Raw genomic sequence first — 71131 nt, forward strand, 5'->3', positions numbered from 1 at the left:
CTTAAATTCAATTTCGGTCAAAAGAACTTCTTTATATGACTTTTTATGAAACAGAAAGTCTAAGCCTCTAAAAGAAAACTCTTTTTCCTTCATTGTCATTCTTTAAATTAACGAGAGAAAAAAACAAACTGTAAGGATCATAACGAAAGCATCACTGGTGCTAAAACTCAAGATTTTGTTCTTAAGTTAATTTTGGTAGAACACATTCTATCAGCTCAACTTTAATCATATGGATAATTTCTTTGTTAAAAATATAAATTGGACCTCAATTATTAATTATTGTTAAGATATATGAAATAATTTCATGACTCTATCATATTCTCTGTCCTATAAGGGTGTTTGGTAAAAATAAATTTTGGTAGAAATAATTTTATATATTTTGATTTAGTTGATGACCGTTTCTTAGCTAAATCAAACGACTCATATTTGACGATTGTAGAAATATGGACCTTCATCCTTCAAAAAGAAAAAAGAAACATGGACCTTCAATCTTTTAAATTGAAATATGTGATTCATGTTTTCAATCTTTTGAGCAACCTTGTCTTTATGCATAAGCTTACATATAATAATTGTGTTGTAGTCTTTTTACTTTAATTGCGCTTTTTAAATTGTCGATACGTGAGGGGTTATGCTATGTGTGATTTGGTTAGAATGTGTTGCCTTACATGCACCTCGTTATCAACTATAGTCTTATTCTTCTGCCTCACGAACATGGCTTCAGCACAGGCGGGTAAAAATGTTGTGTCATTTCATCTTTTGTGTTTTGGTGTGTGGATATATGCCCATATTTCTAATATGATATGGTTTGTTTCTTTTACTAATGATTGTTCTCAAGTAAGTTGATTTTTTTTATTTACAAAGGATAAGTGATAAGTATCTCGATTGTTCATTCAATTTTAGCATATGATACAAGCACAACTTAGAAAAGTCATTAAAAGGTTATGTTACTGCAGTGAGAAGCACAATTTATGTATGTTGGCATTCAACGGCATAATGGAGTTACATAAATCAAAAGTCTCAACCTTCCTTAAGTTGCACATGATATTTTCTTCCAAATGGGGGTGAATCAATTTTTTTTGTTGTTTATCTAATTAATCGAGTGACATTTCGTGTTATAAGTACCATTGGTCTTGTTCAGTTTAGGATCTCATTTTTTCCTTTTGTAATTGTCATGCATAGTTTTGAATCATGAATATTTTGGCATGTTGATTTTTTCGGTATTCACAAGTAACACCAAATCAACGTAGATTCTTGTGCGGTTAGATGTGTCTTTATGAACTATCGTACTAACAAAGACAGGGAAGAAATTATATCACGTCTTATTTATGATTATTTTTCGTTTCTAAAAACGTCACTTTTCACAAAAAACAAAAAAAAAAAAAGTATCTTGCTTCATTTGTCCCCAACTTAAAAGTTTGAATTTCTAGTTCTTGGTTATAGCTTCCTGAGAAGCCGATTGCTACTTGTGCTTTTAATTATATTTATGTTCATTCTCTTAGTTTTGATGAGCATCTGAAGTTCAACTTATCTAAACTTTTTCTTATAAAAAAAATGTAGTAGTGCTACTAACAAAGGATTCAAAGGACAAACAGGAAATATCAACTACTAAAATATGTACGGGTGTTGCAAATTTGTAGCTTTATGTACCTAGTTAAAAGGTTAAAGCCACGAGAGAAACCTAATAAGAGATGCCCAACATTTTCCGTGAATTGCCTATTTTTCTTTGCATTTTGATACGTGTTCATGAAGATTTGTTTGTAGGTGGTAGAGTTTTCGGAAAGTGCAAATACCACGTTTTTGGATTTCGGTTTCAAGCTATTGTGGTTAAATGGTTTTCCAAAAAACTTAAGCAATTATTTTTTGGCTTATAAAGAGTTACAGATAAACTTAAAACATTATTTTTCAATTCACCGTTTTTCCTTAAAAAATTAAGGAATTCCTTCGAGCTTAGATGAATTTGAAGACAAACATAGAAGTTATATGTTTTTTCGACCGATTTAAAGAATGAGAGAAGGGTATTCACATCTCCCAAATTTTGAAAGTACAAATGCAGGGAAATGAAGAAAAAAAATTGTGGGGGTGAACTCTGAATTCAGAAACGTTGAAAGTAAGGGTAGAAAAAAATTGTGTAAGAAGTTAAATGACAAAAATGCTAATATTGATTTATTTTTATTATAAATTGTAGGGGTATAATTTCCGTGTCCGAGGGGATAAAGAGAAACATAACACGACCCAAATGGTTTGGGCTCAAATACAACTGGGGTGGGCCTTGAATATTTACAAAAAGGTTAATTTGGGAATTACAAAAAATCCAGGAGATAAAACGATAAGGGAGGGATAAGAGTCTAAGAAAGAAAGGAGAAACCGCGACAGAGAATTGAAGAGAGCAAAATGTCGTCGGTGTCAAGCATATTCGGATGCGGGGTTTCGATTGCGCCAAATTCATTGAGAAAGAAAGCAATTGGAATTGAAAGGAGAAATGTTTGTGGAGGATTGTTGATAGAGTGTTCATCGAGGCCACAGAAGAAATCAACTGCACATCACATGAAGACGAGACCCAGAAAATCATCACTGTCGGATAGGAATCGGAAACCAACAGAGTATGCTCCGTTGCCACCACTGCCTCCTGATTTTACAATTGTCATTCCTGCTGATGCATCTTCAACGGCTACTGTTGTTCCTCCGCCTCCTACTCCTTCTACTTGATTCGGTACTTTTTTTTTTTTTTTTTTTTTTTAAGTATCTGTGTTGTTGTTGTTTTATTTATTGGACTATGATTGTACTGTTAAAATATACTCGCTACTTGTTTCAGTTTTATCTTTCAATTCAATGTGATTTTCATGTTTACATATGATGATGACAAAATGTCCACCATGCTATTATGTTATGGAAAACGCTTTTTACAGCAAACCACATAATTATTGAAGCTCTTTCTTCAATTGTTTTGACGTTAGGTATAAATTATAGGTTACCAATTTCCTTTTTGTCATTCCTTTCAAAATATCATGATGATATTCAGCAACGTGCATCATACTTTAGGTGCAATCGTTGGAGTGCCAAAAAATTCGTTACAGTAGAAGCTAATCAAGTTGCTCACTATTTAGCAAAATATACATTTTCTATTTCTTCTTATGATGCTTGGATTGAAGAAACACCTTGTATTGATGCAACTGTGGCCTTTGATTTGATGCCACACTCTCGGATGAAGGAATATATGTTTCTTTTCAAAATAATATTTCATTTTATAGTCATACGTTGTTTACGGAAAATCAACTTTTTAAACCGGCGTTAACAAAGTTAAATTTGTATCCTTGTTTGCGGAAAAAAATTGATTTTCCATAAACTTTTACACTATGAAGGATAAAACTTTAACTTTGTTTATGTGCTTTAACTTTTGCCTTAAAGCATATGTTGTGGGAGTCTCACCAGTGTATGTACCCGTAGATAAGCTCAAGAAAGTCAATAACAAATATAGACTAAGTTTGTCGATAGACTAATTATACATAAATGGAAGACAAGCAGATAATAAATTGTGTTGTTCGGCCTTTTTTAATGGTAAAATCAATCCTCATAAACAAATAACACCAGAAAAAATTAACTTTAACCTTGTTAACTCCTAGAACTAATAACAAATTGATTCGCATTGACAAAACAATGTGGTGGAGAAATATATATTATCGGCATTGCAACAACTTGATGAATTTTGATGATGATCGTACTCGAAAATAGTGAGGGGGAGATTGAAATTGAGCTTATGATGATACGTAGTGTTGGAACATTGATGAAGACAGGTGAATATTGATGTTAGTTTTTGAAGAATATCCTCTTACCCCCGGGTTGCTTGTGGAATATTATATATATAATAACTGTTTGTATAATTTGGAGTAATTTTTTTTAATAGAAGCAGTTTCTGCAACAATGATCCTTTACCGATGCACGAGAATGAGACATATTCATTTGATTTGATGCTCCTTATTAACTATCTCATGACGTTTAGTAGTTCCTTATTCTATATGTGGAACAATCACCAATATGATTTTGTGTTTTCGTAATGTCTAAAGTGATACTCAGGGACATCAATTTTCATTAAGATTATTCTAAATAATTTGTTTTAGGGTATAGAACTAATAACATTGTTCATGAACTCCTCGATATCTTCAGTATTGTGACATATTGTTGAAGGATAATAATGACATATAAAACATGCACCATTATGGATTATTCAATGTCACATTTTCTATTCGTTAATCAACATAGAACTTTGCACTAATTTCCTTAAGATCAAATGAATATAAGGATTGTATCACAAAGGAGCTTGAAGGACGATTCAAGATTGAATTAAACATCATTAGTAAAATTTCCACTAGAAAAGACAACGCTTCCTATACAGAGATCACACACAAGCTTTCATAACACAATCACGATTAGACATAACTCAACTTTTTACAGAGGCGATTATAAGAGATTAGGAGCTCTGGATCACCATTATGAATAGTTTTTAGTCTCTTTCTCTCCTTAAAGTGTGCATTTCACTTTAAATGCGAAGTTAATATTACTCACCATTGATTAATAAACTACTCGTTGATATTAGAACTACATCATAATAAATATCAATAAAAATAAAATAAAAATGTTTTTATTTTGGTTCATACAAAATTTATTTATAATAAAATTAGTATCTTTAGCATTCATTTTAGTCCTTATTTTGAAGAATTAAAATCAAATATTTGGCCAACATGTATCTTTTTATTTTTTTATTTTTTAAACTTATCATATACACGTAATTGTAAAAATCAAGTCTCTTGATAACCAATCTACGTAAGATATTGATCTCTCCTAACAATTGCAAATCACTTTAAACAATTATTTTTTCATACATCAAAAAATTAAACCTTGAATCAAATAATAATTAAAAGACTGTTTGATAAGACACTTTTATTAGCATTTAGCTTATAAACTCGTTTCACAAAAAAATTCTGTTTGGTAACACTTTTTCACCATGAGCTTATAACTTATTTCACGAGCTTATAAGCTATTTTTCAGAAACTATTCCAAGTAGCGTTTGAGCTTATAGCTTATAGTTTCTCACTTTTAATTCCATTTTTACCCTTATTATTCTAACTAAATTCCATTTTTTACCCTTAATAATTTATGAATGAAATTTTAAATATGTTTTAAATGTGAATGCTATTTTTTATGAATGAAAGATCCTTTTTTTCTCAAAAGAAAAAGATATTTTTTTTACCGTTACGTTTAAGTTTTTTTCGTTACAATTTTTACGTTTTTTTTTTGTGACTATTTCAATATTTAATGCATCTTTTTTTTTTTTTGCGAAATGACACGTTATTTTTGTGTTATCTATCAGAATTGTAGAGAATAAGAACAAGGACAATAATTTTCTCCAACAAAAAAAATGAGAACGTTACGTTTAACTTCACTATATATATATATTTGTACAAACTATATTTTATTTAAACTTTTTTACACTTTATATTTAATTTTTTAGGCAAATGAAAATAAATATAAGTTAACATTTAGGAATTAAAAATTAATTTAATAATAATATTAAATTGACAATGTTTAATTTTTAATTACGTTAAACATTAATTGATATAAACTTTATTATGAATTAAAAATGTCCTTTTATGTAATTTTATATCTATCAACTAATTGAACCGCTAATTTTACCAAACACTTCAAGTAGCTTCTTATCAGCTATCAACTATCAGCCATCAGTTATAAGCTATAAGCTATCAGCTAACTTATCAGTCATCCGCTATTTTTACTAATCAGAGCCTAATAATAAGTAAGAGATTGAAAAGGATAGAGCTATACTTGATTTGACAAATAGGGTCAGATAGAAGAAGTTGACTGTTGATTTTCTCACATTCAATATGTCTTAGAAAACATAAGTAAATGACTAAAAATTCAGCGGTAGTTAAGTGCTGTCGGTTTTCTAGTAATAAGCCGCTGGGGATATTTTAGCATTTTACTTGTGCTTTTAGGAAGTTTATGATGTTAAAAAAGCAACTGTGGAAGAAGTTTGGGCTGAACGAGTTTGGGTTGGGCCCATACGCAGCAAAGAGGTCTGATTAAGTCACACTGGCGAGCGAGGGAAATCTCTTTACGATAATTTTTCCGTTCCGTCGTTCTCTGCCCTCACCGTCGACGCCGGTGCCGATTTTTCTCCGTCTTGAAGGTTCGCATCATTTTCAAATCTTATAACTTCAATTTTCTTTGACTATTTCGTTATGCTAATTAATTAAGATTAATAATATTGTTAGATTGATTATTGATATATGCAATAGGTGTGTGTGCGCCATTGTTTCAATACAATGACTAAGAGACCAAAGAAATCAGAATCAAATAGGAGACCAAAAAGAAGAAAGCCATCAGGTGTTTTTTCACCGTTGGATGTATCTTCTAGCGTTGTTTTCCGTTTGCTATGCCCTGCTAGTAAAATTGGGGGTGTAATTGGTAAAGGTGGTTCTATTATATCACAAATTCGCCATGAAACCGGTGTGAAAGTTAAAATTGAAGAGCCTGTTCCGGGTTGCGAAGAAAGGGTTATAACTTTTTTAAAGGAGAGTGAAGAAGGTAGTGCTGAGCAAGGAAAGGAGGTTAATGATAATGATGAGAGTGAAAGCAAGGTGAAGGATGATGAGGAGAAAGGGAATGGCGATGATAATGAAGATAAAGATTCTGTTTCTGTTGAAGATTCGCAGAGCGAGAAGGTGAATTCAAATCCAACTATTATGAGGGCTGTAATGTTAGTTTTTGAGAGGGTGGCTGAGGATGAAGGTGGTGATGAAAGTAAAAAAGGTTACTTTGGTTTACGGCTACTTATCCTTTCTAATCAAGTTGGATGCATTTTGGGAAAAGGTGGCAGTGTGATAAAGAGAATGTCAGCTGAAAGTGGGGCGCAGATTCGAATCCTTCCTAAAGAAGAAATTCCCGCGTGTGCGTCGGATTCTGACGAGTTAGTTCAGGTAAATGTTGTCTCCGACACTATGCCTGTATGCACTAAAATGGCATAGGGTGTATATTATTCCATGAAATTTCTGTTGCTAGTTTCATTTGAAGTAATGAATGACTGGTGGATTGTTTACTTTGTCAAAAGGTTATTTGATTCAACTGTCATAAGTGTGTTTTGCATGTATGCATAGTAGTTTTAGTGAACATACAATAAGCAGCCGATTTAGCGATCTTGATGTATTTCACTTATTTTTGGACATGGTCATGCTTGATTTCATGTTTCAACATTTCTTATAATCATGATATGGTGTAGATCACAGGAGGAGTAGAAGTTGTCAGGAGAGCTCTGCAATCTGTTTTTCAGCAGCTTGTGGAGAATTCACCTCGGGATCATGAATCTCTGCCTACCAATCTTACCGGGCCGTCATCTCATTCATATGGTCAATTCCCACCAAATAAACGCACTTTCGCTGGTCAAGGAGCATCTTTTGCTACTGGGCCTAATGAAATTCCTGTTTTCCATTCTGCTCCTATGATTCCCAAATTTCATGAAGGTGCCATCCTTGGTCGCATGAGGCCTCCACCGGAAATACTTACTTTCCGTTTACTGTGTCCTTCCGAAAGTGTAGGAAATTTAATTGGCAAGGGTGGATCAATCATAAAGATGCTGCAACAAGAGACAGCCAGTGAAATCAAGGTCATAGAAGCCATTCCGGGTTCAGAGGACTGCATTATCATCATATCTGGTCCAGCGGTATTGTACAAGTTTCCCATTTTCTCATACGTGCTATTGTTTTGGAGTCACATTTGTTTTTCACTGATGTTAGTTTAATAATTGCAGCACCCAGATGATAGAATATCTCCTGTGCAAGAGGCTATATTTCGTGTGCAAAATAGAATATCCAGGGCTATGCTTGATAGTAAAGAGCACAGTATGTTAGCAAGGGTCATTGTTTCTTCCAAACATATAGGTTGTCTCCTAGGGAAGGGTGGTTCCATCATAGCTGAAATGAGGAATTTATCAGGTGCCCATATTCGTATGCTGGGAAAGGATAAGGGTCCAAAGTGTGTTTCAGAAGATGATGAAGTAATTCAGGTTCAATTTCTACCATATCTGATATTGTGTATATTTAAAATCTGCAACTTTATCCCATGTGGGTATAATTTTCATAGTAATGCTGATATCTTGTAATTATTATTTGACTAAATTATACTACTCCTGTTTGGATTTGATAGATACAATACATGGTCAATATGACATAATCTCCATCAAAAGAACCATGATTTCTTCGGAAAAACTAATATAGTTGTATTGTAAAGTCATGTAGCTTTGCAATTGAGAAGTTGGAGTAATTTTCTTTTTTGAAGGGCGAAGATATATATATTATAAATAATAAGGAAATAGAGAAATACAAATAGTACATCAGGACATGAATATGAGCCGTACTCAGACAAAAACAAAAAAAACACCACAACAACCAAAATGAATACACCAACCCACCCACGCCTACAATCAGAGACACCTCAATATCACATTTACGTGATACTTATTTATCAAATCGTTAATTGACTGGGATGTATGCTTTGTGATTAGTTTCTATTAGTTTAGTCAATTTTTTTTACCTAAGTACTAGTATTTGATATTTCAAATGGTTGCCGCTTATCCTTTTGGCAGGTGAGTGGAGTAATTGAGGCAGTGCATGATGCTCTTTTGCAAATAACTACGAGATTAAGAAACAATTTCTTTCGCGATGCATTTCCGTCTGCCAATTTTCCTTCAAATTCTGCATTCCTTGATCAACATTCTCCATTCCCACCTTATTTGGGAAGGCGGGGACTTTCACCTCCTGGAATGTATTCTGACCTAGGTCCGCGACATCCACATGCTGATTTTCCCCTCGATGATCACCCTCCTTTTATGAATAATATGTATAGATCAGGCATTCCTCCTCTCATATCTGAAAGGAAGCCTTGGGGTCCTAAGGTATTGGACTATTTTTGCTGTTGTTGGCACTAATTTTGTTTTACCTACCCTCCTTTAGATTTAGGCTATCTTTTATCTAGCACTCAATCCGTGTGTATAAAATTAGTCTTATTGAAATGATTAAATTGAACTGGATGAGAAAATGAGGGGACAGTGGTACAACACACATAGTTTGCATCAAAACTTGTATCTGTAGTAGCATATTTAGTGAAATATAGGTTTGTTAAGCTTATTTATGTGAATGTTATTTTTTAAATTCTGAACAGTTTAAAGTTTCTTATTGTATGAAATATTTCATCTGAATTGTGACTTGATAATTTCCAAGAAGACACCTAGAAAGTTAGGAAAAAATTCTACATCCTTGAAAGTTATTATTATTTTCATTTACCACACAACTTTATTGCTGCATCCTATGAAATTTCAGATGGTATGGCATATCAATCTTTAGCTTCAATTAGCCATTATGTTTTAAACAAGATTTTTTCCCATACTGTTATGGCTACTAAATCGTTGAGTTGATTATATTGGATATCTGGTTCTAGGGGATACTTGAAGGTGGTGGACATATGGGCTTGCCAGAATTTGCAGGAGGTCCCCGAAGAATTTCTGGATTTGCAGGGTGTGTCTATCACTGTCAATACTTTTTTCATCTTTATTATTTTTCAAATTTAACTCTCTCTCTCTCTCTCTCTCATTGTTTATGTAATAACTTGGTTTCATCATGCAGAGGGAGCCAACCGATTATCACAAGCACCACTGTTGAAGTTGTTGTTCCTCGAGCTCTGGTGGCTGAAATATACGGGGAAAATGGTGAATGCCTGAAACAGATACTCCAGGTGAGGCCATTGCATCTGACAATTGATGATGTTAATTGTTTAGTTTCTATCTGCTTGTTATTTGGATGATTTTTGTGCAAACAATTAAATAGTTGTCTGAGCGACTCATACATGATACATGGACACCTGCATCAATATTACTTCACATAAGCTTCTGTGTTAACACTTAGCAATTTCTTGCGAAAGACACAAAGGGTCCTAGACTCTGAATGCTTTGTGTTGATGTGAGTAATTGGACAAGTTTATTTCTGCTGAAAAAATTATTAAATTTTTTCTGTTTTAATTGGAATTCAAATTGTAGGATGGTGTGATTATTGATGAAATCACTGTATGGTTTTAATTGTTTTGACATTTTCAATGTCATCCATACTTACAGATCTCTGATGCAAATGTTATTATTACTGATCCAATCCCTGGAGCTGTGGAAACTAAAATTATAATATCTGGAACCCCGGAGCAAACTAATGCTGCACAAAGTCTTATTCAGGCATTTGTCATGAGTGAGAGGGAGTCTGGTTGATCTATCCAATTGGGTAATACACTGAATCATGTTTTTTTTCTTTTCAAGTACGACAGATGTAATTGAGCTCTTTTTTTGGCTTAATATCGGTTCTTCATGTTATAATCTTTAGTAGGAATGTGGTATAAATTGTAAAATACTATCCTATAAAATTGTGACTGTGCACCAGCTTTCTTTGTATGCACGTTTGACCATTTTGAACTTCACATCCTATTTTGGACATATTTCTTTATGCCCTTAATATATGGCTTATTAATCTCACTTAAAACCTAGGTCGCTTGTGGAAGATAAACTGTTAGAACCTAGTCAAGACCGAAATTAGAGGGGGGGGGGGGGGGGGGGGGGGATACCTGGACCCATTGCTCTGTTTACCTTGCTAAGCCATCTCTTTACCCTTCACCCCCACTTTATTTATTTAACTAACCCTCTAGCTGTGCCTAGCTAATTTTCCCTTTTTTCTATTCATATTATCCATATCCATAAATATCCATTTATATCCCTGGTTCCACCTTGTTATCCTTAGTCACTTGTTGTTTTAACCAATTCTCTATTCATCCCTTTTGTTGGGCTAAGGCTCAAACTGCTGGGTATCTAGACCTATCTATAATATGGTTATTACTTTTCTCATCATACGAGTTTCTCGCGCGCCCGATTCGGATTCTAAAATCTGAAATGTTTTAACGTGTTTTGGAGGTTTTTATGGGGTGTTTATGCTGTTCGAATTCTATTTTTCGAACTGCATAGGCCGTGCGAGAAATCAATATGGTGGAAAAAGGAGTCCTATTGGTGAAGAGAAATTCAAAAGTAGTCGTAGGACATTTCTGTTGGACTTGATAGTCACAGAATATATGTATGAGTCGATTGTGTAGTCAAATGAAACCCCCATATCCTTTCCTTGTCACAACTCCAATCAAATATAAAACATCAACAAAAGAATTTAACTGAGATTTCTTCTTCTATGTTGAGGTGTTATATTTTTATTAGAGATTATTAGAGATAGGAGGGACAGACAAAAGGAGACATGTGGTTTCAGTTAGTACCATAGATAACAAAATAGCAGTGCATTATTCATGACATATTATTATATATACACTGATGTTTGGTGTGTTATGCTCTATCTTTGCATAAAAACCTTGATAACATTACATATGCGTGGGTTTGCTGATGATGACTTACTAAAACAAAGAAAAGATACTGAGAAAAGAAAACAATACAGAATTTGGAATTAAGTATTATTGCTGAGCTTTGAATGGCTGGTATTTTTTGAGATCATGAGCAAGGCCTTGGATGGAACCAGCAGCTGAGATGATAGAAACAATGAGGCATGCCCAACTCAATATCTTCATCCATGTCCACGTGAAAGAAAATCTTTGCATCTTGGACTGCTTAATGTACATCTCTATGGGAAAGTAAACCGTTAATGGCCAAAAGGAAAGTGAACCAATCAGTCCCAAGAAGTCATTGAAGAATGGAAATATCATAGCTATCAAAGCAGTGATAACAACATATGCTGTTCTCCAAACTACCCTGAAGAAGTTCACATGTAAGGTTCCACATAGGGGAATATTTACGGCATGCTCTCCATTTACAAACTGACTGTTGGACCATTTTTCCTTACTCTTACTCTCTACGAATCCAAAGATTGGTTGGCAGAAAACCTGAAAATAAGAAACACTCTTCATGAACAAATGCAAGTATGCTATAGAACAGTACAGAAGCAGGTAATAATAGGCTTTTGTTCAAGTTGTTTACCTGATATGCTCCAATTAAGTGCACGGCGATGAAGATGTTGGCTAAGTCGATTAGCCAAAACGGCTCGTAGAAGCCGAACCCTGTGAGGAAATTCCCTGGTGCATCATTTCCAAATGCTGCATAACCTAAGCAGCCACATAGCATATAAAACATTGTTGTAGTCAAGATGCCAATCAAACTTGCTCGTTTCATGACTTGGTTCTCCGGAGGGCTCGATTTTAAGGTATCCTGGAAAAAATGTGGTTCCCGTCCTCATTATAGCAGCCATGAAAGCAACATATCATTATAATTTACGTGGCATTGATAATGGTTATTTCATTGCAATGAAAGTGATCCCTCCTTCTATAAAAGAAAGTGATCCTTCTTAAATGCACACATACGTAGTGTCCCATATTCCCCCCTCTGTCTCTCTTTGTTGAGTTTTATTGAATTTCGAGTGATGTTCACTTCTGTATAATCTAATTTTTATTTTATTTATTTATTTTTATATATAAAATGAACTAGGCTACTGTTTACGACTTTGCATACTCCATTTATTTTACTAAATGGAGAGGATCTTAACTCTATTGCTACCAGATGCGAATCATGAGATTTGCAGCGGGCGATAAAATGCTCCTAACTGGAAAATTGTTCTACCCTAATTTATTATGTAGTATTTGTATGAGATATATCTAAGCTATTGCCACCAGATGAGAATCATGAGATTTGCAGCGGGAGATAAAATACTCCTAACTTGAAAATTGTTCTACCCTACTTAGAGTTAGTGGGATAGGACAAGACCAATTTGTATGAGTATGAGATATATCTAGTGAAGTGGGACTAGGTTAATAGACTACTATTATAAAGCATTTGTATCTTATTTTAATGGAAGAAAATAAATGTTCCGTAGGAGACAGCCATATATGGATTTAATGTTAACACTATAGTATTTTCGGGATTAAACTGTACCGTAAATTACAATGCACCTGCAAGCAACATGTGGGGCACAGGTGTATGCGAATGATTTTTTGGTTTAGTATTTTCTGTTATTTGAACTGAAAAACAAAACATTGGCAAAATAAAACCCTCTCTTACTAGTTTCTGTTCAAATTAAAAAATTACTATATCCTCTCTCAATTATTATTATTTTTACTCGAATGTTACTTTTTTTTTTTTTTTTTTCAATTAAAAGAAGAGTGAAAAGGACCGAAACCAAAATTAGAAAAAGAAAAAAAGAAGTGCGAAATGGACATTTTTTTTTAGGAAAGAGTGAAATGGACATGTCACATGTTGATGAGGCGTGTCATAATTTTTTCTAGAGAAATATATTTGTATAACTATTTTGGGGCAATTTTTGAACAACTTTCTCTCCTCATTCTCAGATACATTCTTATTATCTCTCTTCATTTTTTTCTCTCCATTATTTTTTACCAACAAGAAGAGAGAAAAGCAAGGTTGTCACCAAAGTTGTCATCAATTGGATGTACAAATATCACTACTTTTTTTTAATATGCGGTGGGACATATAATTAATTTTAGTTTCATATAGTAAAATACATTTGAGACAAATTTTCAGCGGGTAATAACATTTTATTATATATTGAAAAGTCATGGTTTGAACTCTAAATTTTCCAATCATTTATTTTAAGAGAAAATTCTAACCACCAAACTACTTGATGAAAATACAAATACATTCATGTGAACATAACTTAGCTGATATGTACATTAGGTAGGGTCGAATTTCAAATCATAAATTTCTCACTTATATTCTATTCTAGTAAGTAAACTACGTAAAAAAAACATAATGTCCGTGCAAAACTAAACTACTTAAACAAACATAACGTTCAGGGCAAGGAAATATAATTGCCTTGGTATCGTTTGTAATGTTAGGTCGACTTCTGGGTAAAAAAAGATATTATTAGTAATAAGATAATTCATAATTTGGGTAATGTAGAAAAAGAAAAACCCTTGTTTCACATAAAAGTCCTTTTACTCTTGTAAAAAGGAATTCTTGTTACCAACCCGTCTTTTTTATTTGATTTGGTTTAAGAGGTCAGGCGCACACATATATTAAAAATCATGTAAAAAGAGAAATGAATAAAATACGATATATTTTTAAAATAATAAAATGATATGATATATATTATCATGTATGAGTTCAAAAGATGTGCCTTAATAACTGTGACCACTAAGTATTTTTCATGAAAAATGATCTATGGGCACCCATACCTATATTGGGCATGAGAGAAAGAAATAATGAGTGATATCGTATATGTGATATGTTGGTGATGTGATAAGAAGCGAGAGATAAAAAAAAAAGAAATTGTATTTTTACAATATTTTGAGACAACTCTTTCATACATTCTCTTTCTCTTTGTGCTTTTACATTATCTTCATCTCTCTATTATTTTTTATCAATAAAAAGAGAGAGAATGTTGTCTAGGGATTGTAGTCGTATAAATATCGTTACTCAAAATGAAAGTTTAAATGTGTGTATAAATTACTACCCATTTTTCTTGGTGTTCAAACTACATCGATCTTTCTGAAAGAAGAGGAGTAAACAAAGTGTTTGGTTTGTTGAAATCAGCGAGCGCCTCAATATTGATTTAATTAATTGGAGTAAAAAACTTGGCCACTCTGCCACGGTTCCCATGCATGCATGCAAAACAAAATATCTATCTATACAAGTAAGACACAAACAATATTGATGAAATCAACGCACCATACGTGTACATAGATATGTGGCATTAATTAAAATTAATCGTGGATGTAAAAGCAAATTAGTTTTGTATAATATAAATATCAAGAACAATATATATTTAACATGGGACTTGCCTGTATCTCAATGAGGACATTAGAATAAGCATAAGCGAAGGCAATGTCACCAATAGCTTGAAACATCCTCCACACCTTTTCAGTCCCTGTAACGTCCACCCCAACTTGCACCCCTGTTAATGATGTCCGTACAGCAGGTCCCCTACCTTCACCATCAACCATTAATTAACATATATACATGTGCATCTTAATATTATTAATTAATAGTAGTAATTAATAAAACAATTAACTTTTGCTAGCTTAATTTTGATGACTATTTTAATTACCTGCCACTTTAGCTATAGAGAGACCGAGGCCAATGGATGAATAAGCAAAAGACATAACGGCTGCAACAATGGAGAGCCACGATAGCTTATGAAAGTTTGGTATTTGGCTAAGGACAATTTGAATGCAAGCAAATATTATCATGAAAGGATTATTTGATATATAACACTTTGCATCATGCCCTTGTTTGTGATAACAATTCGACCTCTTCACCGCTCTGATAATTCAAAAATAGAAAAATTAATTATTACATCATCATATATATGTACATACACACCACCGTTACTCCAAAGTTTTTATAATAAATTAATAATAACTTACACCATACTAATTGAAGCAGTTATTGTGTATCCAATTGTTACACCGATAAGATTTATATATTGAGCTAATCCACACAGCTGGAATTTCCTTCCTCCTATGGAAAAATTAATCAGATTAGACAAAATTTCAAGTCGGCACTACTCTATCTCATAATTAATGTTGACATAAAAAATGAAATAAATTTGGAATACCTAAGACAGATCTAACAACTTCGGAATAGGTGTAATTTCTTTTGCCATGAACAGGGTCAGGTGAACGATAAGAATCAGCAAGAAGAGTGGAAGTGAAATAAGTTATAAAAGAGAAAGCAAGTAGAACTGCTGGGCCAGCAATCCAACCCATTTGAGCTATTGCCCATGCAAGTGATAACACTCCTGATCCTATCACTGCTGTTATGATATGTGCACTTGCAGTCACCCATGTACCTTCAAATTCAACACCATCATCATCAGATTCATAAAAAGTTATATATAAACTCTATGTTTTGATTGACTTAAATTTTAAAGATTTGTAAATATTACATTTTTATATCGTGGCTAGATGAAATGTGACACTTGTTATAAATCTATTATTTTATTTTAAGCCGTAACTTGGTCTGATATGAAATTAATTTTTTTTCATATCAAGCCTAATGTGATTCCAAAATTACATATGATTTGTTTTTCATTTTGTTATTTTATCTTTTTAATTAATATTCCTTTTTTGTTTCTTAAAACACATGTCATTATAGGTGTGTGTATTATAGTTTACACAACAAAAATGAAGTACAAGAAAAAGTATGATATGGTTTACACAACAACTTGAATATATTATAGGTGTGTATTTGATAATGATCCTACATATGATGAATATATTATTGGTGTGTGTGTTCTCCTCTTAAAAAAGAAATTATATTATAGGTGTGTGTATATTATGATGACATAGTGTGTATGTTTATACATACCCGTTCTTTTGGCTCGTCCATCGTCATCAAAGTTTTTGCTACCGTCAGTAAAAGCTTCAGGGGTTTCTATATACATGCTATTTTTCTGAAACTGATCACGGCTCATCTCTTTCACTTTTAGTTTTTTAGTGTGAAATAGATAAATAAATTAAGGTGTGTTGCGTTTGGCAAACAAAATGATATAATGAAAGAAAGAAACGGTGATAGTTTGTGAGAGAAAGAATAAGGGGTTAAATAGAGAAAAATGAGAGGAGAAGTCAAAGGGGGAGTGTGGAAGAGTGTGGCACATGGGATCAAATTAGGTGAAGAATTAATTTGTTTTTTTTAATAAATAATTTATTTATTTATAATTTTAATTATCATGCATTTTGTTGGGTTTTTTCTAGATTACCCTCTCTTATTTAGAGAGTATTTACCCTCTCATGAAATCAACCAATCAAAATGTAAATATACATTGACAACATTAAATGTCATAAATGAGTCAATTTTTTTTTTAAAAAATCAATTATAATCATAAGGTAACTTTTAATATTTTTAATTTTTATTTAAAGACATGATTACATTAGAGGTCCTTTATCTTACTTATTTGTAAAACTTTGGCCCTTTATCTTTATTTTTTTTCCGTTTAGGTCTTTTATCTCTTATAAAAGCACATATACATCCTTTTTCTCATATTTTTTAAAAAAAAAATACATAATTTTTTTTTAAAATACATTTTTATTAAAAATGAAAAAATCCAGAAATATGATGAAGATGTTACATCTTCATTCATCTTCTTCCTTTGAGTCTTCATCATCTTCATTGAATAAAAAAAATTTCTACACAAATATCATGAATTAATGTTATATTCACCTCAAATCTTTTTTTAAACACAAAAATCAAAACCCTGTAGAGAAAGAGATTTAGTTTCATCGCAAAAAAAAATAAATTGTCACACCGTATATTATTATTATTATTTTCTAACTCAATATTCAAACCCGGTATAAAAATAACCCCAAAATTGAGAGCAACTTTGCACATCAATTTTGTTGTTTTCAAAACAATATTAACTTTCGTAAAGCCTAACCCTTCCGCCAGTGACTAAGCCACCACCATCCGCCTTGCAAAATTTGTGAAATTAAGGTTTTAATTTTTGTGTTTAAAAGAAGATTTAAGGTGAATATAACATTAATTCACGATATTTGGAGATATAGTTTAGTAGAATTTTTATTTATTTAAAGAAGATGATGAAGATTCAAAGGAGAAGAAGATGAAGATGATGAACATCTTCATCATATTTCTGAATTTTTTTTCATTTTTAATAAAAAATGAGGAAAAAAAAAGATGTATATGTGCTTCTAAGAGAGATAAAGGACCTAAACGGGAAAAAATAAAGATAAAGGACCAAAGTGTTACAAATAAATAAGATAAAGGACCCATAATGTAATCTTGCCTTAATTATATTTAGGTGTTACAATCTTAATTAATCTACACTACAGGACTGACTTAGAACAATTAAAATTTCACATTAAATTTCTTTCATCTGAATGTCCTTAAATTTATCAGTTACATTCATAAAATTTCTTTTTCCCATTTTGATTGTTCAATTTTGTCATTCACAACTGCCGCATTTTTCAATTTTCGTGAGAATCATCGTCGTTCGTTTGATTCCAAATGTCGTGAGAATTGTCGTTATTTCCAGTACCACGTCAGGTATGGTGACTTGATTTTTCTTGGTTGTGAAGTAGTTAATTATAACAATTGAGTAAGTCATCTGTTGTACTTTGAGGGCTGCTAGCAGGTGTTGCCGCGGTGATGTTGTGGGAGTCTGCTAGTATTTTTTTGGTTGTTGCTGAAATGGTTATGTGATGAAGCTTTTGTTCTTTTGTCTGAACTTAAAAGCTTTGGCTGATAGTGAGACAGGTCTATGCGTGTTATCAGATTTTATTAGGTTGGCTGCTTAAATAAAAAAAATAAGTCACGATACCTGACGCAGTTGTAGAAACAACGACAATTCTCACTATAATTGAAAACTGCGGCAGTTTGGAACGACAAAATTGAACAATCAAAATGGAAAGAAGAATGAAAAAGTAACAATAATTGATCAATAGGAAAGAATAAAGAAGAAGAAATTTGAATGAAGGAGATGTTTTTGTTCTCACGTTCGGGGTTCTGGAATGGAAGAAATTTTATGAATGAAAGTGATGAATTTAAGGACATCCAGATGAAAGAAATTTAATGTAAAATTTTATTTGTTATAAGTCTTGTTGTGTAAATTAATTAAGATTGAACACCTTAATATAAAAAAAAATCAATTGTTGTTTCAAAAAAAATAAAATTAAATAAATAACAAGAAAATTAAATAAAAATTAAAAGTATTAAAAGTTACCTTATGATTAAGATTAACTCTCATTCAAAAAAAAAGATCAAGATTAACTTTTTTTATTTTTTAAAAAAATCTACTCATTTATTTGACATTTAATATTACTTATGTATATTACATTTTAATTGGTTTATATCATAAGAGGGTAATTACTCTCTAAACAAGAAAGGGTAACGTAGGCCTCACCATTTTGTTGGTGTAAAAATGGTATACAGTCAATGCATCACAATTAATCAATTACGAATGAATTTGACTTCACAAAACACAATAGATTTAGTTCAACTTTTATAAATAATCATTGTTTGTGTTGTTGCTTCATTTATAAAAAGTGCTAACAAGTGCCTTAAAGACGTTTGATTAGGACACTTGATAAGAAGTTTAAAGCATAAATATTTTTTTGGAATTTGTATGTTCAACACGTTGAAACTGCAAAAAGCAATATTTTCTACATAAAAGTTACAATTATTCATATTTTTAAATTCTTAACAAGTGCTTTTAAGACACGTGTTAGCAAACCCTTCATTTATATACTCCATTCGATCCTATTTATAAGAAAAAGTTGATTTTTTAGATTCATTGAGTAATTAATGTATTTGATATAGAATATAGACTAAATATATCATTTATACAATGAATCAAAAAAGTTAAATTTTTCCTATTAATAGAACCGGAGGGAGTATGTAAAATTTCATGCAAATTTACTTTGCTTATTCAACAGATTTAAATTTAACATATCAATTTAAGTTTAATATATCAGTTTACATGTATATTTTATTTTTTCTAGCTTCTGGTAAAAATTGTGCTAACTTCACCGATTGGAAGAAAATTTTACCTTATAATTAAAATCATTTATTTAGTAATAAAAGTGGGATATTGTTTTTCTTTTGATGAAATGAGCTATTGCTTTTTAAAAAAGCAATGGAAGTAGAGAAATGCAAATATAAAAATTGAAAAGATAGAACGAGAGTAAGATGAATGGGTGGGTTGGAAGTGTGGAATTTTTGACACGACTATGAACCATTGAAGGTGGCAATTTCTGATCTGGCATGTGGGTCCCACACTAACCCATTTTTGATTTAGTCCATCCATCTGGAGAATTTTTATGGTAGCCAGTGATTATGGTTTTTCATGAAAGTAGCACAAATAAAGAGATCCCTCACCACCATGCATGGCGTCTCTCGAGTACTAGATTCTCTTCACTTTTTGGTCTTATTGCCTTTTTGTTTTTATATTGTAACACTAACACAGTAGCTAGTACTAAATTTATGTTTATGTGGTTTATTTTGGTTAGATTTTATTGGTTTAATAGTATTTTCAGAATCTGATCAGATCTATGGGTTCAACCGAATTGAATCAGAAATTGCTGAATCTGTCAATTAATTAAATTGCAGTTGATTCTTTAGTTTCTTACAAGTGATAATGGAACCGGATTAAATGAAGTTGAATTATCTGTTCATTTTTTATTATTTGTAAATATTTATTTATTTATTTATTAATCATATATTTCAACTATAATTCAACAAATTAAATCATGATTCAAAGGTCTCACAAAATTTGTGTTTTGGATAGGCTTAAGGTCCATAAATCTTCACATATCATAATTAATAGTACTATAGATTAAACACATCACTAGACTTAGTTTAGAAGCATCGAATCCGCCCCCTCACAATACTCCGCCTCAAACACATCACTTAAATGATAAATATTACTCCTTATCTTGAATCAATGCTTTTAGACTAAATCAGTGATGTGTTTGATCGAGGATACAACTTTTTTCGATATTAATGTAGATACTCACTTGTTTTATATGAGAGAGGATTGTTGTTTCATATTTGTGAAATGATATATATCTTGCTCTTTGTTCCATAATAAGTTCTTGAAATTTAACCGATCAATTCGTTTTTTTTTAGTTTAATATTTGTGAAATGATATATATTTGGTTCATATAAATTCGTGATTTTTTATTTTTCTTTTTTACTGAAAAAGGCACATCTACAGCAAAAATCCACCTAGAAAATTTTGCCTGATCGATAATATTAAGATAGCATATGAAATTTGACCTAACTTGTAAAATTTTCTTTGTATACTTGAGGTGCAATGATGAAGATCATATCTAGTGCACCTCTGCTATGACATAAATAAAATCCTAGTTGCCGACTAGGCATCCTGTATCTCCATTTCATTGGTTCCAACCTCAGAGGCAATATCTCACGATCAACTAAAAAAATATTTTATTTTCTTAGAAAAAAAAATTCTTTATTATAGCTATCTTTTTAAAAAACAAAAAAAAAGTCAGCTTAACCTTTTACACTTTGATGCATGTGCCCCTTGTTTTCATGAGCCCCAAATGGATGGTCTTAATCTTAATTGATGCCCATGATCTAGATAACTTTAGCGGTGAATGGTGTAGAAAATATTTTAAAGTAGACATTCAAACTTTAAAGTGGTCCATCAAGCCATCATCTTGGTATCTCTACTACTACTGTCTCCGTCTCATATTAAGTTTATTTCTTTTTAATAAAATTTGTTTATTTTATACTCCTCTACCACACCATAAAACGATAAAGAAAAAGATGAAGTATTGCCAAACAATATGTCTGATTATATGTGCTTGAAATGAATAAAGATCGATATGCTTAAAATCTGAATGTTGTCATTTACTGTTACGTACTACTAGTATCTAAAAAACCCATTCTGTTTTTCAACAATAATAAATTCATTCTGATCCTTTGCTGGCTTTGTTGTCATCAAGTGTTAATTAGCATTGACCAAAGTGCGGTGTGTACCCTTTCACACCTACACAACTGGAAGTAACAAGGCAAACATTTAGGGTTTGCTATACGGAATTCAAGTCTTCCCATTGTCACTCGATTTTGGTCATAAGCAAATATAATTTTAGACACAATTATAAAAAAGTGAAATGTAGAATTAACATTTTATAAGTGTGTTTAAGTGATTTATATTTCTCTTGCCAACATACATGAATAATCATATCTGATTTCCCTACAAAAAAAAATACAAGAATAATCATATACTATTGGGGTCTTTCAAAAAACAAAATAAAAAAATACTATAGGGGATTAAGTATTGGATTTTTACAACCATTCTTTCAATGTTTTCATTTAAAAAACATACTTTTTTGCTGTTTATTTTGAGATCATATGTTTTTTTTATGTAGTACTCTTATACTACTTTTAGTCCCTTTCTTGTCTTCTAACCCAAAAATTCCATATTTTTAAATAATATGTACTTTTAGACACACTCACATAAATGTAAAAAATATGAAAGAGAAAATAATTAAATAACATGTATTTTTAAAATAGATAAATGATATGTATTTTATGCGTATGTGTCTAAATGACTTTAATTTAAGTTTGTGACTATACAAGTATTTTCCTTCATGATACTCTTCTTTTAGATCGTATCCTTTTTATCAAAGAAAAATAGATTAAGGATGACAATTGGGTGAGAAAATAGTGACACAATGCTCCTCTACTCGCCTATGAGAATATTTTATTTTTCCTTGATGTTCAAAACAAAACAAAAAAAATTGTTTTTCCTTCTCCTTGTTGTTTGTGGGGGAAGGGGTGGGATTAGCAATCTATCAACTCACACTCATTCGATCATTCAACCACTTAACCATCCACCCTACAAAATACTTATCAATATCAATTAATTCCATTCCATTCATTCTTTATAATCGTGGATTACGGATGAGTCGAATTTTATTATTGCTCAAAAAAAATTATTGAAAAATATATATTTTTTACTTAAGGCGCTAAGAGCTTAACAATCTAACATTAAGTAATGAGTCTGAATCCCCTCAGAGACGATTGTAAAATGATTATTAGTTTCTCTTGATTACAAGAGCACACATGGTCTTTTCAATAATTTTTATTTATATTATACAAAATTATTGGTGTGCATTTTATTGTAACAAATATGTTTAATTTATTTAATGAGGTTATAAAAGAATTTCTCAACAATAAAAAGAAATTGTTGCGAATTCGATGAAAATCACACCAATAACAACTTGATGTGTGGGGCAAGAATAATCAGGCAACCAAAATCAAAGTGTATGGAACAATTAAATACAAGCCAAAAGTAGAAAACAACGGCGAGAAGAACACAAAGAAGAGAAGAACACAAAAGAATTTGTTGACCTAGTTCGGTCCAAATTGACCTAGTCTGGGGGAGAGAGCAGCCATCCGTTCCACTATATGATGAGTAACGTTACAAAAGAGAAATCAATGGGTTACAAGAATAAGTCTCCCGCCTAATTCTACCCAAAGTCTCAGCCTCTTACCGTAACCAAGAGACTCAATCCTAATAGTGTTTCCCAAGGTGAATCAACCCTCAAACCCAGTGTTTGTTCCAAAGAGACAAACTCTATACATACCCTAGTTTTGTTGTTGCCTTTCTAAACCCTTGTTTCAGCCCCCTTTATCTCAAAGTTTGCTCTGATACAAGGTCTATATTTATAGTGAAAGTAATCCCTTAAAAAACTGAAACAAATCTTCAATAAAAATACGTTTTATTTTTATCTTCAATCACACCATCGTGGCACGATTCGATCAAATCGTGGCACGATTTTTCCAGTGATTGCTCCAGAATTTTGCTTCAACAATCGTGGCACGAAGCTTCTCCATCGTGGCACGATTCTCCAGAATTCTGATTTTAAGTTAACTCTCACAGAAATTATGTAGTATATAATGAATATTCTATTATTTAGTAACAAGTTAATTGTTGATTGCATCGGGCCTGAATGATGCCAAAGTTGTATGACGACATATGCCTTGTATAAACAAGAGACATGTCGATGAATGGAACGTGTGTTCAATTATGCAAAATTACTTAATTTCTGAATATTTCAGTCGAATCACATTGGTTGCAAACTAGATGAAGAGATGTGGTGAAGTCATGAATGATCAAACAATCGAGAACAAGGTGACGAGAACTCTCTCCTCAAAGTTTGAGTACATTGGAGAGGTAATTGAAGGATCAAAGGACTTGACAGATATGAAGGTTGAAGAATACAAGTATACAACGTTCTTTGAAAGCTCGTGAACAATGTATCTTGGAGTAGATATGTATTTTTACTATTTTTGACAAAGCTCGTGAACAGCATTTGTCCTCTAAGCTAGGATTTCTAGACAAATCGATGTAGATTTGTTAAACTTGGATATTTATTTATTTTTTACTAAAAACCGAACCATTAAACCCCCTGTCCAAGTAATGGATATGGAGGGATTAACTGTGAACCAAAATGAATGATAGAGATGAGGTAAATATAGAAAATTGACAGTAGTACATTGAATTTAACACACGTAGGTTAGAAAAAAAAATTCGTTGGAATTCCAACCAAAATGGGACATGCAATTGGAGATTGGTTCAACCCACACTATGCATTCTCAATTCCAATTTTGTTACATTCTCATAATAATTAGAATAGAACCCCTTCCAGATTTTCATTTTTTCCTTTCATAATTTCTAATCAAATTCATTATTGCTGAGTTTTGTTCGAATGTTGAATCTTAAAAAGGTTGCTCAATGTGATGTAATGTAATGTTGGAAACTGTTCAGGAAATTGCCGTATATCTTCATAGATTTCACAATCTTGATCTCTTTAAGCAAGGGTGGGTATATATATACATTCATTCATCATGTTTTTAATTAATTAATTGCTTTTTAAATTTCTAAACGCATGTGTTTTGTTTTGGTTTTATATAGATGGTATCGGATTAAGATTAAAGTACGATGGGAAGATAGTGAAAATATTAATTCATTCGGTATTCCAGCTAGAGTTGTTCAATACGAAGGTAAATTTTTATTTTTTATTTTTATTTAAAGTTTATTTATTTATATATTTGAAGCAATCAAACTCCCTTATATCCTGTACCTTGGCTAGGAAGTAATATTACAACATGACACCGTAGTGAAATATTAACCCTCCGGTTCTTAGGGGAAGGGGCCCTAGGAATGAAGTAAAGTCTGACCAATAATTGTTTCAACCAAAAATCAAACTCGGGTTCTCCCGAACGATTGATCTTTACATGTAGCTCATTAACCACTTGAGCTCAATCACTTGGTTATCACCACCATAGTCAAATATGATTGAGCGAGTGCGTAAAAACAATAGAGAACAATAACATCAACGCATTGTTGAAAGGGGTCTGCACCTTTAGCTTCTATCACCCAACGAAGAATACCTCACCTCATGGTCTGTAAGTTGAGAAATATAAGAGTAAAGAGATACAATGATTGATTGGAGTAGTAGGTTTTGTTAACTCTGGACTTCGCGAGCTGAACCTAGGTATGCTCACTGGGTGGTGAAAGTTGAAACTTGAGGCCCAAAGTTGTCGAAAAAGAAATGAGAGTTATGCTGTAAATCAGGATTTTTTTCGTGCTTCCAAAGTATGTTTCATATCTATGTATGGAAATGTGGAATTCTTCTTTGATTACTTTTGACACTATTGTCTGTAATCTTTCTCTCTTTTTCTTTAGTTTGTGGATATTCAATTTTCTTCAACTGAGATTTCTCAGTGAAGCTTTTCTCATGCAAAATTTACATCTGAGGTAGAATTTTTTGGTTCTGCAGCTCCTGATCTGGACCAAAGCAGTATTTATGGAGCATGGAAGATTGATGATACAGAAAATAGTTTCTCAACACAGACCTTTCGGATAAAATATGCTAGACAGGATGTTCATTTATGTATGATGATCTCGTTCGACTTATCACGTAGTAGATCTATGGTAATGATCTCTCTGTCACTTTCTTCTCTTTCTATGTCCATTAAGGGGAAGGAAACGTAGTGAGAATCAAATTATATCTTCATGCCATTGTGCTAATTATCTATCTAGTAAGGTCCCGTATATACCGCACGTCAACAAGGTTGGCATACCTATTGCTTATAAATTTGTCTATACATGCCAGCACAGCTGCACTACCGCATATATATATTGATGTAGACCGTAGAGGTGTAGACAATATATGAACTAGAAAAGAAACCCAACACGTTTACATTATGAAATTACATTGATTAGACTTGAGTAATATTAACAGTTAACTTCTTTCTTATTTTTTTTGTTTCATTATATCCTCACAAATGAATTTGCATTTGATATTCCAAGGGTCACTACTGTGTAAACACATATGCTCCCTGAGCTATTTAGTCATTGAGGTTGAATCTATTTACTTGCCAGTGTTGCAAAAGCAACTTACCCTTATTGCATTTGGAAATTTGTATTTGTAGTGTAGTATCATTCAACAGCTGACAAGTAATATGAGATAAATCTGTTAAACCTTAAAACTCTAAGTAATAATAAGTAAATATGCGAGTCCGTATATCTTCTAAACTGCCATTTGTGGTTTTCTCTTCTCCAGTAATGATATTATTTTCCTTTTTCCCATTTCTCCCTGGAAATCTTATCAAAATCATCTTCCAATAAACCAACATAAATCCGCAACTATTCAAATCAACAGATGCAACAATTTTGCCTTTTTTTTTTTACAATATTGGGCGGGACTTGATTTCCAGAATGAGGTTTACATGTTCATATTTTAACATGTAAATTGAAATTAAGTTTTGGAAAAGTGATAAACTAGTGTAATTCTGTTGCTAAAGGGGATAAAAAATAGTAGTCAATATTAAAGATTTCCTAACCTTACTTGAAAAACCATGTAGCATGATACATATATTATTCACAGCTTCGTGTGTTTAGTTCAATATTGTTATCCCATTGAACTGTTTTATGTGGCTCTTACTTACAGGATTTAACTACAAATGGGGTTATTTTAAAGTTTGAGCTTATTTATGCTTCGACACTTGAGGATGGGTGAGTCATATGATCCACAAACCTGCTTAATTCCTTTTTAGTTGGCATTTGCTTGGTGAAAATGTAAAGCTGACTGGAGCTTACATTCCACAGGGATGATCTGGATGCTTCTCCGGCTGCTATCCATGAATTCCGAATTCCTCCTAAAGCTCTGTTAGGATTGCATTCGTATTGTCCCGTTCATTTTGATGCTTTACATGCGGTACTTGTTGATGTAAGTGTACATGTCAGTCTACGGAGAGCTGCCTCTTACTCATCTGCCTCGAAGGTACCCAGGTTTGTTAGATGTTCTAATTTTTAGTATGATTATGATAGACTTTCATTTTAGTATTTTGTGTTCAATTCATAAGTAAATTTTGGAGCAGCTTTGATTGAAAAATCGTTGTATTATATAAGTAAATTTTGTTGATTTTTTTTTCTGAGTAAATGTTGTATCTTAGCGGCTTTGATTTTTGGAGCAGCTTTGATTGAAAAATTGTTTGTGTTCATGTTTGATTACGTAGATTAACATGTTCAAATCCTAAATTCGAATAAATACATTAATATTTTATAAGTCAACTTTTGTTTACAATAAAAACACTGCCATTTATCTAATCATTGTGTATAAATTGGGGAAACTATAACAGAGTGAGGTATGCTTTACATCTGATATTGTGAGTGAAAGGAAGGAAAATTCCTTTACGTTGGGGGAATTCTTCTATTCCCATTTTTTGTTCAATTTCAACAATACATTATTCATACCTTCTATATTTCTTTCAATTCAGTTCGTTGGTTCTACTTGAAATATGAACAGTCTTTGATGATAATTGAAGTACAAATTCTAATGTTAATATATAGGCTGATCACAAAATAAGGAAATGCAATACTCCCTCCATCCTATTCTGAGTGTCACGTTTGCAAAAAATATTATCCCAAAATGAGTGTCATGTTCATAAATGCACAGGGGAAGCTAATGACATGAGAGTGATAGTGATGCACATAATATTAATTAGAGGTACAATCGAAAATTACCGTGCACACTCTTCTCTCCCCTGATGCCTCATTTAGGAAATTAACATAGACAAGAGTATCTGCCACGCAAAACCTTATCTATCTTGCTCACATGAATCACTAACTCTGATGATTTTTCCTTTATTTATTTATTTTCACATAAACTGTGACGAAGGGGAGCCTTGGTGTTATGATTTGGAGTTGTGCACCTAGGCCTAGGGGGTCTAGGTAAAAGCAAGGCAGGGAGGCCTACCATAGACATTGAGTTGTGAATTTCACATCTAACTAATGCAAGGCAAGGATGCCTACCATAGACACTAGCAAAAACCTTTCCTCCAGTGCTAAAAATAGGGTTAAAGTTATTTAAGGAATGTCACATAGGACTTATGGTAATTTCAATACTTGTATGTGTACTTTAGTAATATGGGGTAATAAAAGCCCTCCGTTCATATTTTTTCCAATCATTATTCTTCAAGCATTAACAGGAGAATGTTTTTCGTGCCTGTGCAGCGCTTCAGAGGTGTTACTTCTCTAGATGTGAAAGATATCATGCTTGTCAGAGCATTATTAACTTCTCGTGATTTATTGCTGGAAGAACTACACAAAATGAACAAAGCAATTGGTGAAGCTATAGATACGTCAGATTTTGTGTCAAAAATGAATAACGCGGACTTAATAAATTTTGCGGCACAAGCAAATGGGTTTGCAATAGATGGTGAAGTTTTAGAACAAGGCAAGCCACAAAATGGTCTTGAGGTCTTTGCTTTATTTCATGCTACATAGCTTTACCTTTTTTGTTTGTTTGGCATTTTATATTGTTTTTACCTTTTCTTTTTTATTGATTCTTTGTTCTCTTTTTATACAGGGAGGAAATGGGGCTCAGGATATTCCGAATGCTGAAAACCTCCATTCCCTGTCTCAAAGTGAACTGTTGAACTGTTTTCATTCATTGGGAGATCAACTGCACTATTTATGGAAGATATTTTTAAAAATTCATAGAGAAAACAAGACAGAGATACTAGGACTTTTACACAATACATGGGCCAAGGATCGGAAAGCTGAGTGGTCAATATGGATGATTTATTCTAAGGTAGAGATGCCTCATCATTATATTAATAGTGGGAGTGATGACTCTTCCCGTCGTGCTATGCACAAAAGAGTTTCCAGTTTGTGGAAGTTACCTGATGAGGTAAGGGCTTGTATGTTCCTTCATACTTTTGTACATACAAGTTGCTTAAAAAGAAAAAGAAACGTGGATTGAATTAGGAAATTATGATATGAGACATAAAAGCATTAATTTTGTCTTGAAAATCATACAGCCTCTTGAAACTGCAATTTCATGTGCTGAACTTCATCGGAGGAGCATTGCACAGATGCGGGTGAGCTATCAACATGAATATGGGGACCACCCTGTGACTCTTAAACTATGAAGCACCGACACAGACACCGAATACGATACTGACAGGTTGACACCGATAATAACTTGAGAAAATAGAATAATTGAACGTTACCAGATGTGTCGGTGTTGTGTCGGTGCTACAAAGCTCCTAGATATGGCCTATTGATGAATCAATTCTTTTTTGCAGATTAACGGCCGTTCAATTCAAGACATGCAGATATTTGGAGATCCTTTGCGTATACCAGTTGTGCTTGTTGAAAGGGTGATGAATGTACCACGGCGTAGTACCAGTGAAATTCCACTCCTAGGACATGTTGGACTTGTGGATTCACATAGCTTAACAAATGGGCTGGGGAGTCATACTTTCAGGAAGAAATCTGCACCAAAAAGTAATGTTCGTGTGTTGAAGATTGTTGTCTTTGTGCATGGGTTTCAGGCATGTCTTGAGAATTTTATTGCAAAACTGTACACTGTTTTTTATGTAGGACTTGAGCATGTTAAGTTTATTCAGTTATGTTAGAGTTAGTGATTAGTCATATAATGTTGATCAACTATTTGTAGCATTGTCAAAAGGGGACTATCCTTGCAATTCTCATCAGACCTAGCTGAAGAGGGGCCAGATAGGATTAGCATGACTTTAATCATGCTGGAAAACCTAAAATCCCAACCCCATTAAGAATAAAAGGTTCAAAAAGGACCCAGGGTCAGCTTTGACTTCTGACCTTTGAATAAGTATCTAAGTACTTGGGGAATACTCCCATAAAATCTAGCTATCAAAGGGAAGAACCAAGTCATTTAAATACTCCATCAAACATCCCATACTAATCAACGTGTACTTGGGCACCCCATAATATCCAAGTCTTTATCATAGCACCGCAGCTGAGAGCTGACATCTGGCACTCTACGACACTTTACTCAGTCTTTCCAAGCAAAGCAACGACTTGTCTCTAATACCAATTGATAAGTATCTAAGCACTTGGAGAAGCATTGCTTAAAAGCTAGCTATCAAAGGGGAAGAACTAAGCCACTCACGGAACGTTCCATACTACTCAATGTGGAACTTGGGCAGCCCATAATACCCAAGTCCCCGTCACATTGGGTTAAACAAAGTAGAAAATTGAAAATCCTAACCCATTAACACTTGAAGTTATCTGATTTGGATTTGGTTGTCTAGAATATTCTCAATTAAAGTCGTGCTTCGCGGCCAGATTTCAAACATGGATGTAATAAATAAGCAATACTACTCAATTCTCATACAACCATGAATGTTGCATCGTCCGGAAAAAAGTGTATTACATCACAGCTTCAGGAACAGGACTTTTCAGTTTCTCTTCTCTGCTTAGGGATAACTTTCTATTAAAATGGGTTGTAGATTTGTAGTTTCTTCTGTCCTTTTCTGTTGTGTTGAGATATGTCATAAGTTTCCAGCAAAGTTTGCTAAGTTCTTATGGGGATAGTGTTCTGTCTTGTGGGGACACACACATATAATTTGTAGGTTCCTTATGTCAAGTAAATCGAGGCCTAACTCATACTCCTTATAAACTCTTCTCAAGAATCCTATCTATCCGATGTGGGACTAAATCCACCGAGTGTTGGCTGCTAACACCTTAAGTTCTTACTTTTAACATTGAGATATGGGTTCAAACATGGCTTAAAAATTAGAGCTAGCAAACTCAGGATTGAGGTTATAAGCCTCAAATGAGATATATAACAAAAATAAATTGTGGGGTGTTTTTTTCTGGTCAAAATGATAAAGTGATAAAGTAAACTCAAAGTGATCAAGTTTATTAGATAGGACTCAAAAAAATTTACTTTTATTCACCTGAAATTAAGTACAGATTTATTTACAACAATGGCTGACTCTTAACTTGATCTTCTTCAGATTGTTGAGTTAAAATAAGTTTTTTTGTTTGAAAAAAAAAAATAATCCATGTAAATCATGTCATGTTACCCTTAGTTTATCTCTCAAGTTTTTTGCATGTAAGTTTATTTCCACTGATGTTTACAATTACATATATAAATGAACACACAGGAAACTGTAAATAAGAAATATAATTTTGAATGTGAAGTCTTCTAATTTTTTTTTACCAAGTAGGAATACAAAAGTTGGTAATCACTATCTATTTCTGTTATATAGTTGAGCAGACGTAAACCGAGTCTACCATGCTGTTTGGAATTCTCCTGTCTTTGTAATTGATATTTTTCGAAAAATGAAGAAATATAATACACATCAGATGTATCCTTTTCGTTTGAGCTACAATATCTGCTTCCACATATTTTTTTTCATGTCTGGTTAAAAAGTTGATTAAATGCCTATTCTTCGTCTTTAAAAATGTTTTTAGGGGCATCATCTGGATCTACGACTAGTTCGGAATCAATGGCTTTTGATAGATCCTAAAGTAGAATTTCTCATGTCAGAGGCTAATGAAGATAAAACAAATGGAGATTTCAAAGAAATGGGACATAGGCTAGCTCAGGAAGTTATTTCTTTTGTTAAAAGCAAAATGGACAGAGTAACAAGATACGGGAAACTGGGAGATATTAAGCTAAGTTTTGTTGGACATTCAATGGGTAATCTCATTATAAGAACAGCGATAGCCGGTAAGTTATTTTAATTGAATAGAAGAGATGATGTTGATCAGTTGAAGTTTGGTAGTAAATTTTGTCCCGTGTTTGCAGATAAAATGATGCAGCCATATCTAAGACACCTACATACATATGTTTCAGTATCTGGTCCACACTTGGGATATCTTTATAGTTCAAACTCATTATTTAATTCTGGAATGTGGTTTCTGAAGAAGCTAAAAAACACACAGTGCATTCATCAGCTCTCCTGCACGGATGATCCAGATTTGCAAAAGACATTCCTGTATAAACTGTGTAAGGTATGAAAGTGTCCTACAAAGGTTGGGATCAAGTATCATGACGAGTTTTTAATGGAGTTATTTATTTTGCACTCTTTTTTTCAGAAGAAGACCTTGGAACATTTTAGGAATGTTATCTTGATATCTTCTCCTCAGGTATTGCCTTCTCTCAGGATTCTTAAAATCATTTTTAAGAATGCTCTTATCTGAACTCTTAAAATAATTTTCTTTTGCTTGAAATTCTCCGGCTTGTTTTTTACTGATACGGCACCATTTTTTAGGATGGCTATGTGCCTTACCATTCTGCTAGAATTGAATCATGCCAGGCTGCTTCGCATGACACTTCAAAGAAGGGTAAAATGTTCCTAGAGATGCTGAATGCTTGTTTGGACCAAATACGTGCCAACCCCTCTGAACATCGAGTATTCATGCGATGTGATGTAAATTTTGATGCCTCTGCCCATGGCAAGAATTTGAACTCTTTCATTGGGCGGGCTGCACATATTGAATTTCTTGACTCAGACATTTTTGCAATGTTCATAATGTGGTCTTTCCCAGATCTATTTCGATAGCACATAGCAGGTATTGTCATTTGTCCTCACACAGAGTATACAAATTCTGGGTTCATGAACTTTAAGATGTTTATATTGAACACAGTTGTGTACATCCATAGGAAGAACCAAGGACATATTGGTGTAATCATTTTAGTTTAGTGTTTAGTAAAATTATTTGTTGAAATGGTAATGTGTATATATATGGTTCAAAATTTTCCCGTTGCTATAGCTAATACAACTATAATTATTTTCTTCTTGCATATACACCATATTAATATGATTTTATTTAAAATAAAATATTCATTTTCGTGTACTAAGTGTAATCTCCATGGTTATAAAATAAATATCCATTCCTTCAATTAAAAATATTTTGGGAGTGTATTGGATTAGGATTTTAAAATACTATTTTAATAAAAAAAAGTCTTTAAGATTTTAAAAGACTATGCGAGATTGTATTGATTCTGTGAGATTTTAAAAGACTTTTTATGTAAAAGACTTTATACACTCAAGATTTTAAAAGATTTATCACACTGACTTTTAAGGATTTCAAAGGACTTTATGTGATTTTAAAATTTCAAAGGATTCAATGAATTTTAGGGGAAAAAGAACAAACTTACAAGCGTGAATGATAAAAATAATGAACAAATAAATTCTAGCGTTTGAATAAAGAAAAATAAAACAAATAAAAAATTCTTTTACTATTGATTTTCAAACATTTTTTATTTGTTAAAAATGTTATTCCCACAAAATTCAATTGTACATATTTAAAATTATGCCAGCACTTACAAATCTTTCAAAAAAAAATATTGTGTCAACCACTACAAATCGGTCGAGTTTACAGTTTACCGAGTGTTAACTCAGTCAAACTCGTTAAACCTTCCGATTTTACTAGAAACCGAGTTTACCTCAGAGTTAACACGATTTTTGTACCTAAAAATGTAAACTCGATAATCTCAGAGAGTTAACACTCGATTTGCGGAACATTGATTACGACATACTCTCTATAATAATATTCTCAATACAATTTTTTATTTTTTTATGAGATAGAGAGAGGGAGAGAGGGGGGATGAGAGATGATAGAGAGAGAGAGAATGGAGAGATAGAGAGACGAAGAGAGAAATGAGATAACAGGGAGAGGGAGAGAGAGAGAGAGAGAGAGAGAGAGAGAGAGAGAGAGAGAGAGAGAGAGAGAGAGAGAGAGAGAGAGAGAGAGAGAGAGAGAGGAGAGAGAGAGAGAGAGAGAGAGAGAGAGAGAGAGAGAGAGAGAGAGAGAGAGAGAGAGAGAGAGAGAGAGAGAGAGAGAGAGAGAGAGAGAGAGAGAGAGAGAGAGAGAGAGAGAGAGAGAGAGAGAGAGAGAGAGAGAGAGAGAGAGAGAGAGAGAGAGAGAGAGAGAGAGAGAGAGAGAGAGAGAGAGAGGAGAAGAAAGAGATAATAACTTTTAAAGAAAAACAATCTCAAGAATACTTATCTTTTTATGAAAGACTTTTTCTTGTTAAAATTACACAACAAAATCCCACAAAATCCATCAAAATCCAATTTATTAAACAATCCTTCGAAATTTGAATGATTTTGAATACCACAAGACTTTTTTTAAGTGATGAAAAGTCTTGATTGAATACCTCAAGACTTTTTTTAAAATGATAAAGAGTCTTGATTGAATACCACAAGACTTTTTTTAAGTTGCTAAAAGTCTTTTGAATACCACAAGATTTTTTCATAATTAAAAAGTCTTTTAAAATCTCATAGAATCCTAATCCAATACATCCCCTTAGGACTTGTCAATTAGATGAACCAATAATCCCAATGCTTTTATCTTTTCTTTTATTTTAATTAAAAATCCAACTTTTAACCTTTGAAACTTTCATCTAATGTTTTAAAAACTAACATTCATTGTTAAACTTGTGTCCACTATGAAGATGAGTCAAATGTATAAAGAATAGAATGAAAGCAAATGAGACAAGAGTTAAGAATATGCTTTAAACAAAGAATTTAAATTTTTTGATTTATTGAGATGAAGAGCTTCCATTTCTTCTAATAACGCATTTAAGAATATGCTTAAGCAAAATGAAGAAGGTAGAGTGAATTAAATTGGAACTTTAGCTAGATAACTCAACTGGGTTAAGCTAATGGAAAATTTCTCATAAATGCAAAAAGAAAACGTTTCTTAAAGGGTTTCTAGTGCCCATACGCCCCCATGCGCTGCAGGCACACACATGACAAAGCGCATGGCCTTGTGTTTCATATAATTCTATTATTTTAGAAATCACTCACAAATTATAAGAAAATTTTACTATGTTTTCCTTTGCTTATTGTTACATTTTTTCTCCAATGCAAAATAAAAATTTCAAGATTATATATTCAAGATTCATCTTATAAGAACATTGTCATTTGGACAATTTTTGTATTATAGAAGGGGATGTATATATTTGGTACACTATACTTATTTTTATGTTATCTTTTGTGTACTTAAAAAAAGTACTAGCAATTTCCACAATTTGTAAGGGACTTGGTGCATGCACTGGTCGGTGGTCGCAAGCAATTAGTTTTTAATTTTCTATTTTTTTTTTTAAGAAATGATTTTCTAGTTAATTATTAAAATTTAGCAACTCATATAATATTTTAATCAAACATAACAATTGGTTGTTAGCTTTAGCTAGAGTAAAGGAGGAAATAGTAGACATGACAAAATGATTGGTCGTTACTTACAAGTCTTTCAGCAATAATTTAGGATCTGAAACACAGACTCAAATACCTCAAATGTTGTTAAAACGTAAAATTTCATATCAGATTCCTTTCTTTGTCTAATTTATTGATTGAGTTTTGACAAAAACATTAAATCCACACAATGGATGCCACCCACAAAATGTTTTGTAATAAAGAACTAGTTAACCCTCTATACTCAATGGGCATGCAAGTGTCATGTATTCTTGTTGTCTCACACTTCTTCAACGTTGTCCTTAGGACCCTAGGTCAACCTGGACCCGTTGCACAAATTCTGGTAATTGATTAGTTATTGTTTCATTAATCTACATTATTTACATTGAATTGAAGTTTTCAATTATTAATGCATTGATTGCATTGTTGAATTACAGGCAGGGTTGGTATTAGGCCCAATGTCACATATTCGATGCATAAAAGAAACATTCTTTCCTGCCAATTCCATGAATTACTACGAAGTTGTGAGCTTCTTTTGTCGAATAAATTTCATGTTTTTATTTGGCTTAGAGATGAATATTCAATACGCATTGCGTAATCTACGTTTAGTGAGCTTGGTAGCATGTGGTGGTGTGGTAATGGGTGTAATTTTTGGTCTATCTGTCTCATTTTATTTATATCAAGAATTAGGCATCGATGGTTCAAGGTTTTATTTCTGTATGATTATTATGTTAGTTGTATCATACACAAGTTCCCCTATGGTCATCCGTTTGGCAGCAGATTTAAGGTTTGCCGCATCTGATGTCGGTCGAATCGCTGTGTCCGCCGCATTGATTGTAGAAATGGGTTGCTTATTGGTGTTTAATATGATGGTTAATACGAAGATGGATGATAAGAAGTATAATGCGGCACAAGCTTCAAAGGGTTTAAGTTGTCTCATTCTTACAAGTTTTGTGGTTCTTATGAATAGATACTTAGCCATTTGGTTAAATACAAGAAATAGAAACCAAAAGTACCTAAAAGCCCCTGAACTATTATTCATCCTCTTTATTCTTTTAACTACCTCAATGATTATAGAAATATGGAATTACAATAGTATTATTCATTGTTTTTTTATTGGATTGCTATTTCCTAAAGAAGGCAAAACTGCTAGAACGTTGATTCATAAACTTGGTTATTCAATTTATAACTTTATACTTCCGGTATATTTTGGATACATGGGTTTACAATGTGACATTATAAATGCTTTTAAGAAATTGAGTATGATAACCAATACTGTCATATTGATTTTGCTGAGCATTGGAAGCAAGCTTGGTGGAACTCTCTTAGTTTGTCATTACCTTCATATTCCTACAAGTGAAGGGATTTTTCTTGGATTTATATTGAACACTAGAGGTTATGCCGACTTTCTAGTCGTTGGTTCAGCAGCAAAGGTAGGTAATTCATGCAGTTTCATTTGTATTATTAAATGATTACTCTTAATTTGGTTATTATTGTATATACAGGATTTAAATGCAGAAGATTGCAACGTTGTGCTAGTAGCAATAGTACTTAACACAATAATATCAGGAATTATTGTGTCTTTTCTAGCAAGAGGGGAAGAGAAAATGTTCTCAAATAACCATACAGCTATTGAACCACAAGAGATGGAAGACGAGCTTCGAATTTTGGCTTGTGTATATGATCCTCGTCAAGTATCATCAATACTTGCAACAATACTAGCAATGCATGGATCTAAAACATCACCTTCAACCACTTATTTAATGCACCTAATTGAGCTTGTGAAGAAGATCAAATCCAATTTATTGTTTCATGAAAAGGAAAATGCTGACCTTAGTGACGATGATGATTATGGTGGCAATGACGTCGTTGAAATTAATAATTCATTAGATGCATTCACTGCAGACACAAAGATTTTGGTTCACCAAAGAAGGGCAGTATCATCTTTTCCAAGCTTGTATGAAGATGTTTGCAATGAAGCTGAAGATCTTCAAGTATCAATTATCCTTCTTCCTTTTCACAAGCATCAACGAATTGATGGTAAATTAGAAAGTGGAAAAGAAGGTATAAGGATTACTAATCAAAAGGTTCTTAGACACGCACCTTGTTCAGTAGGTGTTATTATCGAAAGAGGGATGTCTAAGGTCCCTGGTTTCTCACAATTGATTACATCTGATAGTACGAAAAACGTTGCAACACTTTTCTTTGGAGGCCCGGACGATCGTGAGGCTATAGCTTGGAGCCTAAGAATTTCAAAATGCCCTCGCATTAATCTGACAATCATCAGATTTTTTTTGTCTTCGTCTTTGTCACATAAAGAACATATTGAAAGTGGAGTACAATATGATGAAAAAGAAATTTTAATGTCTTTATCAGGGGAAGAGACTGTGAATGAGATTGACAATACTTTTATGGTTGATTTTTATAACAGGTATGTGGCTTCAGGACAGATTGGATATGTGGAAAAGTTTGTGAAAGATGGAACACAAACAGTGGAATCTTTGAAAGAGATTGGGGACTTGTACTCTTTGTTTATAGTAGGAAGAGGTGGTAGAGGAAATAGTTCATTAACAATAGGTATGAGTGATTGGGAAGAATGTCCAGAACTTGGAACGGTTGGTGATGTCTTGGCTTCTTCAGACTTTGATATTCATGGTTCTGTTTTGGTCATTCAACAACATAGAGATGTTAAGAAGGGCATAATTCATGATTAATTAGTATTCCAAGTACAATAGTATTATACTTCTTATATGTTGATATAGCTTTATCAACATATAGGGTGTACATAGGAAACATTTATTTGTTATTCAACGGTGTGTGTGTGAAACAAACAAGAAATGCTATGTATGTTTTCAAGCTATATTATTAACAAAACAAAACCTTATCAATTGTTTCGCTCTTGTGACCAATCCCCTAAAATCGTTTTTATCCTTCCTTTTTATTTAAACAAATGATTTTCACATTTATTTAGTTTTATCTTTTGTGATTTTGTCGTCTTAGTACGACGTTGTTTTGTCTGTTGTCTTTGTGCGGTGTTGTTTCTTTCTCGCTTGTTCAGGTGTTTGTTCAACTCAAATTGTCATATCAGTTTTAATCCAATGTAAATCCAATTAATGATTTTAGTGTCGTCAACGTTGCAGATCCAGAGGCATGTGTATTTTAGAGACTTGAATATAGTCACATTTTCATACTTAAGTACTTTGTCGTTTTAACATGGATGTTGTGAGTTCGTTCGCATATTCATTCTTTTTTTTTTTGGCGAATTTGTATTGTATCAATATACTCTATCAATTTGAATGAATATCATTAATTTTCAATAAAAAAAAATGTTTTCAAACTATATATATTCTTATGTCAGTTTGATTATACAATTAAGCATAGATATGGATAAATTATTGGAATTTGTTCGACCAATAGATATTCACAACCCACTTGAGTCGGTCTCGTGGTATTGGCTTAGGATCCGGTAGTCTGCTCCTCCTCAAGGTCTCAAATTCGATTCTTTCGGTGCCAATTTCGGTGAATTAGTTTAGCTTCTTCAAAAAAAAAAGATGAGATATTCACAAAATTTAAATTGTGGTGTATTTTGTCTTGTTCGCATGAGTTTACATTGATGTAGCTCTTGCGAATGTGAGTTATCAATTTTCAACCAATCAATAGGTTAAGGTGTTGCAATGTAAGTTATTAATTATCTTTAATTTGTCATATCGTCGTTAAAATACCGATCAGTTGTTTAGAGTAGCTTTTTTGTTATAAACTATTACAGAGATGTTCAAAAACATAGAGATCGTGGAAAGTTGGATAATTCAACTAATTTTAGTTAAAAATGAAGGAGTCAAAGATCTTAGGTTCAACAAACCCAAACAAATAATATAGATTAATCTAACAAATAATTATTGTCGTAAAAAAAACATAGAGGTTGTTGGTGCACAAAAAATATCCTTTTCAATTTCAAGTATTTTGAGTTGTATCAACAACATTCCATCTATATTTTACATGTTCATTCTCACAGTTTCATCATTGGTTTCTGCATGGTCATAGACTAGAGAGACAAAAAAAAACTAACACACCTATAGTGGTGGATACATGTGTCACGGTTACATACACAAAATTAGGAAGAGCAAGGTTAACAACATTTTTTTAACACCCTCTTTAATACTCATTATTTTATTGTTTTAAATTATTGCAAGTTTACATTTTAATAATGAATGCTAAAAAAAGTGTTGAAAAAGAAATCTTGCTAACATTCCTCAATTGATAATGACTCCTGTTGCTTTCAATGAGTTGGGGCTAGAATCTTTGTATTATATAAAATGCATTGTTACTAACATGAACAATTGGTTTATTTACCTCCTAAAACAAAATTGGTTCATTTACAATTTTGTATTATTTTTACAAAAGCAAAAATAAGAAAATTCACTAATAATCAATTATTAATACATGTAAGAACATCATCACAATTTTGGAGAATAATATATGTAAACAAATATCATCCTTTATTACAATCTAGTTGTTTAGTTGTGATGTTATATTATTTAGAATTTTGAGTTTGAACTCGGGTCACCACATCTCTTCTCTCATGTATATCTTTATTTGAGTACGTGTTGGTTAAGAAACTGATAGCAAAAAAAGAGAATAAAATACTCTTAAATTTAAAATAACAGGTCTCTATTCATATTTGTTCTTCTCTTTACATGTCATCCGTGGTGTCTTTTGAATCCATCTTGAATATCATATTAGTTTATATGAGCTCAAAGGAATATCATACAAGAGAGTGGCTTCCACTCTTAGCATTTGGAGTATATGAGAGTGACTATTTTAAGTGAAGGTTTTTATGTTGGTTAAACAAAATTAACAATTTTCCAACTTTTTTTGTTACATTTTTCCAATTTTATTTTAGATAGACGAAACGAATGACAAGAGTTGTTGGAAACTTATCTACACCAGTAAAATAGTCGGAGTTTAAATTCTGATCATAACATCTGACCTGACGATTTTTAATATTTGTGGACACGCTTTTCCAACTTTAATTGCAAGAGTTTCATCAACAAAAAAAAAAAAAAAAACCATTTTTAAATAAAGTAAATGAGTAAAGTAAACAAAGTCAAATTATCTCAAATTATATGAATAAAATTATATGGTATCAATTAAAGCTGTCAAAATGGGTCGGGCCGACCCGTTTAACCCGATTAATTATAGGGTTTGGGCCTTAAATGTTGAACCCGAATTTTAATAGGGTCTTTTTAGCCCGGCCCTAAAAAGCTCGGTACCCATTAGGGCTAGCCCGAACGGGCTGCGGGTAGCCCGTTAGCCCGCATAACAAAAAAGTCTTATAAATTATATATATTTTTCAAATAATTCTTTACTTAGTTAATTATCAAAGTAAAAAATAAAAGTCAAAATTCAATGAATTAACACATATGAATGTAATATAAAATTATATTTACTCGTTTCGTTATTTATAATTTTAAAGATCAAATATATAAATATTTATAACTTTTTTTTAGGGAAGTAAATATCTATAATCATAACGTATCTAATTTATTTAAAATTGTTTTCCTCGCCGTTTTAGTTTACGAATGATGTACAAAAATGTTTACAATTTATTTTTGTGCTAGACATTATTTAAACATATTAAAAATTTATTTATAAAAAAAATATATAGGATTATTTTATAGTACTTTTTTAAATAAAAAAATATAATTTTTAATACGGACCGGCCCGTTAGCCCGCAGCCCGTGTAGGACCGGACTCAGGTAGTATATTTCAAGCCCGTTTTTCAACCGGACTTTTTGGCCCGACCTGAAAAAGCCCGAAGCCCGTTAGGGCCGGACCATCCATTTTGACAGCTCTATCAATGTTTGTTACGCCCCCGCCCCCTCCGCCTTCCCTATTGGGTTTGTTTTTGAAGCTTTTTAACGATTAATTACTAAAGTAGAGTTTCTTTTAATACTGATAATCATTTTTTTTTTGAAGAAGAATACTGATAATCATTTAGAAAATAAAAAATGAAGTTGAAAATAAAGAAAATAAAAAATTGTATAAAAAAAATATTGTTTTTCTTACTTGTTTATCAATAAGATCAATAAGTTAGTGTTACTACATTAATAAATTTTTAAATAGATTTAAAAAAAAAATAGATAAAGACCATTAAAATATTTATTAATATTGCTCCTCTTAAAACAAAATATTATTAATATTGCTATCTTTTTTAATTTTAAAACATAGTTATGATGTGATTACGTAACATGATGAGATAGAAGTGGATCTATATCCAAGATTTGACTTGACCCACAAAATAAAACATTTGAGATCTTTATCCTTCTATCCGAAAATAAATAAACAATTTGTTCTCATCCAAAAACCAAAACTATTTTTATATTTATATATCAAAAATATAATTATATTCATCATCATCATATCATTCATCAGCACAACAATGGCCGAATTTTCTCTTCCCAAGGACTCTTATTTTCTCGGATTTGACAGTTCTACACAGTAAGTTTACATCTACATTCCCACAATTTCATATCTTATTTTCAATTTTTGAATTTTTTTATGTTATATTTACTGCATGAAATTAAAGTTTGGATTTTTATTGTTTTGAAGATCGTTAAAGGCAACAGTTTTGGATTCAAATCTCAATATCATTGCTTCTGAATTGATTCACTTTGATTCAGACTTACCCCATTACAAAACCAAAGATGGGGTATACAGAGACCCTTCTATCAATGGCAGAATTGTTTCACCAACATTGATGTGGGTGGAAGCTCTTGATCTCATTTTTCAAAAGCTTTCTAAATCAAATTTGGATTTTTCCAAAGTTTCAGCTGTTTCTGGCAGTGGACAACAACATGGTAGTGTTTATTGGAAAAATGGTAGTTCTAAAATATTGTCATCCTTGGATCATAAGAAACCGTTGTTGGAACAGCTTGAGAATGCTTTTTCCATTAAGGAATCTCCAATTTGGATGGATTGTAGCACTACTAATGAGTGTAGGGCAATAGAGAAAGCTTGTGGTGGTGCTTTTGAGCTGGCTAAAGTGACGGGATCACGTGCTTATGAACGATTTACGGGCCCTCAGATTAAAAATATATTTGATCATCAGCCAGATGTATATAATAACACTGAAAGGATCTCGCTCGTTAGCTCGTTTATGGCGTCGCTTTTTATTGGTTCTTATGCTGCTATTGATCATTCTGACGGTGCAGGCATGAATTTAATGGACATCAAGAAAAAGGCTTGGTCTAAAGTTGCACTTGAGGTTTTAAATGATTAGGAATTGTTTTTTCATGTACTAGCTGGTATTCCTATCTTCCCGTTTGATCAATATAGATGCATTCTGATGGTTGTTGCAGGCAACTGCCCCTGGTTTGGAGTCAAAACTTGGAGATTTGGCTCCTGCATATGTTGTTGCTGGAAAGATTGCTTCGTATTTTGTAGAGAGGTTTGTTTTTCCTTTTGAATGAAAGTAAAAATGAAGCGAGTTTATTACAATTCCATATGATATATGCTGTCAAATTCTAATGATTTTTATAGTTTACTTATAGACTCGCAACACATCAATACTCAAGTAACATATCCTAGAGTGCCTAATATTATCTGCTGGAGTTGATGTTTAATTGTACATTGAGAAATTGAGAAATTCCACAGTGGAACATTTGAAATTTGAAAAAACTATTTGTTAATTAAATATTTTACCACTCGTATAATTGCAATAATGGGCAACTTACTCTGGATTGTGGATATTCTGCATTTTGGCCATTTTTTCAATGACAAGCCTACATGGTACATAGCTATTTGTTTGCAAACTGTCTGCAACAAGTTTGAACAAAATATTATATAGTAAGGATATGGAATTGATTCAAAGTCCTTTGCTGGCCGAAATGGTCCATGTTGTCTAATGACTGATGACCTATTGAATGTGTGGGAAAATCTATGTTTAAATTTCAGTATGAAACTGCTATGGTTCTACATCCACTTGTTGCAAGAGCGACAAGCCATATTAAATTCGTAGACCGATGAAAAAAGTTTATTTGTTTCACATTAGGTATCACTTTAACAAGGATTGCTTGGTTGTTCAATGGTCAGGAGACAACCCTAACAGTGTGGCAGGTACTGTAATTTTTTCATAACATACTCTTTCCAGTAAGATTTACTTATAAACTTAAGTCGAAGTTCTAAAAATGAAAATCAACCTCTCACTGAGGAAAATGAAAATTTGAAAACTAATTCATGTAGTGTTTGTTGCTGCCATCTTTGGCCAAAGAAAGAAATTTATATCGTCTATATTTTTCTCTGCTCAATAACTCATCCTAAAAATGTTATCCATATCTGCAGGTCTGACTCTAAATATTCCAGGAGATCTTGCCATCAGCCTTGGCACTAGTGACACGGTATGTTATACATATTGTTAATTTACCTTACCTTTGTTGGTCTGTCGCAACTGCTTACTGTGAAACCTAGGAAATTACAGAAGCTTCTTCACATGTTGCCAATGGAGCGATGCTGACGATTTTATAACTAAATATCATTACACATTTCCATATTAACATAAAACCAATTTTTTATAATGCAAACTAACACCATTGCTTTTAGTTATAATACATTCTATCTTGTCTCTCAGGTATTTATGATCACTAAAGATTCTAATCCAGGATTAGAGGGACATGTTTTCCCTAGTCCGGTTGACGCTGAAGGTTACATGGTCATGTTAGTTTACAAAAATGGGTCCCTTACCCGAGAAGGTAGCGGTGTTGTCTATTTTAATTTTTGCTTGTTTGCATATACATCCTACTTAAAATGATTCTGGAAGTTTCTAATTCTGTGCTTGATCTCAATTGTCAGATGTGCGTAACAGTTATGCAGAAAAATCTTGGGATACTTTCAATAAATTTCTGCAGCAAACACAGCCTTTGAATGGTGTGTATCATAAAATTTACGCTATGTTAAACACTCTGGTCTGTGATCTCACAATGCCTTTTTTGTTAACAGGTGGAAAGTTAGGTTTCTACTACAAGGAGCATGAAATTCTGCCTCCTCTTCCAGGTCAGAGATTGATTTTCCCACCTATTAAATTACTTGTACTCGACACCAAATTGACTTTGCTTTACTCAAGAAGTTACTGACAATTTTTTTACGGTCCTAGTTGGTTACCACCGCTATGTTATAGAAAATTTCTCAGGCGGATTGGATGGAATGAAGGAGCAGGAGGTGAAGGAGTTTGATCCTCCATCCGAGGTTAGGAAATACCTGACAACTCATTGAATGGTGTAGTCGAAATCATGGATAAATGTTGAACAGTAAGCTAAATTGCAGGTACGGGCTTTAATTGAGGGTCAATTTCTCTCAATGCGAGCTCATGCTGAAAGATTTGGTATGCCTTCTCCTCCAAAGCGAATTATAGCCACTGGTGGAGCATCAGCCAATCATTCCATCCTCAGCTCAATAGCCTCAATTTTTGGCTGTGATGTTTATACAGTTCAAAGACCTGGTAAGCAAATATTGGCAATCTCTGCTTGAGATAGTATTAGTGATGTGAAAGTTTGTTTATGCTTATGTTATTATATTATGTTTAGATATCTCTGTATTGTCTTACTTACACTTTCCCTTTAATAGATTCCTATAATGATTATAAGTAAAAAATGTTTCTCCTTAAATCTGATTTGACAAGTTATTGTTTGACATTTATTCTACATTTCCGTGAAACAAGATAGCTAGTAGTTAGTTTCTTTTCCATTTTCTAAGAGCCAGTCGGATACAGATTTTTTGAGAGAAAATTTACTTTTTTCAACTACAAAATCATTTTTCGGCTTTAATTGTGTTTGTTTAAGCTTTTGAAATTAATCAGAATCTTTAAAAAAATATGTATTAATATGAGCTTTTTTTTTATAGCTTCTAAAAAACATCTGATTTTTGTTAAAAAAAAAAAAAAAACTGATTTTAATGTGCGTTATTTGGGAGCCCCTAATATGGACCTTATATATAAGGGTCCATGGTTGAACCCCTTGTTTTTACCAGATACTCCAGGTTTAACATTTCCCCTTTTTTTTTTTTTTTGGTCAGAACATTTCCCCTTTTTAAAAATAAAATAAAGTACGTTTTCTTTACACAATTTTATTGTCTGCACAAGAACATGTTGCAGTTGAACTGCTGAGAAGAATAGAACAACACGTATCAATCCCTATTATCTTTACCTTTTACTAGTAGCTCATTGACCCATTTGTGATCTGAGTTATACAATCCATTAACGCCGGCACCAAGCCACAAACAATATTAATCCCATTACTTAAAACAAATTCATTTATTTATTGGAATATAAAACCAATTTATTGTTGTTGTTGAAGCAGTGAAGCTATCGGTTAAAATTAGTGGAAAATGAGAGAATATTTGAAAGATGCTAATCTTTACGGTTTGCATTTAGCTAAGCCATGTTCGGTGATTTGGCATGTTAAATTCCAACTCTAGAAACATTGAATCCTTGTTGAAATTCAACCACAAGGAACCTGAGAGTGCAGTCATATGTCTCACATTGACGACTCACGTTGTCATAGAGACAGAGAAAACCTGGTTTACAGTAACAAGGAGAGAGAAGAACCGATGGTGGACAAAACTTGTCAAAAAGTGTGAAAGTGGAAAAAAGTGAAGATAAACCTTCACTTGCCGGTAAAACAAACGGGTTCACAGGTGGACCTTTATATATAAGGTTCATATTAGGGGCTCCTGCGTTATAGATGAGAGACTAAATTATAAAAATAAGTTATTGTCTAATGATCACTTTTATTTTAATCTTAAAAAACAGACCCCAAGTTATATATGATATTTCCACTACATCTTTTTTATTCATGAAAATGGGGATCTTATTGTTTTCCTTATTTATAAGTGTGATAAAATCAACTAATTAAATTGAAAATTCTTAAACTTGGTGACAGATTCAGCTTCTCTAGGAGCAGCAGTGAGAGCTGCTCATGGCTGGCTCTGCAACAAGAAGGGTGGCCACTTACCAATATCAGATATGTACATGGATAAATTGGAGAAAACGTCTCTAAGCTGCAAACTTTCAGCTAGTGCTGGAGATCAGGAGGTGGTTTCCAAGTACGCCACTATCATGAAAAAGAGAACTGAGATAGAGAACCATCTGGTTCAAAAGCTTGGACGTTGTTGAAATATTTAACTTGCTATTTTGGTCCAAATTCTTTGTTGTAAAGGAAAAGTCCTTCGTTGCTGAGTTTTCTCATCTTCCGTGAATAGAATAAAGTGATTACAACCCCACAAAAAAAAGGTAGGTGATTACAGAATTGTAATAAGCATTACAAATAAGGTTTTGCCATTGTTCCTAGTCTGTGAATTTGATTTCACTAAGCTGAAGAAAGATATACATTATAGTGCAAAAAAATTCTGTAAGGCGAGGAGGGTCCGTAAGGCATAAATACAATTTTATGGTATGGTGGTTAGTGACTCATCTGTCTAACTATGGTTAGTAAAATGGGATGGCCATTATTTATAAGTTCTTGTCACATGTAAGGCAAAGCCTACCAGAAGTATCGATGAATAAATTTTTTGGTGCAAAGAACCAAGAATTATAATAATTCGTTAAAAAATTGATAGCATTTCAATTGTTCATATTTATTTTTTAAACAAATTTCCCAGTTAGAATTTCAATTTGTCATGCCGCAAGAAACTAGTTCATTTCGGTAGACTGAATCTTTATTTGTAACTTCAAAAATTGCTACACAACAAATCTAACTATTTTGTAACGTAAATAATTTCTCCAATATTGTTTAAAATCATTTCTATAGCTGTTAAGGAATCACGTATGATTATTTACCTACGGGTTCCTTTCTTAAGTCCGCTGAGGAGTCACGTTGAAATTCCCAAAAGTTTAAGAGATGATGTTGACACTCAAAAGAACGGCTAATTTTCAAGTCTTTGATGCACAATGGAGTTTCTTTACACAGACGTATCAACAGTCTAGTGAGGAGAACAGAGAAGTCGTTGTATTATTTTTAGAATTAGCATCCCATAAAGATTTAAATTTCTAATAACAAACCTTGCTCACCAAACACTCATCAGCTGAGACTTGAATATGAAGTTATTTACCAAAAAGAACATTAAAAAGCATGATTAACAAGCTAAAAGTAGAACAAACATCGATTACAAACAAAGCAACATACAGACAACATTTCAGGACTTCACAATCCAAAAACAAAATAGTATGAATACTCAAGCAAAACCGGATTTATCTAATTTTTTACACATTGCTTAGAATAAAGCGCAATGCTAAGGTGAAAGTAGTTGCATTAGTTGGAAACGTTCATCCAATGAAGTTTAAAACTATGATTTTAGTACCAACAAAGAGAGAGATTCACTGAAACAGAATGTAGATTAAAGTTTTTGTGCTAAACACAGCACAATGATAACAAACAATTCAAAAACAAAACATAATTTTGTCCCAGAAATTAAAATGAGCACATGAAAAACAAGAGATCAAATCCTGCAAAATCTAATAATCTTCATCTCCATCAACATCATCTCCATCACCAGACTCAGCACCAACCTCCTCATAATCCTTCTCAAGAGCAGCGAGATCTTCACGAGCCTCTGAGAACTCACCTTCTTCCATACCCTCACCAACATACCAATGCACAAAAGCACGCTTAGCATACATAAGATCAAACTTATGATCAATCCTGGAAAACACCTCAGCAACACTGGTAGAGTTAGAGATCATGCACACGGCCCTCTGCACCTTGGCAAGATCACCACCAGGAACAACAGTAGGAGGCTGGTAATTGATACCACACTTGAACCCAGTTGGACACCAATCAACAAACTGAATGGTCCTCTTGGTCTTGATGGTTGCAACAGCAGCATTCACATCCTTAGGTACAACATCACCACGGTACATCAAACAACAAGCCATGTATTTTCCATGGCGAGGGTCACACTTAGCCATCATGGAAGAAGGTTCAAAAGCACTGTTGGTGATCTCAGCAACAGAAAGCTGCTCATGGTAAGCCTTCTCAGCAGAGATAACAGGTGCATATGAGGAAAGCATGAAATGGATCCTAGGGTAAGGAACCAAGTTGGTTTGAAACTCTGTTACATCAACATTTAGTGCTCCATCAAACCTCAAAGAGGCAGTGAGGGATGAAATCACCTGGGAAAACACATCAAACAAATCTCAATATATGTTACACAACTCAAATTCAATTACTCATCAAATCTAATCAAGTAAACCTCAATATTTGCTACATAATTCAAATCCCAAAGGCAAACATTTCAAGATCCATTATCTATATTCGATTAAGTATATACCTGAGAGACGAGGCGATTGAGGTTGGTGTAAGTAGGACGCTCAATATCAAGAGAACGCCTGCAGATGTCATAGATAGCTTCGTTGTCAAGGAGAACAGCAACATCGGTGTGTTCAAGGAGGGAATGGGTTGAAAGGACACTGTTGTAGGGTTCAACCACAGAGGTAGAAACCTGGGGAGATGGATAAACGGTAAAACCCAACTTGGATTTTTTACCGTAATCAACAGATAAACGCTCCAACAGAAGAGAACCCAAACCAGATCCGGTTCCACCACCCACAGCATTGAACACCAAGAAACCTTGCAGACCAGTACAGTTATCTGCTAGCTTTCGGATCCTGTCGAGGCATAGATCAACAATCTCCTTCCCAACTGAACCACAACACAAAACATATTCTCATATCAGATTCAGATTCAGTTTCAAATAAACAACAATAACAAAAACGAGAGAATGGAAACGTACTGGTATAATGACCACGGGCGAAGTTGTTGGCGGCGTCTTCTTTGCCGCTGATGAGTTGTTCAGGGTGGAAGAGTTGACGGTAAGCACCGGTTCTGACTTCGTCGATGACGGTTGGTTCCAGATCTACGAAGACGGCGCGTGGAACATGCTTTCCGGCACCGGTTTCGCTGAAGAACGTGTTGAAGGCATCATCTCCTCCTCCAACGGTCTTGTCTCCGGGCATCTGGCCATCAGGCTGAAAAACAACACCGAATCGATTAATCAATTGAAAAAACAAAAATCATTAGAAATGATGAAACCCTAAATTAGAGATCTAGAATTAATTACCTGAATGCCGTGTTCAAGGCAGTAAAGTTCCCAGCAGGCATTTCCGACCTGGATACCGGCTTGACCAATGTGGATTGAAATGCACTCTCTCATTTTCTCGGGAAAATTTGAACGAACGAAGGAAAATATAGAAGAAAGAGGAAGAAGAAGAAGAAGAAAACGGAAGAGGAGCGGCGTTTATTAAGACGCTTCTCCCTTTTGAATTTTGTGAAGAAGAATGTAAATGAAGGAGGCGTTATATAGTAGAGCGAAAGAAAAGAAGGAACTAAATTTGAAATGTATGGTTAAGAATTAACTAGGGTTAGCTCCCCTTAGTTGGTTTGACAGCGATTTTTTTTTTAATTCTTCTTTTACAGGCTGGCTACTGACCGTTGAGCCATTTCATTTTTGAATTTTTTTTATTTTATTCCCTCCCCGAAATTCAAGGAATGCCATTGGTCTTTTACCGTCTTTGCAAATCTTACCGTTTGGCTTATTGCTCGGAGAATTGACACATATGGATTGGCTGTGTCACAGTAGCAATCTATCGAAATGCTCCTAGGCAGTTAATTGTTGAATTATAGAATCGACTGTAGTTAATAACCGAAAAAAACTTCGGCAATAAACTACCGAGGAAAACTAAAAAACTTCGGCAGTTAACTGCCGACGAAACCTCAAACATGTTTTTTTTTGACAAAAACCATAAATTATCATTAATAATATTTATTGATTATGAATGTTTCAATCATTATTTTGTATGTTTCAAACAATTGCAGTATTATATATATATATATATATATATATATATATATATATATATATATATATATATATATATATATATATATATATATATATATATATATATATATATATATATATATAATAAAGAGTATTTAAGTCCTCAAAAAACATTTCAATAAGTGTAAGGTTTTAATATGTCTTTAGTCCTTGCACTTTCATCAGATTTTGGTATTGGTCCCTACACTTTTTTTTGTTTGGAATTGGCCCCTGCACTTTGTAAAAATATTGGTATTGGTCCCTCTATTAACTTTCTGTTAAAAAAAGAACACAAAACTATTGGTATTGGTCTCTGCATTTTGTAAAAATATTGGTATTGGTCCCTGCACTTTGTAAAAATATTGATATTGGTGCCACGTTGCGTGAAATGATTGGGCCACGTGGCACTCCGTTGGTTTTGTGTTTTTTTTTTTAACAGAAAGTTAACAGAGGGACCAATACCAATATTTTTACAAAGTGCAGGGACCAATGCCAAACAAAAAAAAGTGCAGGGACCAATGCCAAAATCTGATGAAAGTGCAGGGACCAATGACACATTTAAACCTAAGTGTAAAAATTAAGCATTTGAATATTGTTTTGCAAATTACTTAAAAAAAAAAAAAAAACTTTGTTCACAATTATTTTAAGACTGATGCTAGTCACACCCCAAAAAAAACAAGTTACACCCAAATTTATTTAAAATTTTACAATAATACCAAAATTGCCCTCTTCATGTAAATTTTTAAAAACCCATCTTTTATGATCATTCTGAACCCTTACCCCCTTTCATCCACAAATCACCATAGATGTGCAACCAATATCTGAATCAACATCTTTGTTATTGATCTGTACTATATTCATAAAGGTTATTGAATTTTATGAATTTCATTTTCGATGAGTTTCTATTTGTTTATTGTTTGTTTTGGTATGAGATATGCCTGTCAATTTGATTTTAAGTGAGAGGTTAGTGTAAATTAAGTTTACGTGTATGTATATAAAAGGGGTTAGTGTAGTTTACGTATGTAGGTTAATGTAAATTCAAGTTTACGTATGTTCAATTTAGGTTAGTGTAAATTCAGTTTACTTACGTTCAATCTAGGTTAATGTAAATTAAGTTTACTTATGTTCAATTTAGGTTAATGTAAATTTAGTTTACGTATGTATATAAGAGGTTAGTGTAAATTCAGTTTACTTACGTTCAATCTAAGTTAATGTAAATTAAGTTTGTAAATTCAGTTTACTTACGTTCAATCTAGGTTAATGTAAATTAAGTTTACTTATGTTCAATTTAGGTTAATGTAAATTAAGTTTACTTATGTTCAATTTACGTTAATGTAAATTTAGTTAATTTGAAATTTTTATTTTAGTTAAAGGGTATATTAATCATTCTGGGGTGTAACTTGTTTTTTTTGGGGTGTGATTAGCACCAGTCTTATTTTAATGTAGAAAATATAAAAACATATTATACCTTAAAAAATATCGTTGCGCACAATTATTTTAACGATTTTTTTATTATTATTTGTATTTAAGTAATGTGCAAAACAATATTCAAATTCACAATTTTTACACTGATTTAAATGTTATTCTTATTAAGATATATATGCATAAGTATAATACTACAATTGTTTGAAACGTACCAAAATAATGATTGAAACATTCAAAATCAATAAATATTATTAATGACAATTTATGGTTTTTGTAAAAAAAAATAAAAAATTGAAGTTTCCTCAGCAGTTAACGGCAGCCGGTTCCATATTTCGGCAGTTAACTGTCGAGGGCCATTTCGGTAAATTACTATGTCACACAGCCTTATGCAATATGTCAACAACAATTCTCTATTGTTAGTAGTATTGCACTAAGAGTATTGCTGCTGACACATTTGGTTTGGCTGAGAAATACGAGTAAATTACTCAAATGCCCCTCAGCAGTTAACTGCCAAAATTATAGGATCTCATATTAGGATCTCATATTTCTTCATTTATGACAACAAAATTATATGAATGAAATCAAGAACGTTATAAAAAGAATCATGTAGTAAAGAATTAAATTTAATTATGGGAAAATTTAGGTGTATTTCCTTATTTAATTTCAGGTTTGAAATTCTTCGGCAGTTAACTGCCGAAGTTTTCCTCTGCAGTTAACTTCAGCCGGTTTGGCGATAACGGAGATAAAATGTGAGGATTTTAAAAACATTTAATGAAATGTAGGGACTATTCTTCAAAGATGTGAAAAATGTAAATATTATTTTTTCGAGGAACAAACTATACCATTTAAATGTTTTAACTTATTTAATTTCAAATAGAGAAATTTAAATATTGTCGCTTTTAGATTAATTGATTAATTTTTGGGAAACTTCTACGGTACACTTATAAAGTGAGGTGTATCGGTACTTTCACTTCATAATTTTATAAATTAACGATCATTTTTCATGTAAGAAATTGTTATTTTTCAATATTTATATTTTATAGAACTTCATTTCGTAAGAAAAAACATCATTTCATTGTTTATAAGAATCATAGTAATATTTTTACATAATATCGTAAAAAATAATCAATGTTCTCCATCATGAGTGATAAAAATTCAAAAAAATTAATTTTATTTCGTTGATACTTTTGATGAATAAGATTTAGTTATTATAATTATAAGTGATAGAAAAACAATATTTTTCTTCAAAAACAATTCATTTAACTATTAATTTAAAAAGTGAGTGTACGGTACACTCAAATATATTGGGTGTACCATAGAATTTGCCTAATGTTTGGTGTTTTAAATATTGTCATCCAATCAAATTTTATGATTTTGCCACATCATTAGTTATGTTATTTTTAAAATAAAACGATCCAACGAGTAATCAATCATATCCCTAATTTTGGTTTTCATTCCCTTTTTACGTTTTTGCAATATTCAATTCATTTTCTCATCTCTGCCTCCCTGTAACTTGCTTGTCACAACAACGGGAGTAGTAGAATAGCAACGACGGTTGACATAACCGTCAACGACGAAGACCTTTTGGTGTTAGTGACTCATGGTCGAGTGACGAGGATGGTATTGCAAGATGCAGCTTTTCAGTGCGAGAAGAAAGAACATGACGACGACAGGTTGTTGTAGACTTTTCGATGTTCGTGGTTGTTATGGAACCACACTACATCTGAGCAGACATCTATTACCAATTTGTGGCATACCTCTACCTTTCCCTAGTTTAGATCTCTCCGACCCTGCCATAAGCAACACCACCATTAGTGTTGGCATCACTTGCAACATCAAGGACGATGTGAACTTTCACGACCAACAAGTCATGTACTTTAACTGATCACAATGAAGAACAAGTCTAGTTTCAGAGAGAGACCAAATTTGAGCTTTGAATATGAAGAGAGACTAGAGGAGTTGTATTTGTTGGCCTGACGCCAACGAGAAACAAGGAGGATGGGGTATATGAAATTGAAAGTGAGAGAATGATCATTGTGGGTTGGTTTCTGCAACGTGGTATATGAGGAGGGATAAAGCACATGTCTAGTATCATGTTAGAATCGCAGTGATCCACGATATCAAACATGCACATAGAACAAGTGGGTGTGGGTGGTTTTGCTTTATTGATTAATTAAATTGTTTAAAAGTTACTAAAATATGACATGACAAAAGCCAAAAGGATTGATTTTAATTAGATGTATGTGTAAGCATACATTACACTTTATGTGCATACTCTTTATTCTCTAACTTCTCCTTCGAAAAACTCAATTTTAGTCATTAAAAAAAATCAATGCAATGTTGATCTCCCTATTTTGACAAAACTGCAATTTTGATCTTAAAAATTAAACTGGAGCTCCTTTGAAAAACTCAATTTTTTTATGGAAAATATTACATAAACACCCTTTAATCATACACCCTATTGTACACCTCATGCATTATGGACATTTTAGTAATTTCATCTCACAACCATACTTTCTCTTTCATCTCCTCTTCCTTTTCCTTGCCACATGTCAGGATTGTGTGTGGGTGTAAGAGGTATATTGCCACATGGGGTGTACATGTATCACCACTCATTTTTTATAAGTTTTTTTTAGAGGATATATTTTTTATAAGTCGAGGAGACCATTGAATTTTAATAGTAATGTCATATCATTCACGCAACTCTTAATTTTTTCCACAATTGTATCCAAATCTCTTAAAAGGATATGGTAGATGTTTAAGTCGTCTTTGAGTTCCTCATCCTCTTTTTATAGCGTTTGATTTGCTTGTATAATCTATCGAAAATTATCTTCCGAGTAGTATTTTCATTTTTCACTACTTTTGAGCAATGAAGGTCCTACGAAGCAAATCTCAAAAAGATACTATACCTTACCCATCTTCTTAAACAATGCACTTGAGTTACATCCTTTAAACTTGCACAATTTCTTTGTCAATGATGGTAGGGAAGGGTAAAGAATACGCGTATAACATTGCATTGCATGTGGCATGTGACTGGCCCCGGTTGTGGTACATATATATTTTCGACGGGTGGGCTATCCAATTCTATGATCCGACGTTTCTATTGCGGGCCCCAAGTTTCGATGAGTTTTTTTCTTCTTTTTCAATCCGTCATTTTGATTTCTGATCGTGTGTAATGAATAATTACGATAATTATTGAATGTATCAAAATTTTAATATAATCACTGATTGTATAATCCAATTCTATGATCCTAAGTTTCTATTGCGGGCCCCAAGTTTTGATGAGTTTTTTTTCTTTTTTTTCAAACAGTCATTTTAGTTTTTGATTGTGTAATGAGTAGTAACGATAATCATTCAATGTATCAAAATTTTAATATAATCTCTTATTGTATATTTCGTCAGTCAAATTAATATTTGACGTTAAAATAGTTTTTCAATGTTGACATTGACTATTTTTATATAGAGATTGATATGACAATAATTAAATACTTACAATGACTAATATGAAAATAAATAAGTGTATTCAGGGGCTCATGTAATAATATTAACGTAACATATTAACGTAAGAGACTATTTTGATTAAAATAACGAACAACCAATGACTATTTTAATATATTTAAAGATTATTATGACTACTCGTTACAAATTCATGGATCAAAATATCTATTATCTCATTTTTTTTTGTTTGGGTACAAGTTTTGATGAGTTTTTCACATAGAATAAAAACAATATTTACCAAAATAAAATACTGATGCAACTCAATAATAGTAATAGGTATAAGACCAAAAAAAAAAAATAGTAATAGGTTTTAAAACTTAGACCGAAAAATAAAAAGTGTTGTTTATCATGAGTAACTGGCGTTTCATTTTTTTTTTTAAGGAAAAAAAATCTATTTTTTTAATAAAAAAGTATCATTTTTGTCATTTTTAAGTGAATTTTGGACATTTATAAAGTTCATAAAGTCTAATTTAAAAGGAACAAAACATCCGTGCATATGCTTTTGATGTGGTAGCTGTGTGTTTTTTATGCGAAGAACCACGTGAAAAGCATATAAGAAAATTGTGGAGGTATTTTTAGGGATCACAAAGCATATTTTCTTTATAGTTTCTCTGAGCCTTTGGGAATCAGTAATGCTTTTAAAGATATTTGGATTGAAACAGACTCCTCTCCTGTAGTGCTTGCTTCAAAGAATTTTAGTCAGATTCCTTGATCCTTAAGAAATCGTTGGAACATGCAAGTAAAAAAAACAGGAAAAACATTTGGATTGAAACAGACTCCTCTCTTGTAGTGCTTACTTCAAAGAATTCTAGTTAGATTCCTTGGTCCTTAAGAAATCGTTGGAACAATGTGATGACATTGGTTAATAGCCTAAATTGTATGGTAACTCGCATCTTAAGAGAGGGAAACCAAGTAGCTAACCTTTTGGCTAATTATTACTTATCTTTAAACTCTATGTTTTACTGTCAAGAAGTTCCTGATTTCATCTTAGATTCTTTTGTAAAAAACAAGTTGGGTTGGACTAACTTTAGAATTTCTTGACCTTGAGAGTTTCGGCCTAGTCCCTTCCCTTTTGTATTTTCTCTTTCTTTTTCTAATATAGTTTTGGTTGGTTGCTCTTTGCTTCCAACCTCTTTTTACTGGAAAAAAAGGCTAAAATATGGTTCTAGTTCCTGCAAATATGTCTCGTTTTGGTTTTAGTCCCTGTAAAAAAAAAAAATTGTTTTTGGTCCCTGCAAAATTTTTTGTTTTTTAAAATAGTCCCTGACCCCATTTTTGTGATGATTTGCATACGTGGCACATGATGACTGGACCCATTTTGTAGGTTTTGGTCCCTGCAAGGGACTATTTTCAAAAACAAAAAATTTTGCAGGACAAAAAACAATATTTTTTTATAAAGGCTAAAACCAAAACGAGGCATATTTGCAGGGACTAGAACCATATTTTAGCTAAAAAAAAAAAAACATATAAGAAAATACACATAAGTTTTGTCCACATGCTCATTCCGTTCCTAAATATAAGCAAGTTTGACTTTTTAGGTTCATTCAATTAATGATGTATGTGATTCATATTATGAACCACATACATCATTAATTAAATGAACCTAAAAAATCAAATTAGCTTATTGAAATGGAGGGAGTATAGAAATCCGATAAATAGAGTTCTATCATAAGTAAAAAAAAATAGCTTACAACTTATCATTTTTTTCTCCAATTTATACATGTTCTTTTATTTGAAAAAAATTGAATATTAATCAAACATATTTGTTTTTAGAGTTAAATATGTTTTGGTTTCTATAAGGTTGTGTTTAGTAACACAAAAAAGTTAGCTTACAATTTATTGGATTAACTTATAAGCTTGTTGGATGAAAACGTGATGTGTTTGGTAACAAGCTTTTCTCACGAGCTTATAGCTTTTTTTGAAAAGTTTTTTCAAGTAGCATTTTAGCTTATAGCTGATAGCTTTTCACATTTTCTTTCATTTCTACCCTTTAATATTATTTTTTATTGAAAAAAACTACCCACGATAAAGAAAAACTTCTCACGTTGTGTTAATGTTTTTTTTACGGTTGCCTTATAAATTGCTTTTTATTTGAATTTTTATTGATTGTTTGGTTGGAAATATGGTTCTTCGGTTATTTTTATTTTATTTTTGGTTTAAATGTGTCATTGGTCCCTGCACTTTTTTTTTTTGACATTGGTCCCTGCACTTTGTAAAAATATTGGTATTGATCCATCTGTTAACTTTCTGTTAAAAAAAAAAACACAAAACCAACGGAGTGCCACGTGGCACCAATATCAATATTTTTACAAAGTGCATGGACCAATACCAATATTTTTATAAAGTGCAGGGACCAATACCAATAGTTTTGTGTTTTTTTTGAACAGAAAGTTAATAGAGGGACCAATACCAATATTTTTACAAAGTGCAGGGACCGATGCCAAACAAAAAAAAGTGCAGGGACTAATGCCAAAATATGATGAAAGTGCAGGGACCAATGACACATTTAAACTTTTTTTTTTTAATACGGTCTCATGTTGCTATCTATTTGAATTTTTTATTTAATTTTTATATGGTTCAAAATATCGTTCTTAGAATCTTATATTTTGGGCAACCAGCCCCTTGTACCACTCATGTTGTAGTTTTTTTTTATATATTTTCTTTGTTCCCTTTTTTTTTTACGTTGCTTTTAATTCATATAATATAATATATAATTTTAAACAAAATCTACAATAAATAGTGAAGTCATTTTAGTTAAATACAAAATATTAATTGAATTCATAAAAAACATTTATCATCTTAGAGTTGAAATTAATTTGAAATTAATTTAAATATTTAAAAAAGAATTGAAAAAGTAAAAAAATTATGTATAAAATTTATTAAAAAAAGAAATAAACAAACATGTCATTTTATATTAATCAGTCACTTCAACAACTAATGTTACCAAACACATTATTTTTAATAAGCGAGCTTTTCAGCTATAAGCTATTAACAATTAGTCATCAGTTATCAGCTAGCTTTTCAGCTATCAGCTAGCTTATAATTGATTTTTATCAAACAGAGCCTAAATGTACAAACTTTTTGTTTTACTATCCCTAACAAATTTATTCGGCTTTTAGTCTCTCAAAAGTTTTCCATCTTTACTATTGGTCCCTCTTTTTAAGTAAACTAATATATACAATTCATATTTTTAAATAGTTTTTTTTAGAAAGTTTACAATATTATAAAAATGTCTTCAATTTGTTTTTAACAAAATATGAATTAAATATAAATTTTTATATTTTTTGCGGTTAAAAATTCATGTTATATTAAAAAGTTTATTTTTTAGGGATAGATTTTTACAACAATCTACGCATTTCTGTACAATTTTATAGAAAAATACAAATGCTACACATGATTGTCTTAAAAATACGGAGCAAAAGTGGTGACTAAAATTTTTATAGGGATTAAAAGTCGAAGAATATTTTTAAATGGACTAGAACGAAAAATTAGTATATTTTAGGGAACAAAACATATTTAACCATTGCTTTTGTGTCGTTTTATATTCATAAGTTAGTTCATCTGCTACCAACAATGGATTGGTCCAAATGGTAAGGGTCTTGAACCTCTCAAACTAGTGGTTAGTGGTTCGATTTCTAACTAATGCGTGTGAATAAAATCTAGTTGAAAGGGGGGAATCCACCTTATATACCACATATTTTCGACGTCGATTAGTCACTTCTAAACATCGGTGAAAAATTCATACTAATATCTTGTTAACCAAAAAAAAACAAAAAACTAGTGCATCTGTTAATTTTATCAAGCATTATAATTTTAACTAACTATTTTATCCACCGTAAACTATAAACTACGTCAGCTTATAAAGTCAGTATGTTAACTTATGCATTATCTAATATATATATTTTTTCAAACAAAGCCATAATGATTAAAAAGAATTACTAGCTTGTAGAATTATTTCCACAAATAAAGTCTTACTAGTGTTTCTTGTATAAATAAACTCTTAATCTCAGAATAAAAGTCCATGTGAGCATAATTCAATTGATAAAAATATATATTATTATATGTAAATGTCGATGTTAAAATCAAAACATCCAACTTATTCACTTTAAAAAATTAAGCTACTTGTAAATAAATAAAAAAAAATATTGAAATCATCTAAAAAAAATGGAAAAACAATAGAAGCGACAAAAGCGTAAAACACACCACCTTCTTAGTGTAATAATAAGGTTTATTTGTCCTGTTGTCTTCGTTTTCATGGTTTCTTCCCTTTTTAGTTTCACCCTAATCTCATCGCTGATTTGAATTTAAACCATTCACTCCACAATGAAGAGGAAGAAAACTTGTCATCTGAAATCTGCACAACAAACGGTTTCAGATTCAACATCAACCATGATGATGACGAAGAGAATTCATGTTGGGAATCTATCTTCAAATTCATCATCAACAATGATGATGACGAAGAAAACAACCGTCGCAACTTGAATTCTCTCTCCATCGTTTCCAAACAGTTCCTCTCCATCACCCACCGTTTCCGATTCTCACTCAATGTCTATCACCCAAAAGAACTTCGTAGTCTCAAAAGGTACACCAATCTCAACTCTCTCAACCTCGCACGCTACTACAATTACCACACTGACATTGACCAGTTTCTTCGCAAAATCTCTCGTTTCCCATTGAAACTCACATCACTTAATCTCTCCAAACAGCTTACCTTTCCTACAAATGGGTTGCGAGTTTTTTCACAAAAGATTACAACTTTGACATCTCTCACTTGTTCCCACATTGATGCTTATCGTTCTCTTAACAGTTCTCATTTGCTACTCATTGCGGAATGTTTCCCATTGCTCGAAGAACTCGACCTCAGTTACCCCACATATTGCAACAAAAATTCCTCTAGCTTTCGTGATGGGATACAAGCACTTTCACTTGCTCTTTTCAAACTGCGTAAGGTTAATTTTTCTGGCTGTCCCATAAACAATCAATCGCTTTTCCACCTTCTATGCAACTGTAAGCTTCTCCAAGATGTCATCATGTTTGACTGTGATCAAATAACCAATGCAGGAGTCACTTCTGCTCTCCGTGAAAGACCAACATTGACGTCTTTATCCTTTTCCACCACTCCTAACAATTCAGTATTCAATAATATACATTTTATTGATTCGTTGGTGAGTTTGAAGGGTTTGACTTCTCTTGATTTGAAGCGTTTGAAAATCTCTGATGAGTTGCTCTACTCGATTGCAAGGGAAGGTCTTCTTTTGAAAAGGCTTGTCCTTCAAATTTGCACGGGCTATAGTTATGCTGGAATCATTTGTTTGGTATCCAACTGTCAACGTTTGAAACATTTGGATCTTCAAGATGCTGGTTTTCTGAATGATATACATGTTGTAAATTTGTCTTTGTTTCTTAGTAATTTGGTGTCCATAAACCTTAGTGGTTGTCCTAAGCTCACCAAATCAGCCTTGCTTACTCTTGCTAGGTATTGTCCTTCACTTGGTGAGATCAAAATGGAAAACATTGGGACGGATTGTGTAGAGAATTCTGATTCTTTGGTGGACTTTGGTGTATACCCTCAATTAAAGTCTCTCTATCTGGGTGAAAATACATGGTTAAGTGATGAAAGCATCATAATGTTTGCTTCCATTTTCCCCAATTTGCAGCTGCTTGATTTTAATTCTTGCAATCGCATATCTAAAGGTGTCTGTGAAGTTTTAAGGAGATGTTCTAAGATTAGGCATTTGAACCTATCCGAATGTTCAAGAGTGAAGCTACTTGGAATGAACTTTGCAGTTCCGAAGCTGGAGGTGTTAGACTTGTCATTTACAAAAGTTGATGATAAAACACTCTATGCGATCTCAAAGAATTGTTGCGGGCTTTTGCAACTATTACTGGAACATTGTGATAATGTCAAGGAGAAGGGAGTGAAACATGTGGTTGAAAACTGCACACAATTGAGAGAACAAGATCGCCTTCTTTACTAGTATTTTGAAAGTGCTGTGCTGAAAGTTTGAACTCTGTTAGTTTTTTCTTTTTTTTTAAGATTTAATTCTTTAAGAAATTGCATTTTTTAAATGTCAACTTACAAATGTGCATTTACTCATCAGTCTATGGATGATAATTCCCCAAGTAAGTGTAATATTTTTATATAATGTACAGTGTAATGCTAACAGTTATTTAGGGTGTTGTTAAATGGCGGATTTTTAGCAAAAACCATAAGCAATTATATGAAGGAATACCGGTGCCGCCATGCAGGTGCCATTGGCTGCAATGACATGTTTATATGGCGGATTTTTGGCCTTCCGCCATCAACACCACTTGGGGGCTATATGCAGTTTTAAATTGTTTTGCTTTTGTTAGCTTTGCCTCGAATTATATAGCTTAAATAATTCATTGGCAACATGAGTTTCACACTTTTCTCTGTTGTTACTTTTCTTAGTTTTCCGTGGTTTCTATCAACTTTTGATATCCAACTTTATGTTATTTCTTTTTGGACAAAACTTACAGCTATTGTATACTTCATGTTCCTGCTCTGCCCTGCCATAATTTAACATGTGGATTATATATTCCACTTTAGACCAGCAACTAGCGGTTTATTTACCTTTTTCCTTACATGCTTAAGAGTTTTCTGTTTATTTTTATTTTTATTATATATGTAAGAGAATTAGAGGTGGTGTAGATAGACATACATGTGATTAGAAATCCCAAACATAATTGGCCCAACTGAACTAATTATTTAACCACTGGATTCTGTAGATATTCATGGATATGGCCGTTTCTTTGGTAGAATCGGAAATAATACAATTCAGCAGTTAAGCTTGATTTCTAATTTGATTCAACTTTGCAAGCTATGAATATTCTTATATGGTTTAGTGTTGATATTATTCTACAAAATGAGTTATTGATTATCCTCTAATTCCTTAGATACTTGAGAAAATATTGTGTAAACTTTTTCTTACCCATTAGTGTTTGCAGCATACACAAAAAATAGAGAAATATGAATATATATAAAAGCAATCAAATCGCTTGAAATCAAGTCAAATTTTCTGCTTAAGTACTTTTCCCTTGATGATCCAATCTACCGACATAAATTAATATTGTAAGTAGTACATGTTGCATTTTGGTTCTAATACATTTTTTCTGATCTACTAGTTTCGATGTTCAACAATGTTTGAGCCTTGTTGAATAAACTGATTAGTAGTCTATATATAAATTATGGAAGAAGTCAGATAAGAAATTGATCCTTATTCTTGCGATCCTGTGGGTTTAGTTTTGCTTCGAAAATCAGTCATTTTTGTATGTTTGCTTCATGAAATTTGTTTTAAAATTTTCATATATAACCGATGAAAGACTTAATATTAGAGTTACATAACTTATGTCCTGTGATTTGTCTGTGATTTCATTCTTTTAGGGAACAGTGGTTTGTTTCATTCATGTAGGGATGTTTTGTGGTTTTAGTTTTAGAATATACATATAACATGTTGTGTAAATAATTTTAGTTTCATTTGTTGTTAGTGCTTGGAAGTAATGTTAAAATTACATCACTTTGTTATTTTACTCGAGATGCTCTAATGTTAAGCTAGATTATTTCTTTGAATCAAAGAAAATAATAATCTGATGGAGAAACAAAGCCTTCAACAAAATGATAGATCCCTTTGTTTTACAAGCTCTCTGATGGTTAAGTAGAAGAATTTCTTGTTAAAATTAACTACAGAATAAATTCAATATAATTTTTTTATGAAGAGGCCATAATTTTACTATATATATTTAATATGTCACAGTAATTACAATCTAAAGCCCTAGGTCAAATGGCTGGGATGTTTGTATATTGCATTTTGCAATATTTTTGAAAGATTAAAAATGAACGGTCCAAGGATCGAACACACAACCAAAAGCTCAAAGGCGAGATGGATTACTGCTGTGCTGGACTGTAAATGTATGACTTATGATGTAAACATTACTATATATAATATAACATTTAGCTAAAAATGTGTTTATACCTATTAAAAATGAAATTTTTGAGACTTTGGGGAGGCCATGACCATCCCCTTTCCCCACCTAGCTCCGCCTTTGCATATGAAAATACCAAATACATTCCTTTTTAAAATATATTCATGGTTTTTCGTTCAATGGTATCAGTACACTCATGCTAAAAGTCATGTCAAGTTCTATTCATTGATTGCTTTAAAATACACTTAAGGATATTGAGCTTACTTAACTTGAGCCTTTTTCTAACCCACTTGGGTTAGTCCGATGGTATTGACTTGGATCTGGGAGTGTGCTCTTCCTCAAGGTTTCAGATTCGATTCTCTCCGGTACTAATTTGGATGGTCTGATTTAGCTTCTTAAAAAAAAAAAAAACTTAAGCCTTTTTCTTCTCTCCTCTGCTAAAGTTTTTGTCTCTGCTAAACTGATAGAGGTGTTTCTTTTTCACAACTTTGGATTTCAGTCTTCTTTTATCTCCTTACCACAACTTTTTTTTTTCTTCTCATTCTTGTCTATATTCATTAACACTTTTTTCTTCTTCCGATCTCATTTTTGTCAAATATTGTTTCATTTAAATCATATTCATCTATTTTTTGTGCAGAAAATTAATTGTAGGCATTAGTCTGAAGATTAGGAAGACAACTTCTGGTATGGATTGCTTCTTATACTTGATTTTTGAATTTCGGTTTCCTTTGTCTCTATTCCACTATTTGAAGAAAGTCAAAATATGAGTTGCGTATTATGTTCACGTTGTGTCGTTGGCATTTTTGTGTGGTTAAGCTCTGTTATTGAAGAACTTGAAGCCATTTTTTAGTGTTTTCCCAAAGAAAATTAAAACTCTCATTACGATATCTTTACTATGGAGTTTGTCCTTTTCGTTTTGTCCATAAAACTAATACAAATTTCATAATATTTATAGTCGCATTGATGTTTCCTGCTTCATGACTTTGCACAAAAATATTATGTGTATGTTGTATCGACTTGGCAAAATGTATTTTACCACTTACTTAGAAAGATGACGGTGTATTTACTTAATACAAATTAGTTTCTATCTAGGTCATGTTTGTCACTTTTTACAGTAAATAATGTTTTATTTTTCATAGATGTACACAATTTGTTTCTATTGTCACGAATTTATTTGTTTTGCCCTGCCTTTAGTTTCTCATTATGATAAATCATTGATATCAACAGCTACTTTGTTTATGTGTTATGCCACAGTTTCACATTTAACCTGTTAGGATGCCAACAAAATGAACTTCCTTCATTGAAAACTTTAGTCTAAAATAGATTTTGCTTTGTTACCAATTAGTCTGCTTTCAAAATATAATTTGTGGGTTTTAGATTCTAAATACAAGTAAATTACATAGAAATTATGGAAAGAAAACTGAAAGAGGTCACAAACATGATAGACTTACAATTATGTTACTTGAAAAAGTAGTTTCATTATGTTAAGCATGGGATTCAACATGAACTCTTCTTTAAGAATTATTTTTATCTGCTTTATTTAATTTACAATTGCTGCAACTGAAAATGCTTCTTATACTAAATTGTATCAGATCCAAATGACTGATGCATACGTTGGAATATGTGGGCAGGAAGGCAAAACAGTGATGAAGTTGAGAGATTACTACGAGAATATCAATAGTACTTCAAATTTATTAACTACTTAAGATGCTTTCCTTTTAGCTTTGTTCTCAATATTGAGTATTTGAATTATGACAGCTGAAATTTGGTTTACAAGGGATATGCTAAAACATATGCACACCTGTAGCTTTTCTAAATCTTAATCACTATGAACATGAAACCATATACTAAAGTGGGAATCCATGCTGTGCGTGATGAAAATTGGAAAAGTTTTAAACATTTTTGTCACTTCAAGATATAGTCATTTTGTCACATATGCAAGTCTCTCAGTATTGAGAAATACATCTTATTCTAAATCAGTCTAGTTGTGATTATATGACGATAAGGGATTCATACTCCTTAACCTCTTTCGTTGTTGGTAAAAAATTTAAATTGTTTTTGACCTATAAATTTCAGTCTTCCAATATAGTGCCTTATTCAAAGATATATTAAAGCGCTACCCATCAACAAACATAGTAATTTGATATCTTATAGTCCTTCTCACGATGGGATTTATGTATTTTTTAGGAGAATTCTTATTTTCCCATGAGAAAAAGTTGATAGTCAGGTGTTTATACTGCATGAGTGGTAAAATTCAGAGTCAACAAGTGCTTACGAGACCGTATAACTTGGCTAATCATGAAATGACTGGAAGAAATAAAAAGACACAAATAATATCTTATGTTAAAAGACAATTGTGTAAAAATAATATCTCATGTCAAAAAATTGTTTTGATTCGGATATTTTTGGCGACACCTCTGCTCATTTTTTTCTTATCTCTTTTTTTACAAAACTTTTTCTTTAGAAGCATTTATCCAACGCACATCCCATGATTTTTTGGTAGTTTATAATTAGTTTACTTTTATTTATATTTTTTATGGATTGGGTGTAATATAGGGTTACAGTTTTGTTATCTACAGATTTACCAATGGTGGGAAAAGTAAGGCCTTTGCCCACCATAAACGTCACCTAATTATGATTATGATGATAGCGTTTCAATTTTAGTTACTTTACAAAGGCTCTGGTATATCATTATAATATTGCTCAAGACAACAGATTGTGGGGACATACGGTGAGTCTCTCAATGCAATGAGAAGGAAGGAGTTACTAAGTAGCATGTAAAACAAAGGTATAATCAAATCTATTGGCCACAATATTCTGAACATGATCAATATGATGCATAAGCGAAACAAATCTTACATTATAGATAGGTCTGTTCCGCTAATGGATCAAAAAGTCTTACCATCGGATCAAATGTGATATGATATGAAGTTTAGCAATTAGGTTTGTTACCAATGCAATATTTATTTACTTGTGTAAATTGGTCAAAATCTCCAAGTTATAAAGTTTATTGTGGAAAATTGGAAATATCTCATTCCTTGCCTTAACAATAATAAAACAAACCACAACCAACTCACAAGAACAAGAACAAGAACTAACATACAAACAATTTGTGGGTCAAAATGACAGAGTTAAGAAGACGAGACAAACTGCATATGTTTAACTGTGGTAGATTGCTACAAGAAGACACATTATAGTTAAGAAAATTGAAAATGAAAGGAAAAGAACTTTAGGAATTAGGAGTACACAAGAACTAAAAATTGAAAACCGTAAGTAATTAGCTATAGGAAATTTCACCCTATCTCCAATAATCCAGGAAGACCGATCCTTGTTTGATAATAGATGTTCAAAATGTCAATTTCTATGGGTGACAATATGTATGAGTTGCTGTGCTAGAACAGAAAATCAATCAAAATGATGCTGTTAATAGTTGTTTCAATAAAGAATGAAAGTGGTATACAATACAATACACTATAGAGTATGATGCGTAACCGAATAAAAACATAAAGAGCACTAAATTAGAGCAGAAGAATGTGAAGGTAATACTGTAGTAAGTAGTAGTAAATCCTAAACAACGGTTTCTCTTTACTTTCTTTGACCTAAAGAATGGATACCCGTGAACCTTCCTTTTCTGAGAGAGAGATCATGCAATATTTTATTCCTAATATTTATGTTGATAAACTAAATAAAGAACAATGTATGTTTATTATGGTAATCCTAATGAGACAAATAATAATAATAATATAATAAGGTCACAGAAAATAAGCCCCACTACACTAGTGTGTCAAATCATGTTGCAACAACTGCTAGCATAAAGGGGAAAAAACAGTGACCAAAAATTTCAATTCCACACAACACAACAATCCTTCTCCCTGACATTCTTGGACCACATTTGATCCATGTTTTTTCCCCCTTTTCCCCTACCCGTACATTATTTCAACACAAAATTTAAAATAAATTACTAATCCACTTGTTCTAAAATCAACAACAATTAATAATAAATCCCCTTCCTTATATTGGATTCAATACTTCAAGTCAATAATAAATCCAAGAAAATCCTCGATACAAGTTTTTTTTTCAAATTTCATTATACCATCAAGAAAGAAAGAAAGAAGTGTTGTTGGTGAAATGAATGAATGAAAGAAAAGGTAGTAATATTTGTATATAATATAATATGCCTGGCTTCAACCTGTCTGCCTTAATGGACGCAAATGCAATGGTACGATGTCAATGTCTGATGAGCAACGAGGTTGTTGTTGGATTTGCAAAGAGAACCACCACCTGTTTGTGAGCAAGGGTATAAGGGTCATTGCATGCTGCTAGTACTACTACTACTACTACTACTGTGGAAGAAGATGAAACAACCACCGCCACCGTGTCCACCACAAACACATCCATTGCTGGTAGCTGTAAAACAGAATGAAAATGATGATAGTCAAGCCAAGCCTTCTTCTTGTCTTTCAGTCGATAATGATGTTATTGCTGCTAATTGCTTCTCTCACTCACACACTCTCCCTTTCTTGATGTTACTACTTGAGAGAGAAAGAGTGTTGTTTTCTAAAATGGGAAAATGGATTGGTTAGGGTATAGAGACAGTAATAGTATTTGCAGGCATTGAGCAAGTTTTGGGGAAGGCCGGTGAAAGGCCATTTTCAACTTTCTCTCTGTTCCTTCTACTCACTCTTTTGTCTCTCCTATCCTATATAAATCTACTCTACCCTTTTCCTACCATTAAAAAAGGGTAGTGTTATTTGAACATCTATTTGCTTGACAATTTTATTTTTATAAAGGCACGAAAATCAAAGTAATAGAAAAAGAAAATAAAAAATGTAATGTGAGTATGAGAGAGAAAATTATCAAAAAAATTATACAAAATGGTTGTACAAATATCATTTCTCATTGAAAAATCAATGTCAAAGTTAATTAATTCGAACCAAAGAAAGGCAAAATGTGAAATCACATTTAAATGTGTTTTTTTTTAAATAAATGTAACTTAGTTTTTAAATGTGCCCTTTCTTAGTTAATTTGTCTATAAAGTTACTAATGAAAGAAATAATTTGATGTTGTTCTAGCATGACCCATGACACGATTCTTTATTATTTTAAGATCTATTTTAAAAATATTCGGTTTAATTTGATCAATCTCAGCTTCATCTTCTCTAACTTGAAACGCCTATCAACGACTACCAAATTCAAGCATTGAAGAGTGTCGTTCATAATGGCTCCTCCATCGCACTCCAATGACTCCTCTTTACATATATAAATACAATCGTTCACAAAATAAAACATATACACTTTTTTTTTCCACCTAATCCCTGTTGTTCTTTGCTCTTTAATTAACTCAAATCGTCAAAGTATTTGCAACCACCGTCTCAACTCTCAATTTAACGGTAGTCGGTCCGATTCGGCCGGTATTCTTGATCACCTTAGGTGTCTCTAATTTGAACACATTCAACAACTATTATGAAATTGAATTACACATTACACATTAAATTAAAATAATAAAAAATAAAAAAGAGGAGAAGTGAATAGCCTAAGGAGAGGGGCAGTTTGGGGTTCCAATTTTTGACTGTAAAAGCATGAAATGACGTATTAGAAAAGTGTGACAGGAATTCTTTACTTCCCTTCCTAAATTGTGTCTCAATGGCTTTTATTGCATTGTCCAACGATTTTATGGTGCACCTCTTTTTGGTTTCACCTTTTTGCTCTCCCGCTCCTTCTCTGTCTGTGTCTGAGTTGTAATTTTCCCAAATGTCTATCATCCTAAATGATCCAACCAAGATTAATAGTACTATTGCTACATTTGTTTTTTCTGTCTATGTATGTTGTTTGTTTGTTCTTGGACTTTAATTATTAGAATTCTATAAACTATATTTCATAAAAATAAAAACTAAAAGTATAATATAGTATACTTCTTTTTTTTAAAATAATTGTTTATTAAAGTGCAGCTCTTTGAATTATTTGTTTTTTAAATAAATAATTAGTAAAACATTAGTACTGGTTCGTTGGTCACACAATAAATGAAATAGCCGTCCTCTCTCATTTATGTATGAGTATGACAGACATACAAAAGCTGTTTCTGTTTTATGTTCTGTTGTGTGCTTTGATTCCTTGAACATTACTCCTATGTTACTCCCCACCGCTACTACCAACAAACATAATACACTTATTTTTTGTTCTTTTCAAAAAAAAATAATACACTTATTTTTTTTTTTTACTAAAATGTAGTAAGTACTAATATGCTCATTTGCTCTCTTAGAAAACACATTTAAAGTATTTTGTGAGCTTAACTTAGTTGGTAGGGATATTGCATATTATATGCAGGGGTCGGGGTTCGAACCTCAGACACCCAGTGTAAACTCTAGCCACTAAGCTACTTGACAAAAAAAAAAAAAAACACATTTGGAGTTAATAGCACGGGAAACTTCTTAAGAGGAACAAAGTAACTACAAGAAAATTGTCGATTGGTATGGTTTTTTAGGGCACAAATTTTGATTTGCTTGCATTTAGATTTAGCAGAAATAGATTTGAATTAAAGAAAGTAGACCAACAATACATGAATCTTGTTTTTTTTTTTTTTTTCTGTAAGAAGAACAATAAATGAATCTTAAAGTGAAGAACATTAAGTAGGAGCTGATTGTAGAGCTGCACTGGGCCTAATTGATTTCATTTAATCATTGGGCTATATTTTGAAGCAAGAGTCCATATTGGTTGAGAATTTCTTTTTCCACCCTCTTATTTTCTCGCGCGCCCAGGTACGCTCCATTTACATAACCCTCCATTTAGATCTATAGATGCATGACACGTGGTAAAAACACATCCAAAGGTTGAGATTTAATATTAAAACAACAATTATTTGTGCTTACTCCCCTCCCCTCTTCCTCTCAACCCCGTGCTTCCTCCCTGTCACAAACCAATCCATGGCTGCCCTTATCCTCTTCCACACCCTTCTTCTTCACCCACGTTCAAGCTACATCAAAGCCTCAATTCAGTTTCTTAATTAATTTCTCCTTTCTCTCTCTCTCTCTAAACCTTCATCAATTATCTATCTCTGTATCATTGTTCTATATTTTGCCAATTCTTTATCCTTTTTATCATGATTCACATCAATTGATATTAATTCAAAGGAATGAAAGTATTTGGCTTGTGAATTTTCTTCGACAGAGGGAGAAAAGAGACTGTGATGGGGAGGAAGAGAGATGTTCCATGATTTGTTATTTTTAATTAAACAAATAATTGTTGTTTTAATTTTTAATCTCATCCCAGAAAGATTTTTTGCCATGTCTTGCATCCATACCTTAAATGGACTAAATGAAGCATACCTAAACAAAAATTGACAATTTTATTTTGTCTGTAGAAGAAGTGGTAAGTAATAACGTCGGAATTCATACACACAACTATGACTCTTATGAGATTTTGAGTTTAAATTGGGTAAATATATGAATTTTTTCTGACCCTTTTTATAAAAAAAAAATTCAGGTCTGACCCCTATGAAATTTTTTTTTTCAAAATGACCCACTTTTATTTTTTGTCCTTTTCCTCGTTCCTGCCATCTGAAACGGCGGGGCTGGGCTGCCGGTCTGACAGCTGTCGCATCCTGACTGGCCACTGTTTTTTTTAATTTTTTTTTTTTTTGTCATTACCGCCATTTGAAATGGCGAGACTCATTTTTTAATTTTTTTTTTCGTTTTTTCTTTTTTTTGGCAGCATTTTTTTTACATTAAAACACAACAAATAATAATGATAGATAAAAATATATTAATTTATTTGAACACATAATACATAACGTTATTAACTACCGATTATTTATACTCGGACAATTTCTCCTAATATGATCGGTATGCCGACACAACCCACATTGTCTCGGTGTCGGAGTCCTCTCCACCACCTCCTCGTCCATTTCAATCCATGCGGGTACTATTGGGTCGACCTTTCTTTAGTCTTCGCATGTTTGGATTATGGCAAAGCACGGGACCGTCGTATGGGAGCCAATAACTCTTATCGTGGATTACTTTGAAGGTTGTGTTGTAGATGGAGTAAACACTCTCGTTTTTGAACACAGGTGGAATAAGGGTTTTGTAGTCATGGCGAAATGAAGAACACGCGGCTATGACATGAGAACATGGCAAATGTAAAGCTTGAAATTTCCCACAATCACACCACCCCGCTCGTAGGTCCACTTTGAAAGTTCCCATTGGCCTTCCCTCCCTGTAGTTGACGGTCTCACGGACTGAGAATGTATACCTTTTGTTATACCCTGTTTTTGGACCTAAAAATACTGGGCCCAATTTCATTTCAAACTTTGTCAATTATCAAAATTCAACTGCACAGT

General features: G+C 32.5%; 8 protein-coding genes across 9 annotated transcripts; 6 read left to right on the top strand and 2 right to left on the bottom strand.

Annotated features, from left to right (window-relative positions):
- The first annotated feature begins 2333 nt into the window (after nucleotides 1–2333).
- On the top strand, nucleotides 2334–2857 carry LOC11436654 (50S ribosomal protein 6, chloroplastic). Its single transcript, XM_003603615.4, has one exon. It carries the CDS (start codon nucleotides 2392–2394, stop codon nucleotides 2704–2706), a length of 315 nt encoding a protein of 104 aa, XP_003603663.1. The 5' UTR covers nucleotides 2334–2391; the 3' UTR covers nucleotides 2707–2857.
- Nucleotides 2858–6038: 3181 nt separating this feature from the next.
- On the top strand, nucleotides 6039–10556 carry LOC11436115 (KH domain-containing protein HEN4). Of its 2 annotated transcripts, none has more exons than XM_003603616.4 (8): nucleotides 6039–6199; nucleotides 6309–6989; nucleotides 7289–7729; nucleotides 7817–8071; nucleotides 8651–8959; nucleotides 9502–9578; nucleotides 9687–9795; nucleotides 10172–10556. In XM_003603616.4, exons 2-8 carry the CDS (start codon nucleotides 6336–6338, stop codon nucleotides 10313–10315), a joined length of 1989 nt encoding a protein of 662 aa, XP_003603664.1. In that variant the 5' UTR covers nucleotides 6039–6199; nucleotides 6309–6335; the 3' UTR covers nucleotides 10316–10556. The 2 variants fall into 2 exon arrangements, with proteins under 2 accessions (XP_003603664.1, XP_039688078.1); XM_039832144.1 differs by having other exon boundaries at nucleotides 6082–6199; nucleotides 6285–6989.
- Nucleotides 10557–11361: 805 nt separating this feature from the next.
- LOC11436116 (amino acid permease 6) lies at nucleotides 11362–16626 on the bottom strand. Its single transcript, XM_003603617.4, has 7 exons — nucleotides 16409–16626; nucleotides 15657–15890; nucleotides 15466–15559; nucleotides 15147–15361; nucleotides 14881–15026; nucleotides 12068–12295; nucleotides 11362–11973 (listed from the first exon to the last, which is right to left on the bottom strand). Exons 1-7 carry the CDS (start codon nucleotides 16512–16514, stop codon nucleotides 11548–11550), a joined length of 1449 nt encoding a protein of 482 aa, XP_003603665.1. The 5' UTR covers nucleotides 16515–16626; the 3' UTR covers nucleotides 11362–11547.
- A 6993-nt stretch (nucleotides 16627–23619) lies between these two features.
- On the top strand, nucleotides 23620–32658 carry LOC11426809 (protein FAM135A). The gene is made up of 13 exons (XM_039832145.1): nucleotides 23620–24406; nucleotides 24501–24589; nucleotides 25369–25523; nucleotides 26542–26606; nucleotides 26700–26874; nucleotides 28107–28352; nucleotides 28462–28785; nucleotides 28916–28975; nucleotides 29183–29431; nucleotides 31338–31596; nucleotides 31675–31880; nucleotides 31965–32015; nucleotides 32141–32658. The coding sequence occupies exons 1-13, from the start codon at nucleotides 24336–24338 to the stop codon at nucleotides 32429–32431; spliced, it is 2241 nt and encodes a 746-aa protein (XP_039688079.1). The 5' UTR covers nucleotides 23620–24335; the 3' UTR covers nucleotides 32432–32658.
- A 2657-nt stretch (nucleotides 32659–35315) lies between these two features.
- Nucleotides 35316–37782, top strand: LOC11437365 (cation/H(+) antiporter 1). The gene is made up of 3 exons (XM_003603620.2): nucleotides 35316–35411; nucleotides 35506–36501; nucleotides 36574–37782. The coding sequence occupies exons 1-3, from the start codon at nucleotides 35316–35318 to the stop codon at nucleotides 37780–37782; spliced, it is 2301 nt and encodes a 766-aa protein (XP_003603668.2).
- Nucleotides 37783–41404: 3622 nt separating this feature from the next.
- Nucleotides 41405–46653, top strand: LOC11428874 (xylulose kinase 2). Its single transcript, XM_003603621.4, has 11 exons — nucleotides 41405–41566; nucleotides 41678–42332; nucleotides 42427–42515; nucleotides 43119–43183; nucleotides 43409–43464; nucleotides 43695–43815; nucleotides 43916–43990; nucleotides 44063–44116; nucleotides 44217–44308; nucleotides 44387–44561; nucleotides 46000–46653. The coding sequence occupies exons 1-11, from the start codon at nucleotides 41508–41510 to the stop codon at nucleotides 46230–46232; spliced, it is 1674 nt and encodes a 557-aa protein (XP_003603669.1). The 5' UTR covers nucleotides 41405–41507; the 3' UTR covers nucleotides 46233–46653.
- Nucleotides 46654–47314: 661 nt separating this feature from the next.
- On the bottom strand, nucleotides 47315–49397 carry LOC11432745 (tubulin alpha-1 chain). Its single transcript, XM_003603622.4, has 4 exons — nucleotides 49175–49397; nucleotides 48848–49082; nucleotides 48386–48756; nucleotides 47315–48227 (listed from the first exon to the last, which is right to left on the bottom strand). Exons 1-4 carry the CDS (start codon nucleotides 49265–49267, stop codon nucleotides 47571–47573), a joined length of 1356 nt encoding a protein of 451 aa, XP_003603670.1. The 5' UTR covers nucleotides 49268–49397; the 3' UTR covers nucleotides 47315–47570.
- Nucleotides 49398–52975: 3578 nt separating this feature from the next.
- Nucleotides 52976–64714, top strand: LOC11425987 (F-box/LRR-repeat protein 4). The gene is made up of 4 exons (XM_039832121.1): nucleotides 52976–53031; nucleotides 53132–53204; nucleotides 59131–60869; nucleotides 64393–64714. Exons 1-3 carry the CDS (start codon nucleotides 52976–52978, stop codon nucleotides 60832–60834), a joined length of 1833 nt encoding a protein of 610 aa, XP_039688055.1. The 3' UTR covers nucleotides 60835–60869; nucleotides 64393–64714.
- Nucleotides 64715–71131: the final 6417 nt, after the last annotated feature.

This window comes from Medicago truncatula, chromosome 3, assembly GCF_003473485.1.
Source record: "Medicago truncatula cultivar Jemalong A17 chromosome 3, MtrunA17r5.0-ANR, whole genome shotgun sequence".
In the NCBI taxonomy this organism is placed as follows: domain Eukaryota; kingdom Viridiplantae; phylum Streptophyta; class Magnoliopsida; order Fabales; family Fabaceae; genus Medicago; species Medicago truncatula.

Coding starts and splice junctions, on each gene's coding strand:
- LOC11436654 (XM_003603615.4), top strand. CDS start 2,392: ATGTCGTCGGTGTCAAGCATATTCGGATGCGGGGTTTCGATTGCGCCA.
- LOC11436115 (XM_003603616.4), top strand. CDS start 6,336: ATGACTAAGAGACCAAAGAAATCAGAATCAAATAGGAGACCAAAAAGA. Junction 8,072..8,650: donor AAGATGATGAAGTAATTCAG/GTTCAATTTCTA, acceptor TCCTTTTGGCAG/GTGAGTGGAGTAATTGAGGC. Junction 9,579..9,686: donor AGAATTTCTGGATTTGCAGG/GTGTGTCTATCA, acceptor TTCATCATGCAG/AGGGAGCCAACCGATTATCA.
- LOC11436116 (XM_003603617.4), bottom strand. CDS start 16,514: ATGAGCCGTGATCAGTTTCAGAAAAATAGCATGTATATAGAAACCCCT. Junction 15,027..15,146: donor CTCTATAGCTAAAGTGGCAG/GTAATTAAAATA, acceptor TTGATGGTGAAG/GTAGGGGACCTGCTGTACGG. Junction 12,296..14,880: donor ATGTCCTCATTGAGATACAG/GCAAGTCCCATG, acceptor CATTTTTTCCAG/GATACCTTAAAATCGAGCCC.
- LOC11426809 (XM_039832145.1), top strand. CDS start 24,336: ATGTTGGAAACTGTTCAGGAAATTGCCGTATATCTTCATAGATTTCAC. Junction 25,524..26,541: donor TATCACGTAGTAGATCTATG/GTAATGATCTCT, acceptor TCTTACTTACAG/GATTTAACTACAAATGGGGT. Junction 26,875..28,106: donor CTTACTCATCTGCCTCGAAG/GTACCCAGGTTT, acceptor GTGCCTGTGCAG/CGCTTCAGAGGTGTTACTTC.
- LOC11437365 (XM_003603620.2), top strand. CDS start 35,316: ATGGGCATGCAAGTGTCATGTATTCTTGTTGTCTCACACTTCTTCAAC. Junction 35,412..35,505: donor GACCCGTTGCACAAATTCTG/GTAATTGATTAG, acceptor GTTGAATTACAG/GCAGGGTTGGTATTAGGCCC. Junction 36,502..36,573: donor TCGTTGGTTCAGCAGCAAAG/GTAGGTAATTCA, acceptor TTGTATATACAG/GATTTAAATGCAGAAGATTG.
- LOC11428874 (XM_003603621.4), top strand. CDS start 41,508: ATGGCCGAATTTTCTCTTCCCAAGGACTCTTATTTTCTCGGATTTGAC. Junction 42,333..42,426: donor GGTCTAAAGTTGCACTTGAG/GTTTTAAATGAT, acceptor TGGTTGTTGCAG/GCAACTGCCCCTGGTTTGGA. Junction 44,562..45,999: donor TTATACAGTTCAAAGACCTG/GTAAGCAAATAT, acceptor ACTTGGTGACAG/ATTCAGCTTCTCTAGGAGCA.
- LOC11432745 (XM_003603622.4), bottom strand. CDS start 49,267: ATGAGAGAGTGCATTTCAATCCACATTGGTCAAGCCGGTATCCAGGTC. Junction 49,083..49,174: donor GCCTTGAACACGGCATTCAG/GTAATTAATTCT, acceptor GTTGTTTTTCAG/CCTGATGGCCAGATGCCCGG. Junction 48,228..48,385: donor TCAATCGCCTCGTCTCTCAG/GTATATACTTAA, acceptor GTGTTTTCCCAG/GTGATTTCATCCCTCACTGC.
- LOC11425987 (XM_039832121.1), top strand. CDS start 52,976: ATGGTATTGCAAGATGCAGCTTTTCAGTGCGAGAAGAAAGAACATGAC. Junction 53,032..53,131: donor AAAGAACATGACGACGACAG/GTTGTTGTAGAC, acceptor ACCTTTCCCTAG/TTTAGATCTCTCCGACCCTG. Junction 53,205..59,130: donor CTTGCAACATCAAGGACGAT/GTGAACTTTCAC, acceptor TTCCCTTTTTAG/TTTCACCCTAATCTCATCGC.